This window comes from Delphinapterus leucas, chromosome 3, assembly GCF_059928025.1.
Source record: "Delphinapterus leucas isolate spDelLeu-1000000601 "Yukka" chromosome 3, BTC_Dleu_Yukka2, whole genome shotgun sequence".
Lineage (NCBI taxonomy): Eukaryota > Metazoa > Chordata > Mammalia > Artiodactyla > Monodontidae > Delphinapterus > Delphinapterus leucas.
In genome coordinates, this window is record NC_143131.1 from 39,752,973 (window position 1) to 39,825,061 (window position 72,089).

The 72,089-nt window shown below is 37.4% G+C and overlaps 1 protein-coding gene and 1 pseudogene across 1 annotated transcript; both read right to left on the reverse strand.

Moving 5' to 3' along the window:
* The window catches only part of LOC149749550 (peroxiredoxin-4 pseudogene), a 14,112-nt pseudogene extending 834 nt beyond the window's left edge, over positions 1 to 13,278 (reverse strand).
* A 1,565-nt stretch (positions 13,279 to 14,843) lies between these two features.
* Positions 14,844 to 57,493, reverse strand: EMB (embigin). Its single transcript, XM_022597843.2, has 10 exons — positions 57,439 to 57,493; positions 55,274 to 55,744; positions 44,398 to 44,487; positions 31,736 to 31,922; positions 31,416 to 31,504; positions 21,743 to 21,870; positions 18,877 to 19,156; positions 18,052 to 18,085; positions 15,659 to 15,713; positions 14,844 to 15,082 (listed from the first exon to the last, which is right to left on the reverse strand). Exons 1-10 carry the CDS (start codon positions 57,491 to 57,493, stop codon positions 15,065 to 15,067), a joined length of 1,407 nt encoding a protein of 468 aa, XP_022453551.2. The 3' UTR covers positions 14,844 to 15,064.
* Positions 57,494 to 72,089: the final 14,596 nt, after the last annotated feature.

Sequence of the window (72,089 nt, forward strand, 5' to 3'; positions counted from 1 at the left end):
TTTTTTAAGTGAATTTAAAATAAAAAAGGAAAAAATCTCTACCATATTCTTTTCTAATTCTAATCACTTAATGCTTAGACTAAGTTGATTCAAACATTTTTTAAACATTTTATTTTGAAAAAATTATAGATTCATAGGAAATTGCAAAGATAGTACAGAGAGGTTCCATTTATCCTAATCCCATTTCTCCCAGTGGTTACAAATTAAATAATTATAGCACAATATCAAGAGCAGGAAATTGACATTGGTATAATGTTTAGTTGTTTTTTATCACATATGTAGGTTCATGTAACCACTAAGATACAAAACTAACACCTCATTGCAAAGATCTTCTTAATGCTATCTCTTTATAGTCATATCCAGTGCTACCTCTTTATAGTCATAGCAAAAACTAATACTATAATTAAAGCTGCTGTGTACAATCATGTACAGGTTTTTTGTGTGAACCTAAGTTTTAATTTCTCTGAGATAAATTCCTAGGAATGTGATTGCTGGGTCATATTTATTATTTTTAAGAAACTCTTACACCATCTTTCAGAGTGTCTGTACATTTCCACAAACAATATATGAGAGATTTCATTCTGTGCATCCTTGTCAGCATTTGGTGTTTTTGATATTCTTTATTTTAGCTGTTCTCATGTGTATGTAGTGATAGCTCACTGTGATCTTAATTTGTATTTCCATAATAACTAGTGATGTTGAACACCTTTGTATGTACTTATTTGCCATCTATATATCCTCTTCGGTGAAATGTTTCTTCATGCCTTTTGCTCATTTTCTAGTTTGATTGTTTTGTTTTTAGTGTGGAGCTTTGAGAATTCTTTATATATTCTAAATATGAGTCCTTTGTCAGATATGTGACTTGCAAATATTTTCACCCAGTGTGTAGTTTGTCTTTACATCCTTTTAAGAATGTCTTTTGCAGAGTAAAGGTTTATAATTTTGATGGTTTATAATTTACGAGTTTTTTCTTTTATGGATTGTTCTTTTGATGTCATTCCTATGTACTCTTTACCAAGCCCTAGTTTCTGAAGATTTTCTCCTATTTTTCTCCCAAAGGATATATAGGTTATTTTTTTACCCTGTCATTCTTTTTTTTCTTGTGGTTTAAAAAAAGTACGTAAATTCACCACCTTAACCATTTTTAAGTGTACAGCTTAGTAGTATTAGATATATTCACATTGTTGTTAAACAGATCTTCTGAACTTTTTCATCTTGCAGGACTAAAACTCTATACCCTCTAAATAACTCCTTTTTTCCCCTCGTCCCCAGCCCCTGGTAACCACCATTCTCCTTTGTTTCTGTGGATTTGACAACTTTAGATACCTCACAGAAGTGAAATCATACAGTGTTTGTCTTTTTTGTGATTGGTTTATTTCACTTAGCATAATTCCTCAAGGTTCATCTATGTTGTAGCAGGTAACAGGATTTCCTTCTCTTTTAAAGCTGAATAAATTCCATTGTATGACTCTACTGCATTTTGTTTATCCATTCATCTCTTAACAGATGTTTGCTTTGCTTCCACCTCTTGGCTATTGTGAATAGTGCTGTATGAACATGGATGTGGAAGATTTAGCTTTAAGCCTTGTAATGAAATTTGTGTTCCATTTTGAGATATTTTTTGCATAACATGTGAGGTTTAAGATGAGGGTCATCTTTTTGGATAACCAATTCCTCCAGCAACATTTGTTGAAAAGACTCTTTGGCAGTACTTGTGTGGGAGTATTTCTGAATTCTTTATTCTGTTCCATTGTTCTGTATGTCTATCCTTCTGTCAGTACCACACAGTCTTGTGTAACAGTTGTATAATCTTGAAATTGAATGAAGCGATTCCTCCTTTATTCTGATTTTTCAAAATTGTTTCAGCTATTCTATTTCTTTTTTCCTTTCCAAATAAATTTTAGAATAATTTTGCTTTATTTATTAATTATTTAATAATTATCTTCAGGAAAAAACCTTACTGGATTATGATAATTAAATCTGTATATCACTCTGGGGAAAACTGACATCTCTACTTTGTTGAGTCTTCCAATTTACAAACACCAAATGTCTATTCATTTAGATCTCCTTTGGTTTCTTTCTGTTTTGTGGATTTCAGCATAGGAGTCCTGTGCATGTCTTGTTAGATTTATACATGTCCTTAATCTTTTTGATTTCTAGAGATTATACACAGTATCATATTCTTTTTTTTTTTTCGGTTCACGGGCTTCTCACTGTTGTCGCCTCTCCCGTTGCGGAGCACAGGCTTCGGACGTGCAGGCTCAGCGGCCATAGCTCACGGGACCAGCCGCTCCGCGGCATGTGGGATCTTCCCAGACTGGGGCACGAACCCGTGGCCCCTGCATCGGCAGGCGGACTCTCAACCACTGCACCACCAGGGAAGCCCCGGTATCATATTCTTAACTTCAGTTTGAGTGGTCATTGCTTTTATATAGAAATACAATTAATCTTTGTATGTTTTACTTGGATCTTAAGACATTACTGAACTGTAAACTGTTAAATATCAGTTCTAGAAGTTTTTGGTATATTTCTTAGGATTTTTTAGGTAGACCATCATGTCATCTGCAAATATGTACAGATTTATATCTTCCTTTCCAATCTGTGTGTCTTTTATTTATTTTTCTTACCTTATTGAGCTTCCTGGAACTTCCTGTAATATGTAGACTAGCAGTGGGGATAGGAGACACCACTGCATTGTTCCCAAACTTAAAAAGAAAGCTTTCCACTTTCACCATTAAGTATGATGTTAGTTATTGGATTGTGTAGATGTTCTTCATCAAGTTGAGGATGTTCCCCTCTGTTCCTCATTTTCTGAGTTTTTATCATGATTGGGTGTTGCATTTTGTCAAAGGCTTATTTTGCACCAATTGTTGATAATTGTGATTTATCTCCTTTACACCGATAATATGGTGGATTACAAGGATTGATTTTAAAATATTGAGCCAGTTTACATCCCTGGAATAAATTCCACTTGGTCATGGTATATAACTCTTTTTATATATTGCTAAGTTCCATTTGGTAATATATTTTTAAGGATTTTTGCTCTATATTCACAAGGGGTATTGGTCTATAGTTTTCTTTTGTACTATCTTTGGTTTTAGTGTAAGGGTAACACTGATTTCATAAAAATTATTGGGAAATGTTTGTTCCTCTTTTATTTTCTGAAACAAATTATGAAGAATTGGTGTTATTTTCTCTTTAAATGTTTGGTAGTATTCACCAGTGAAATCATTTGGGCCTGGAGATTTCCTTTTTGATATTTTTTAAATTATCAATTTAATTTCCCTAATAATTGTAGAGCAATTCTATTAACTTTTGTACATTGTGTGATTTGTTTGTGCAGTAATTGTGTAGTTTGTTCCATCTAAATTGTCAAAATTTATGTGGGCAGAGTTGTTCATGCTATATCTTTATTATCTTTTTAATGTCTGCAGGTTCTCTAATGATATTGCCTTGTTTCCTTCCTGATATTGGTCATTTCTGTCTTATTTTTGCTTTGTCAGTCTTGCTGGAGGTTTGTCAATTTTATTGACCTTTTCAAAGGACCAGATTTTTGTTTCATTGATTTTGTCTATTATTTGTACTTTCAATTTCATTGATTTATGTTCTTATATATATTATCCTTCTGCTTGCTTTGGATTTATTTTTTCTTCTTCTAGTTTCTTGGGGTGAGAGCTTAGATTGATTTGAGACTTTTCCTCTTTTCTAATGTAAGAATTTAATGTTATGAATGTCCCTGTCAGCATTGCAATAGCTATATCCCATAAATTTGATGTTGTATCTTCATTTTCTTTCTGTTCAGTGTATTTTTAAAATTTCCCTTGAGATTTCCTCTTTGACTCATAGGTTATTTACAAGTGTATTGTTTAACTTTCAAGTTTAGAGATTTCCTGTTTGCTTTCTGTTACTGATTTCTACTTTGATTCCATTTGGATGAAAAAATACTCTGATATTAGTTTTGGGGTTTTTTTTTAATTTGTTGATGTTTGGGTTATGATCCAAGATATGATCTATCTTGGTATGTGTTCCATGGGCACATGTTCCGCTGTTTTGTGTTAGTGTTCCATATATGTAAATTAGATACTATTTGTTGATGGTGTTGTAATAGGGAAGAACAAATCCGACTCCATATTGGATCTGTTCCTTTTACTTTAACCTTGTGCTTTGTTGCCTGTGGTTAGTCATGCTGGCTCTGCAGCTTTTGTAAAAGAACGTTGCCTAAAAAAAAAAAAAAAAGAATGTTGCCTATAGCCTGAAATATATAGGAGCCCTATTCTCAGGGCTCTGACCTGTAAGAGTCCATTCATATAGAGATAAAAATTTGCAGAACAAAGTATAGCATGTGTTGGAGCTTTACAGGAACATCTTGACCTGACCTTCGTGGACAGCTGCAAGAACAAAGGGTTTCAATACCAAGAAGTTTGTAGCAACTAACCACTCTCCCCCCTCCCCCCACCTTGCCTTTAAAAGTGCTTTGCTGCAGCCATTCAAGGAGTTCAGGGCTTTTTGGACACAAGCCACCTGTCTCCTTGTATGGCTCTGTAATAAACATTTCTCTGCTCCAAACTCTGACGTTTCATGTTTCAGTTTGTTTGTCCTCACTGTGTGTGGGGCACAAGAACTTGTATTTGGTAACAGTGTTGTTATTTTACATGCTTGCCATTTTTTCTGTCTAGTTGTTCTATCAGTTGAGAGAAGGATGTTGCAGTCTCCAGCTGTAATTGTGGGTTTGTCTATTTCTTCTTTCAGTTCTATTAGTTTTGCTTCACATATTTTGCAACTCTGCTGTTTGGTCTACATTTGCTTGGTGGGTTGATTCTTTTACCATTATGAATTGTCCTTTTCTGTTAATGGTAACTATCTTTGCTCTGACAACCACTTCATTGGATAGTAATAGTCTCCACTCCTATTTCCTTTTGATTAAAGTTTACATGGCATATATTTCCATCCTTTTACTTTACTGTTTTATCATTGTTTTCTTTTTCTTGCATTCCTGTGGGTTACTAGAACATTTTTTTACATTCCATTTTGATTTATCTATAATAGCTTTGTATATCTTTGTTAGTGGTTTCTCTAGGTATCATAATGCATAACTTATTACAATTTACTGATGTAGACATTTTACCAGTTTGAGTGTAGAAACTTTATCTTCTTTTATGTCCCTTTACACTCCTGTTTATTATGTACACATATTAAATATTTCCTTTACATTTACATTATACTGACAACCAGATCAATGTTGTAATTTTTGCTTTAACAGTAAAAAATAATAGAGAAAATCAAGAGAAGAAAGTCTATTGTATTCACTGATATTTTTATTCTTTTCCATTGTTATTTCTCTCTTCATGATGTTCCAAAATTTCTTCTTTTATAATTGCTTTCTCTTCAGATAACTTTTTTTTTTTTTTGGTAATAAAGTACTGAACTTTATTGAGAAGTTTCAAGCATCAAGAACTGAGGAAGTATTTTTTAGTTCAGTTTATCAAAATACTTCAGTTTTCCAGCTGGATCTGGGATTACTGTTTCACCACCAGGTTTCCAACCACCAGGGCAGACTTCTCCATGTTTATCAGTGTACAGGAATGCTTGAACCAAACGCAGTGTCTCATCCACAAATCTCCTCCCAGGAAGGTCATTCAGAGTAATCTGTTTTAGGATTCCTTTGTCATCAGTAATGAAGAGACCTCTAAGAGTGTGGCCCGAGTCTTCCAGATATACGCTCTAGTCCTTTGAGATCTGATGGTTCAAATCTGAAAGAAGTGGAATCCTTATTGGCCCAAGTCCTCCTTGTCTTCGAGGGGTATTAATCCAGGCCAAATGGGTAAACTGTGAATCGACAGAGCATGCTACCACTTCAGTGTTTATGGATCTGAATTCCTCAGTTCTATTACCAAAGAATAACTGATTTCAGTTGGACACACAAAGTGAAATCAAGTGGGTAGAAGGAAAAAACAGGTATTTCCCACAATAGTTAACTTCCAGCTGCTTAAATTCTCCATTTATCACAGCTGTTCCTTCCTAATAAGGTGCTGGCTTGGAAATCTTGGCTTTGCTGAGGTGCAGGGAGTGGTTGGCAACCGAAACCTGGGACGCCTACCTACCAGGTACACTTGTCTACACGCATAGAAGTGGCACTCCTCTTCATGGGTTGGGGGCCTCTCCTCCACCTCCAAGCCCCACAGAGCTTTGGCCGGCAGCAGGAACAGCAGCAGCAGCAGCAGCAGTAGCTTTCGGCTCCAGCCAGGGGCCGAAGTGGTTGCCGGTAGCCGCTGCAGCACCTCCATGACCACGCGAGGGCAGTTGCACGTCCCTTGGCTCGAGCGCCACTTCTCCCGCCACGAGGCAGCTACAACCGTGCACCCAATGCCCATGTGAGCCGAAGCACGGCGTTGCAAGACCTGCCCCGCCTCCTCATTCCCCCATCCCCCGGGCTCCCCACCTGGCCACATAGGTGTGAGCCCCACCTGCTTACGCCCTGCAGAGAACTTTCTTTAGCCATTCTTTTAGGGTAGGTCTGATGGTGACAAAGTTTTTTAGCTGCCCCTCATTGAGAATGTCTTGATTTCTACTTCATTATTGAAGGATCATTTCACCAGATATAGAACTTAGGATTTACAGTACTTTGAGCATTTGAAAAATGCTGTGACTCTTCTTTCTGTCCTTCATGGTTTTTGATAAGAAACCCACTGTCATTCAGTTTGTTTTTGTCCCAGCAGATAAGGTGTTTCTGTATTGCTGCTTTCAAGATTATTTATTTTTAGTTTTCACAACATGGATTACAGTGTGTCTTGGCATAGATTTCTTTGGGTTTATGGTGTGTTATTTGCACAGCTTCTTGAATCTGTAGGTTTATGTCACTTGCCAAATTTGGGGAAAGTTTCAGCCATTATTTATTTCTCGGAGTACATCTTCAGTGCTGCCATTTCCCTTCTCCTTCTGGGACTCCAGTAACACAAATGTTTATCTTTTGTTGTTATCCTACAGGTCCCTAAGGCTCTGTCATATTTTTTAGTCTAGATGATCTATGTTGTAGATTGGGCAATTTCTATTGTTGTCTTAAGTATGACTGATTTATTCTTCTATCATCTCCATCCTGCTGTTGAGCTTATCTACTGAGTTTTTAAAAAAATTTCAGTTATTGTATTTTTCAGTTCTAAAATTTCTATTTGGGTCTTCCTTATACCTTCTGTTTATTTTCTGATACTTTTTATTTATTTGCTCTTTTTTCATTTGTTCATAAATGCTCACTGAAGCATTTTGATGATGGCTATTTTAAAATCATCATCAGATAATTCTCTTTTCATCATGGTATTGGCATCTGTTGATTGTTTTTTCTTATTCAGTGAGACATTTTCATGATTTATGGTAAAACGAGTGAGGTTTTTATTGAAACCTGGATACTTTAGGTATTGTGAAACACTTTGGTGGGAAAAGGGGTACTTCACCTGGTTACTGTCAGGTAGAGTTGGAAATCCAAGTTCTTTTGCCTCCATTGACATCCAGGGAAGGAGGGGTACCTTGTCCCTCTAGGATGGAAGTGGGAATTCAGCCTTCCACTGGGACTGGGAGAGGTGCCTTATTACCACCAGGTGGGTTAAAAGTCTCAGCTCCCCACTCAACTTTTGCTGCTGGTTGTGCATGGGGGAGCCACAGTGGTGGTGTTTGGCTGGAGAAGAATAGTTATTTTCTAAATGTCTTTCTGCCTCGCTAGATTTTTCCTTTCCTGGTTCTTTGGCTAAAGAGAGGAGAGCTTTCTGTACCTGAACCCATTGGTTTTTCCAGGCTGTTGGCTTCTCTAGCACCTAGAATCAGGAATCTCATTGGTGTGTCATAACTTGTTTCCCAAAGTTCCTAGTTGATCTGCATTCTTGTCCTCACTTTTCAGAATATTTTACTGTAAATATTAAATATTTACTTATTTAATAAGGCACAGATTGTTAGCTATACTTGGATGGAGAAATAGAGGAAAATATGTCAACTACGTCTTTCCAGACATGGATCTCCCCAATCATTTCTTCTTTTTTTTAATCTAGTCACTGCCCAAATACAATTACTCACCCCTTTTAAATTGGCCTCATATGCTTTACAACACAAACACTTCTTTATTAGCCGTTCATCATTTTAATATATATATTTAATTATTTCAATTAAAGTAAGAGTCAAGTGTAATACATAGTGAAATATGCTATTATTCTCCCTAATGTGTTTTTCTTTTTACCTTGACTGACTGGCAGGACCATTAAAATGCTGTTTGGAATATTGATTCTCTTTTGTAGCAGTAGACATTTTCATAGAATACAAATTTTGAAATATTTTGTAACTGTTTTTGCTAAACTAATTGAAAATGACATTGCAATGTTGGAAAAAAAAATCACCCAGGACAAGCAAATATGTTCTATACATTAATTTCATTTTAAATGTCCATTTTTGTCAAGGCCACAGTTGTCTTTTAAATTTTCTAAACATATCTTGATATGTTTTGAAAATTCCTTTCTAACTTCCTATCTGATGTGTCAAAATACAGAATCCCAGCTGTACGCAGTTTTTTTTGTTGGACTTGAGCACGAATTGTTTTACAAAACTTGAATTTCCTGGGTGTATAATCAAAAATCAAAAAGTCAGTGTTTTCTATTATCTAGTGCCTTTAAATTCACATTTAAGTGATTATTAAAAATTTAAAATACCTTTTATAATACTTAAATTTTTAATTCAGAGTACATTTTATTGAATTTAAATACATATTAGGCATATCCTTTGAGTTAATGCAACAAAAACATTTTTAAACATTCTAATACAAACATTTTCTGTGCTGTTTACATAAATACAGAAAGACATTAATGAGAATTTAGACACACATGCTAAAAAAAACATTACAACTACTAGGAAATATGTCATAATAAACCCATGGTCCTTGATTTAAAAAAAAAAAAAAAGTAAAGTTTATGGTAAAATTTCTATCTTAAGAGACACAAAAGCAGTTCATGTCATCATATTTTGTGGTATTTTTAAACCATTACATAGCATGATAGTTAATTATATATGTAATAAGTCTAATATTTTCATTTGTTTATCAAATAAACTTTAGAAAAATAAGAATTTGTGCTAATTATTTTCTGAGGTAAATTACAAATTAAATAGCAAAATCAATTTTTATAAGCAAAAGTTCTTAATAGATAACACACCAAAATAATATATAGACTTTAACCAATACCCTAAACAAGTTTCACTAGCATTCTCCCATTTGGGACATGAGAAATAATGAAATATAAATGTTACAGGTTAATCATGTGATTAAAAGTAATTTTGACAATGTTAGTCATGAGTGACGTTCACTGATTTCATGAGTAAATTTTATTATAAGGGCATAATCAGGCATTCCTGATTTATTGAGAATTATATAGATATTATCATTATGACACATTAATCATGAAGGTAAGCAAGTCCAAAGAATTGTCTAGTTCGTTTCACAGGCCATCAAACACAGGACTTTCTTTCCCAGCTTCTCTTACAACCTGTGAATCACATTTTCGAATGCTGATACAGTTTAATCATACTACTTTTGAAAAGTAATAAATCTTTAAGCTTACTAAATTGTCTCATTATAGGCACATCTCTATAGTGAAACTCACCTGGCATTTGCTAAAGATAGGTCATTCCTTGGAGGTAAATTTCAAAGTGTTTATTACTCAAAATTGCAGATATTACTGCTGTGCCTAGGCTAGATCATCCATAAAGTACTTAGCTCCTACCTACAGGCTAAAAATGTGACTTACAGTCTGTTTTCTGTTTGTCTTGGTAAAATTACACATAGCACTTTATTTCATTCTCAGTGTTTGGATGATAAATTTTATGGTCACACTAGTTATTGAGAAAACAATGAAGACTTTCAAACAGAAGTATATTGATTCCCCAGCACCACTGCAGGAACACAAGTATGCCACAGAATAGGTTCTATAGGCCTTAAGAATAAAATTATGGAACTTATTATTTAACTGACCATCGAAAGGAGTGAAATTTTTTTTAAAGAAAGACAGTTAATAGATAATAGCCTCATTTTTCTAAGAAGCACCTAAGTAGCAGGCCAAAGCTGTTCAACGTAGTTAAACCTAGACTCTTGAGGAGGACTCCTTGGATTTCAATCCCAGATCCAAATACCTAATCTCTCAAGCTTCAGTTTCCTCATCTATAAAAAAGTAGTTAATAGTTTCTGTAGCATAAGATGATGTGGAAATTAAATGAGATAACACATTTCAAAGTATTTAGCACAGTACCTGTCACATGCTAAGCACTCAACAAATGTGTTTATTACTATTTAATAATATGATATACCCTCAATAAAGAACTCAGCTGATAAACTGAGCATGTAACTGACCTTTCAGGTATACTGCAAATACATTCCTAAATATCACGTGAAAGAAATGCACATAGATAGTTCCAGTTTTCTTTTTATCTATGCTAGAGAAGATAAATTCGCAATTAATCAAAATCAAAGTAGACAGTACATAAATATGTATAATTTAAGATTCCAAAATAATTGAGTCATTCATCTATTTTTCAGTCATTCAATAAATATAAATTCAGAGAAAGCTATAATAGGTCAGTGTGCCTTTTAATTAATACTGGAACACACACTTGAACTTGCTGCCACTTAAACATGCTAACGGGAAGCAAGTCCCTAATTCACTGCATAACTTGTTCAGTTAGAGAAGATTCATTTTCTATAAAGAAGTAGATATTCAGTAAATAATTTGCATAAATCTATTTAAATGCCTCAAAGATGAAAACCCAGGGAATAAGTGAGCGGAACTGACATTCTTTTTCTTTTGATGAATTTAATTAACGACAAACTTTCAGTGACCAAAACTAACCAACAAAAGCTTTCTAAAAAATATATTTAATACAAATTTTAAATTGGATTCTGAGATATTCTGAGGTACTCTTGAGGTACTCTGAGATATTCTTGATGTATTGGCAGGGAGGAGGAAAGAGAAAATTAGTGGAGTGGACACTAATATCTACAGTACCATGCAAAGAACTACAATTACTAAAATTCTTTATATATATAAAGTCAATACACTGTATTATTAAAATAAAGGATTGGGCTTCCCTGGTGGCGCAGTGGTTGGGAGTCCGTCTGCCGATACAGGGGACACAGGTTCGTGCCCCGGTCCGGGAGAATCCTACATGACGTGGAGCGGCTGGGCCCGTGAGCCATGGCCGCTGGGCCTGCATGTCCGGAGCCTGTGCTCCGCGGTGGGGGAGGCCACAGCAGTGAGAGGCCCGCGTACCGCCAAAAAAAAATAATAATAAATAAAAATAAAATAAAGGAAAAAAGGTTAACATTTGCACTGCCTATGAAAAATAAAGGACAATAGGAACTTCTTTTTTTAAGTTTTTTTGATGTGGACCATTTTTTAAGTCTTTATTGAATTTGTTACAATATTGCTTCTGTTTTATGTTTTGGTTTTTTGGCCGGGAGGCATATGGATCTTAGCTTCCTGACAGGGATCAGGGATCAAACCCGCACCCCCTCTGTTGGAAGGCGAAGTCTTAACCTCTGGACTGCCAGGGAAGTCCCAATAGGAATTTAGATAAGTTGAAAGCAACATACCCCGTATAATAGTTTAGGAATCAGAACTCCCTTTGCTCATTTGATTATTACACGTTATTAAAATCTGACAGGACGTTTTATTCTATTATTACTGTTTTTCAAAGAAGTAGAAGCAAACAGTGAAGTTTTAAAGGCTTGTTTATCTCTGTTAAAGTATTTTGTTTCAATTTTGAAGTCATAATTTAGATTTTTCTTCTAAAAATAAGTATAACTTTATGAAATTTGATGTTTACCTGTACATTTATCCATGCACCACACACTTCATGGCATCTCCAATGTACCCTCTCTGTGGTAGGTACGGGATACAGAAATAAAAGCAGAATCCAGGAAGGAGACATATAAGTGCATATTTATAATACAGGGTAATAAGCACAAAGAAACATGGAGTTATTTGAGCCCATAAGATGGCACATACTCAGCTGGGTATGAGGGATCTGCCAGGAAGTAACATCAGATTAAAGTCTTGAAAGCTGAACTTGAGTTCATCAAAAGGGAGGAGCACAGGGGGCAGCATTCTGGACAGACTCTCTATGTCAAGGCTAAATCAAGACAGTGGGAAAGGATTCACAATTTGGAAAACTGCAATACTAAGATATGGCAAAGGTGAGCCTGTAGAGCTTTGTCATGGAAGCTGCCACATTAAGCTACATAGTGAGATTTGTGTTTCAGAAATATGGCCCAGCAGCAATGCAAAAAATGATTAACCGAAGATGAGACTGAGGTAGGAAAATCAAGACCTTAGCTGTTGCAGCTGGCGAGCATGGGGTAGGGGAAGCAGTGGGTGGATTAATGAGCTATTAAAAAGGCCAAAGGAATAGAGACTCATGACTAATAAACATTAGTTAATAGAGAAGAAAATAGCACAGTGAGCTCTAGGTTTTGGCCTGGGTAACTAGATGCTGAGAAAAAAGGGAAAGACTGCAAAGAGAAGATTTACATTAGAGCATAAACTGAATATGAAAATATCTGGGAATTTTAAGACATCATTAAATCTACTTATTATGCTGCAAAACTCTGTTAGCTAGAAAGATTGATAGAATTTCCCAAGGTGTCTAATATATAAACGTGGAGTAGTTTTCCTACTTCAGCTTTTCTGCTTGCTTAGTATTTTCAGTTGGTCATTTCAATTTACAATTGGTCATTTTTAGTTAATCCATTCATCTCCGTGAGGTTAGTTAATGGAAGCATTCCATTTTTAACCTAACAGTGGTGGATAATTTTCTGGAAGTTCTCCAGAGACACTCTGAAAAGCCAAAATTCAACTTTAATTTTCTGAGTACCTTTTCTGCTTAAAGTTACTGAAGTGAATTGTCTTTGCTAGGAAAAATAGCAAGCATTAACACTTAAAAATTCAATTTACTACATAAATATTTCAGATTATTTTACATTGGGGTAGCAATTTTTCTTGCTTGAGAACCGTTTTGTGATGGCACAAGAGAAGAATGCGTACTGCATATGAGCTACAATTGGGGATTTGTATATGTCCAGTCACAAATACATTGTTTTGAATTGGACTTAGTCAAATAGCAGGTCTGAATAATTTTTCACTGAATTCAAATTGTTTAGATTAATAAGTGAACTGCTTGGTTGTCTGCCATCATATAGATACCACCCAAGATCATTTTATCAAATTAATAATTAATTAAACCAAAACAAATGCCTGGCTTATTGCTCTAAAACAAGAATAAGATGAAACTTGCCATTACTTAAATGATGTAGTCTATTCAACAAAACTTGTGTCAACAGTTAACATGCTTTACACAAAACACTGCTGCAACAAAATGAGTAGCTTCCAAGTGACACTTTATGTGTATTATTTATACTAGTAATATTGTCATCATTAGTTAAGATGCCATATAAAGTATAATTTTTCACTACCTGAATTTTATAATTTTCTCAGCCAGAACATCATATAAATGTCTAAAAAGTATTTTTTTCAAATAATTGAACACCTCTTTTTCAAGCTTTAATCCCCTAGTCACCAAGATCATGGGTTCTTTGCCCCCATCCCAAATCCTTCCCTCTTTGCCTGTGATTGTTCGGAACCCTGCTGCACTGTGAGCAGGGGGACATCAGAACCAAGGGCCCCCCAGAAGGTTTCACATCACTGTCTTCAACCTAACCTAGTATCCTGCCATATGATGTTAATGTTACATTCAAAACCATTAACAACTTTTCATGTCTATTCAGATTTCATTGGACTTATAGCGATTTTTATAAAATAGTTCAGTTATATATGCAATAGAAACAAAGTATTCTATTTTAAAGAAAAGTCTAAGTTACTGGCAGCAACATAGAACTGCTTTAGTACTTCTTGATTTCAGACAAAGGCATTAGTATTATAAACCAGTAATAATTCATTTTTAGATATTTAGCCAGCCATGGATACCAGGAAATCATGAAGCACGGAAGCATGTCAGTAGCAGTGCTACATCCCGTCTGTGTGAACCTGTACCCTACAACATCAACACCAGCTGTCACTTAAGAAATCCAAAACCCATAGCTTTAAAAAATATTCTCCAGGGAGCTTCCCTGGTGGCACAGTGGTTGAGGGTCCGCCTGCTGATGCAGGGGACGCGGGTTCGTGCCCCGGTCCAGGAGGATCCCACATGCCGCGGAGCGGCTGGGCCCGTGAGCCACGGCCGCTGAGCCTGTGCGTCCGGAGCCTGTGCTCCGCAACGGGAGAGGCCACGGCGGTGAGAGGCCCACGTACCACAAAGAAAAAAAATAAAAAAACGTTCTCCAGAAAGACTAAATATCACTTTAGCCTGGTGTGGGAAAACAGTGGCGATGAGTGGAATGAGATTAGGAAACCTGCTTTCGTGGTGATGGAGATTTGGGGCAAGTGTATGGTTTTATTTCCTTGCCTTAAACCAATATTTTTGTAGGAAAAGTATGTTTTTCTTATGGACATTGTACAGTAACCATCATTAACAAAGGTAGAAAGTGCTAATTTCCCCTTGAGGACACTTTTTTTCAATATGACTGAAGGATGAACTTTACATGAAAATTATTACAAATACTTCTACACCTAGTAAACATGATTGGGGAAAAAAGCTTTTTAAGACAAATGGCAAAGGGTTTGTCTTTAATGAATTCTTTGGTTATAAACAGGTCTTGAGTGACATTTGCTCTGTGTAGTATTTGGTTTTGCTGGTGTCTGTTCTGTGTGTCACTTGAGGACTAGAATGAAATTAATTGTCCTGGGTTACAGCTCATAGAACATACTTAATACAATTTACCTTGCTTTAATGTAAAATAATAATAGAATGAAAATATATCTTTAGATCTGAAATAGCATATATTATTTACAAAGCTACTGCTGAGCATCTTGCATAAACTTTTCATCCTTTTAAAAATAAAAATTCACGTGTTCTTAACAGGAAGCAGAAACAAAGCTGAAATCCAAACTCTTTGACATCTTCCTGTGACTCTTGACATGATGTTTCTCATTCACTGGCCCACAGATTCCTGAGTTACATAAAGCATAATGAAACATAATTAGCATAACCTGGTTATTCTACAATAACTTATTATCACTTTAGCAAAGCAAAAATGTCTGGAAGAGGTGATGCAAACTACTGCCAAAACCAACAGTTCCTATTATAAATACTCAAGGAAAAAAATGTTTATGAACTATGAAAATTTTGATTCTAATCAGTGAAGAAAATAAGCTAATATTGATTCATTCATAGCACCAAGTATATGGGAATATGTGACAATAAAATAGGAGAATCCAGAAAAACTGAGAGGGAAAAAAAATAAGACTACATGAAAAATTGTAAAAGAAACTAGCCTGTGGTGACAAAAGAAACAATATATATCTGCAGTGTAATAGATTCACTTTTAGATTAGTTGTTACATGTTCTCTGGTGGAAAAAAGATGCTTATTTTTGTGTAACTATATATTCTCCTATAATATTGTTTAAAAAAGCATATCCAAGCACATAGTGAATGACTAGGTCTTTTTAAAACTAAAAAATGTAGATGGATTAATGGCCTATGCATATTGAATTTTATTTGGAATACCATTTTGAAGCAACTTACATTTTTTCTGTGCCTGGGGGCATTATTTTCTATACCATTGCTATCATCTGATTTCCTGTAGAGAAAACAAGAAAGAAAATTACTAGATGTTTACATTGCATAAAACTAAGGTCAGTACACCACTTATATCATGGCCATCAGGTTAAAATTTAAAAGGTCAATACAGACAGAATTTATTCTTCCTAAAAATGTTTTACTCATAGTGTTGATTTTATTTGTATGCCATTGCTTGGAGAGGAACTGTTGCCACAGATGACAGTGACAAAGGCCTGTTTCTTTTATGCATAGGGAGAATTGCTTCTCCCCAAGCATGAGTGGAGGCTTGGGTATATAGCCTAACTTATATGTTGCTTTGACACATGCAAGATAATAGCCAATCAGGAGCTCAGCTAGTATGTGCAATACAGGTGCTGTAATTCAACATGTTTATTACATTGAATTAGAGGTTAAACGTGGTTCTTTATCTACCCAATGTGCATCAGAGTAAGACCACAATGTGGGCTCCAGATTCTTAAGGAAAACTAAACTAGGTTACAAGGGTATATAATAAATACCCTTCTAGATGTTATTGGCAGGCTTGAGCTCATTAAACTAGTACCACCAGATAATAAATTCAACAACCTAATCGGCTGTCTAAAAATTTGGCGGATGGGGCAGGTAGGTTAAATATTGTGTGAAATTGTGTGGGTTAAATATCTGGGTGGATCAGATAAATGCTGTTTGAAATGACTAGCTTGTTTTGATGTTATACGCTTATTTAGTAGTGTACTATTTTTAAAAGTCATTTTCACCAAGAAATTCTATGAATCGCTGGTATCTAAACACATATATAAGCATCAAATATAAAATATATTGATAAACAATATTCTCTGTAAAGAAAAATTTATCTCCTAAACTAAAAATTCTAAAAACAGCATTGGTGAAAAGTTGCTCTAAATGAGTACAAGTGCCCTTGATACTTGATTTAAATCTAAAGATACTGAAATAACCTAAAGATGAGAAATGTGACAGCAAGGGACTGGATAGAAACACTGGGGAGGCTGAGCTGGGAGAACAAAAGAATCCAGGCAAGGGAGTAGTTGTTTCAAATACCTGAATGACGGTCATGTTTTTTATATGACTCTGAGTATAAGAAAGGTAATCAATACATGGGAACCAGAAAGATAAAATGTTCAAATCAATACAAACAAGATGTCCAAGTTCTCTGGAAAGAGATTCAAATTCCTTCCAACCATGAGAGTCTCTGATTCTAAGACAACACTTTTTTCCTATCTGGGGTTATGGAACTCCTGACCCATAAAATAATTATTTTATGCCCTTAATTATTATTTTATGCTCTTAATTTAGAAGTTCATATCCTGTTGATTTAAGTTACCTGCCATGTGTGAACTGAGTAAAAAATAACTTTGAATAATGTCTACGAATATCTGCATGACAGCTGTCCGCCCCACTCCTGCTCTTTAACCGTGGCTACAGCACTCACACCTCAGAGCCCCTGTTGACTGAAAAAGATAAACTTCAGGTGTCATTTTGGGTTGGTAATAGTTGTTTAGCCCTCCCATTTCCTAGGTTTCTTTCGGCTCCTTTAATCTGGTCTCATTTTCTTGGTCCCCAGCCCTTGGCAGTGTTACTTGGACTTTAAGCACCTCTCTCACTAGGCTCCACTGTCAGTTCTCTGGCTTGGTGGGCCCAGTAACTCCCACGTTCACCAAACCAAATGATATCCCTGGTAATTTTCTTCCTAGTTCTCCTCATGCTCCGCTCAACTCTAAACAAAGGAGACTGTAACAGAAATATGCCACAATTTGTGTTCCTTCAAAACTAATGACACACAATTCTAGCCCAGTGATTTTCAACACTGAATTCTGAGAATCAGAATCAGTGATAGGCACTTTAAAGAAACACAGATGCCCAGGCACCCATTCCAGAGGTTCTGATCTAAGATATCCAGTTAGGTCTGAGTAACTGTAATTTTAAGGAGCATCCTAAGTGATCAAAAATATAGCCAGGGTTGAGAATCATTGCTTTACACAAATAATACTTCCTCATGGTTCTTGAGTGCCTCCTGTGCATCAAAGCCTATGCTAAGGATTTTTACACATAGAAAGTCATTTAATCCAGAAACCTTATGTGGTAAGTAATATCATTAAACCCATTTTGTTGAAGAGAAAACTGAAGCACAGAGAGGTGAAAGTAAGTGGTGGAGGGGGATTCTGTTGCATGCAGGTAAATGCCAAATGCCATTCTTCACCACAACATGGACATCTATAGAAAATAACACACACGTTATATACTCTTGTACTTTTTTCCTCTAACTGCAAACATTTTATTTAATTTCATATTTATCTGTATTTTACGCATGTGAAAATTAACCTATAAAAAATAATACTTACAGCTGTTCAATTTGTTCAAATTCCTTCCCATCATCTGTGTAACAAAAGAAGAATTTAACTCTTAAGATTGCTTTATTATTCTTACAAAGCATATATGCTCAATTCTACTTTCCCCTGAATTCAACATCCCCTGACTGCCTGTGCTGTTTTCCCGCTCTGAAATGAGAGAGATGGGCCCCATCAGACAGCTGCCCCTCCATCATGTCCACTCCTTCCCTGCTCTCCCGACTTACAAAATTGCCTGCAGTTTTGATCAAGCATAGTCTGGTGCCTGGGATCATCAAAAATAGAACTGACTGATTTGTAATTATTTAAGTTATGAAAAATTTAGTACAAAATAAGGAAAAAATATAGAATATAAAATAAATTTTCTTAGGGGACCATTGGTTTCTCAGTCTGTTATCCATCAGGCACAGGCTTTGAAAACAGAAAGCTGGCAGGCAGTGTCTTTTATGAGAATTTCAGAATGTTTGATAAAACATTTTTAAAAATGAGTTATCTAAATGAAAGAATAATTGTTTGTCTTTGAGATCTTTTATATTAAGCTAATGCAGAATTTTCTAATATTCCAGTACCAGTGCACATATCACTTAATTGGTGTGCTGGTCCCAGTAACACCAAAGAAAAGGGAAAAAAGGTATATTTTAACATTAAAATTTTTAGGAAGTTGATACAGGAAGACCATCAATATAAGCTCATAGCTCACTGTCACCATTGTTATTAACATAAATACCACTACAAAAAACAAAAGTTAGATTTTTTTCTAAAGCCACCGTAATGGATTAAGTCATAACATGAGAATTATCTAAAAAAAAGAAATCCTACCTGAGTGCTTCTTTTTCTTTTGGGTGTACATTTCAAAAAGCAGAATAATAGCCACTAAAAGAACAACCTCAACAGCTATTCCAAGAAATGCTTTGAGAGGCACCCAATAACTCAGCACGACAAGTTCAATGTGTTCTTCACTCTCGCCTAATTGGAATATTGCATGGCACCAGTAAGATCCCTGATCTTCCTCTGAAAGTTGCATTATCTTGAGCCTTGTTTCATTAGCATTTTTTCCATTGATCACATACTTATTGTTCATTGGAACACCAACAGGAACCTAATAGAAGGAGACATTAAAATCCATTCCTATCATATTGCATAAAAGATACATGTCCTGAATGATCTAGTTTTGAGTGAAAGCTACAAGATAGTACCAAGAAAACTGCTTACCAGAAAAAGGGCATTAGGGACTTCCCTGGTGGCGCAGTGGTTAAGAATCCGCCTGCCAATGCAGAGGACAGGGGTTCAAGCCTGGGCCAGGGCAACTAAGCCTGTATGCCACAGTTACTGAGCCTGTGCTCTAGAGCCCGCTAGCCACACCTGCTGAGCCCGCGAGCCATGACTACTGAAGCCCGCGCACCTAGAGCCCGTGCTCCACAACAACAGAAGCCACCGCAATGAGAAGCCCGCGCACCGCAACGAAGAGTAGAACCTGCTTGCCGCAACTAGAGAAACCACGAGCGCAGCAACGAAGATCCAATGCAGCCAAAAATAAATAAATTTATTAAAGAAGGGAGCACATTAAAGTATGTGAGAAGTTATACATACAGAGCTCAAGTCTTACCATAGTTTGATCTTTCAAAGGTAGCAAACAAAGGAAAAGTACACTTTGCTTTAACTACTTAGCACTGAATGTTTGAAACTACAGTGTGCAAGTCATCGTGGGTAAATATTCTATGCGAATTAGAAATACAGAAATTTTCCAGCCATCTGGGTTTCATGTTACAATCCCTGACTAGTTCAGAATACTTCCTCCTTCACAATTGCAGGTATACATTCATTAAATCAACTATTAAATTAATGAAGCTATTATATCTGATCATTCCTGTAAAGGAAGTTCACTGGCTCATGGCATTGGGAGTTCCTCAAACTGGAACTGAAGACGAAATCTTCAGGCCTTTGAAGCTGATGTAGAAGAAATGGTAGAAATCCCTCTAAGCCTGGTATACATGGTGGTCTGCGCACCTTCTGTCTTCTCTCGTAGCTGAATTTCTCTCTCTTTCTGACATGTTGGCTTCTGAGATTCACTGGGTTTTCCTCAGCCTTTTAAGATCCATACTAAGCTATTTGGTGGCTAATTTATTTAATCCATTTAAATTAAATTTTATTCTCAGGCCATTTGATGCCTTCATTGCTCTATCACTCAACTGCACTGCTCAGTAAATGCTAATTTGCATACAAATATTCTTGGAGGTTACCTGATGAAGAACTGTCTGTGAGTTTATTATTTGCCCAAAAAATTATAGCAACCTGGCTCACTGTGCACAGCATTGCCTATGATGCTTGTTACAAATGTACTCTAACTCAGAGCTGATAAATCAAAGTACTGCATGTTTAATAGGTGCCCCAGGTGAGTCTGATGAAGATGATGGTTCGCCTACTTTTTGAAAAAACACTTGACCTAAAGTTTTGACTTGCACCCTCTTCCCTGCACTTTTCTCATATCCTAACATAACCCATGCTTAGGGCCAAATTGAGAGAAACTTAGTATAGCAAATGGAGAGAAGTACAGACTACATTCTAAAAGTTTAATATAATTAGACAGGCTTTTTCTGTCTAGTATCACATATGCATAAATAAATTAGGCTATGTAATTCAAAAACTATGTCTGTTACTTGTTTTTACAAATTTACATGCTCTTTAAAAATATTTCCATACACAAAATGATTGCCTTTCCTAATCATCAATAACAAGATAAGTACAAATATTAATAGTTTAAATCTACTCCTAAGTGATTTGGAGCTATCTCTTTAAAAACTCAAACCAATCACAGAATCGGTAACTCACCCTTTTAAGTCATTCCCTCTGTCGTCAACAGTCTACAATAGCATCGATATTGTCTAAGAAGGAATTTAATATTTCACTAAGATCTACCCTGTCTCATACCGTTCCTTCTAGAATTGCCTTTACAAGACTTCAATTTCAATGCTCATTAGCACCAGGGCAATAAAAGGGTGTCCCCTAAAGGACAATGTCCTAAATTTCCCTGCTATTAGAGGCTATTTGGGAGGAAGAAAACCAGAAATGATTTCTTAAGTACTCATGTTTTTCTTAATATCAGCTCTTTGAAAAGCCATTAATTCTTTAATAGGAATTTAAAGTATCTGGCTTCCCTTAGGTCTCTGGAAGTCCAAAAGAGGTCAGTGACACTAAAAGAACCTAAAACCTGAGTTTAAGTTACCAAATTTTCATTCTTTTCTCAGATGCTGCCAGTGTATTGCATTCTATCACAAATGTTTCCAGAGACAGAAGCAGGAAAAGAAAACTCCCTTTCTTTTTTTCTAGTTACTCTCATGAAATGATAAGGAAAAAAAGAATCTTTGTTGTTGGGGTTATATCTAAACTTGTCAACTAAAAATGAACTGTAACTTTCTTTCATAGAATTTTAATAAATGGCTACATCTAAAAAACAAAGTACCACTTAATGAAACATTAAGGGTATCTTCAGATGTATAATGTAATATGCTAAAAACACCAAATGACAGCTCCATTCATCACTGTTCTTTCTTCATGAACACATATTAAGGAACAAGATAACAGAAGTATAAATAGTCCTAAGAACTGTGAGTGTATTATAATCTTATTATTTATCAAATAAAAGTTTTTATTTTGTTTTCTTCAAGTCAAAGAAATATGATCTTACCTGTACACTCCCATTACTACGGTACCAGGTCCAATTTAAAGGAAAACAGTCTTGACATTTACACATCAAGACAACTGAATCCCCTACATAAGTGATCAACGGTTTCTTTTTCTCATGAAGTTCAGGGACTAAGAAAAATGGAGAGAAACATATGTTACTGAAAGAGTTTGAATAGGGGGAATGTATTCAAGTTGAATAGACGTATAGTTGTAGTAGGTAGGTGGTGCAATATAATTGTCAGTAATATAGAAACAGAAGGAAGGTCTTCTATTATTGAGCCAATAACAATTACAAGTATTGTAATAGACTGTTTGTTACATGCTTTGGATAAGAAAGAAACTTCATGTTTTCAAGACTGTTCTTTCTTCCCACCTACTAAGTTACGTTAGAGCAAATATTTTTTCAAAGTTTACCCTTAAATGGCACTCTAGTGAGGAGACAAAATTTTCAGGATTTAAAATTTTTATTTGACACATTTATGAAAAGAGTTGGAGAAGATGGGAAGATGAGAAAGGAGCAAAGGAAATTTAAGAGAAAGAGAAAAGAATAGGAAAGAAAATGAGATAAAAAACACTTTGGGGCTTCCCTGGTGGTGCAGTGGTTGAGAGTCCGCCTGCCGATGCAGAGGACACGGGTTCGTGCCCCGGTCCGGGAAGATCCTACATGCCGTGGAGTGGCTGGGCCCATGAGCCATCGCCGCTGAGTCTGCGTGTCCAGAGCCTGTGCTCCACAACGGGAGAGGCCACAACAGTGAGAGGCAGGCCCACATACCAAAAAAAACAAAAAACAAAACAAAACCCACTTTCACGTGGTTTTGTAGGAAAAAAACAAAAACTAATATTCATTGTGATAAATTTCTTAAAGTTTGAAGCAGATGCCATTAGTAACAATAAAAATGAGCACTGAATTTAGAAAAATTAAGTTTTAAGGCTATGAATAACTTGGTAAAGAAAATTAAAGCATAAGAACATAAGCAAAGCAATAAAAAGCCAACTAGCAGCTTCCATGGTGAAATCAGTTCCTTCTGATTGACCTCAAAAGATATATTATAAAATGTACACTTTTATGAGAGACAGACTTACCAACAAAGATGACTTTTGTTGATTTTTTTTCTTTTACTAATTTTAGCAGGTTTTGTGTTTTGTTTTTCCTTTTTGTTTTTTTGGTTTGCCAGCAGAGAGACAATGTCTAAATTTTTAATACTGTGTTGACAAATTTTATAGATACTGTTTGCTATTCACTTGTTATCCTATTTTTAGATTTTATTTTGGGGAGGGTCAGGGTGGAAAAATGGAAAGATCAATTTTAATTGCTAAAATTAGGTTCACAGATTAAATACATTTTCTAAACGCTCTTGGCTTTCTACTACCAGAAGAATATTGGGCATTTGCTGGATGTATGAACTGTAAAGATGAGGAAGGGGGAAATAAGTGGTAATAAGTGGAAAAGAAATTCTGACTTCTATAACCACTTGTATAGGGGTAAACATAGGGTTGGATTTCTTCACAGGTTCTGTCTTTAGGTGATTAATGTTACAGTGATGAGTGTCGGAAGTCTTCAGTTTTCCTTATGGTTTAACGTGGGCCTAAATACAATTGCACATTATCACCCCCTCCTTCATCAGCAGTGCTGACCAGCAGAGTGTTGAATGAGGCACTGCTAATAATAAAGAGATGCAAATAAGGAAGGTATATCACCAATGAAAGTGTAAATCATAAGATGACAGAGCAATCTGTAAGTCAATGGTTCTCATACTTTTCATAACCAAGGAAATATGTTTTGATAAAACTGAATGATCTACAATTTTACATTACCCAAAGATGTGAACTGCCCATCAGAATTTATAATCACCCCACTAATAGTTTATGAGCACCTAGTAAGGTACCACTAGGGTACTCCTGAGGTAGGAGAGAAGTGAACACATGTGATTGGCATGACTGAAGTCATCCCAGCCAGAAGAAATTGGTGAGTTGACCTTGCCAGAGGATATTCTGAACACTCCTTTCGAATGGCTACTAGTGTCCCACACTCCTTATTGGTTACCATTAGGCTGAGGGACACTAAGGGAAATGTGGTTAATATGTGTCCATTTCAAAGCTCAATGAGCGTTTGAAGTAGTCAGCACAATGAGACAATGATGTGACAAACATATAAGATTTGGGTCCAGGAAATATTAGAATTATAGCTTCAGTGTTACTAGTGTTGAGGACATAGGTTGGTCATACACTTCTACAATGTTACTGTAAAGAATTAAGTACAGGAACACAATATATAAAGGGCTTGGTGTAGAGCAAACACCACAAAATTCGAACTTTTGTTGTCATCATGTACTGGTATTGCTTTTCTTAATTGAATTTTCATACAATTTGTAATGCCCACAGCCTTCCTTCATTAGCCAGCTTAATGGCATGGATTATTGTCACGTGCAAGAATGATTTCTAGGCCAGTTGGCCATGTGGAACAGAGAAGAAATAAGACACAGGATAAAAGGAGAACTGGAAATTCACCTGAATTCATCTCAGAACCATAGGAATGTATAAAAACACCCCCAAATGTGGAAAAGGGTCCAAACTGAGCCATTTACAGAACACCCAGCCCATCTGAGAAAGGCGATTAAAAGAGATTAAAATGATGAAAAATAAAAGATGAATTCACAGGAGACAAGGCCCAGAAGAATGAAGAAACAGTAGCTTTGAGATGCTGGAGGTGGCACCAGTCCATCCTTTAATAACATATATTAAAAAACTTTTCAGTGAAGCTGTAAAACAAATTCTGCTGCTTGAAACACTTATGCAAGTCCTTGGCTAAAGCAGATGAATAAGAGTTTGTGGAGAGAAACCAAGATGGCAGAGTAGAAGGAGGTGCTCTCACTCCCTCTTGCGAGAACACCAGAATCACAACTAGCTGCTGGACAATCATTGACAGGAAGACACTGGAACTCACGAAAAAAAGATACCCCACATGCAAAGACAAAGGAGAAGCCACAATGAGACGGTAGGAGGGACGCAAGGTTGCCCACTCTCACCACTCTTATTCAACATAGTTTTGGAAGTTTCAGCCACAGCAATCAGAGAAGAAAAGGAAATAAAAGGAATCCAAATCAGAAAAGAAGAAGTAAGCTGTCACTGTTTGGAGATGACATGATACTATACATAGAGAATCCTAAAGATGCTACCAGAAAACTACTAGACCTAATCAATGAATTTGGTAAAGTAGCAGGATACGAAATTAATGCATAGAAATCTCTGGCATTCCTATACACTAATGATGAAAAATCTGAAAATGAAATTAAGAAAACACTCCCATTTACCATTGCAACAAAAAGAATAAAATATCTAGGAATAAACCTACCTAAGGAGACAAAAGACCTGTATGCAGAAAATTATAAGACACTGATGAAAGAAATTAAAGATGATACAAATAGATGGGGAGATATACCATGTTCTTGGATTGGAAGAATCAACATTGTGAAAATGGCTCTAATACCCACAGCAATCTACAGATTCAATGCAATCCCTATCAAACTACCACTGGCATTTTTCACAGAACTAGAACAAAAAATTTCACAATTTGTATGGAAACACAAAAGACCCCGAATAGCCAAAGCAATCTTGAGAATGAAAAACGGAGCTGGAGGAATCAGGCTCCCTGACTTCAGACTATACTACAAAGCTATAGTAATCAAGACAGTATGGTACTGGCACAAAAACAGAAATATAGATCAATGGAACAGGATAGAAAGCCCAGAGATAAACCCATGCACATATGGTCACCTTATCTTTGATAAAGGAGGCAGGAATGTGCAGTGGAAAAAGGAAAGCCTCTTCAATAAGTGGTGCTGGGAAAACTGGACAGGTACATGTAAAAGTATGAGATTAGAACACTCCCTAACACCATACACAAAAATAAGCTCAAAATGGAGTAAAGACCTAAATGTAAGGCTAGAAACTATCAAAGTCTTATAGGAAAACATAGGCAGAACACTCTATGACATAAATCACAGCAAGATCCTTTTTGACCCACCTCCTAGAGAAATGGAAATAAAATCAAAAATAAACAAATGGGACCTAATGAAACTTCAAAGCTTTTGCACAGCAAAGGAAACCATAAACAAGACCAAAAGACAACCCTCAGAATGGGAGAAAATATTTGCAAATGAAGCAACTGACAAAGGATTAATCTCCAAAATTTACAAGCAGCTCATGCAGCTCAATAGCAAAAAAACAAACAACCCAATCCAAAAATGGGCAGAAGACCTAAATAGACATTTCTCCAAAGAAGATATACAGATTGCCAACAAACACATGAAAGGATGCTCAACATCACTAATCATTAGAGAAATGCAAATCAAAACTACAATGAGATATCATCTCACACCGGTCAGAATGGCCATCATCAAAAAATCTAGAAACAATAAATGTTGGAGAGGGTGTGGAGAAAAGGGAACACTCTTGCACTGCTGGTGGGAATGTGAATTGGTACAGCCACTATGGAGAACAGTATGGAGGTTCCTTAAAAAAACTACAAATAGAACTAGCTTATGACCCAGCAATCACACTATTGGGCATATACCCTAAGAAAACCATAGTTCAAAAAGAGTCATGTACCAAAATGTTCATTGCAGCTCTATTTACAATAGCCCGGAGATGGAAACAACCTAAGTGTCCATCTTCGGATGAATAGATAAAGAAGATGTGGCACATATATACAATGGCATACTACTCAGCCATAAAAAGAAACGAAATTGTGCTATTTGTAATGATGTGGATAGACCTAGAGTCTGTCATACAGAGTGAAGTAAGTCAGAAAGAGAAAGACAAATACCGTACGCTAACACATATGTATGGAATTTAAGGGAAAAAAATGTCACGAAGAACCTAGGGGTAAGACAGGAATAAAGACACAGACCTACTAGAGAATGGACTTGAGGATATGGGGAGGGGGAAGGGTAAGCTGTGACAAAGCGAGAGAGAGGCATGGACATATATACACTACCAAACATAAGGTAGATAGCTAGTGGGAAGCAGCCGCATAGCACAGGGAGATCAGCTCGATGCTTTGTGACCGCCTGGAGGGGTGGGATAGGGAGGGTGGGAGGGAGCGAGACACAAGAGGGAAGAGATATGGGAACATATGTATATGTATAACTGATTCACTTTGTTGTAAAGCGGAAACTAACAGACCATTGTAAAGCAATTATACTCCAATAAAGATGTAAAAAGAAAAATTAAAAAATAAAAATAAAAATCACAGTAAAATCAAATCCCATAACTGTCAGATGGGTGACTCACAGACTGGCGAACACTTATACCACAGAAGTCCACCCACTGGAGTGAAGGTTCTGAGCCACACATCAGGCTTCCCAACCTGGGGCTCTGGCAATGGGAGGAGGAATTCCTAAAGAATCAGACTTTGAAGCCTAGTGGGAATTGATTACAGGACTTCGACAGGAGTGGGGGAAACAGAGACTCCACTCTTGGAGGGCACACACAAAGTAGTGTGTGCGTCGGGACCCAGGGGAAGGAGCAGTGTGACCCCAGGGGAGACTGAACCAGACCTACCTGCTAGTGTTGGAGGATCTCCTGCAGAGGTGGGGGTGGGGGGTGGGGGCTGTGGCTCACCATGGGGACAAGGACACTGGCAGCGTGAGCCCTCCCAGAGTCTGTCATTAGCCCCACCATAGAGCCCAGGTAGTCTCCAGTGTTCGGTTGCCTCATGCCAAACAACCAACAGGGAGGGAACCCAGCCCCCACCCATCAACAGTCAAGTGGATTAAAGTTTTACTGAGCTCTGCCCACCAGAGCAACAGTCAGCTCTACCCACCACCAGTCCCTCCCATCAAGCCACTTAGGTAGGCTCATCCACCAGAGGGCAGACAGCAGAAGCAAGAAGAACTACAGTCCTGCAGCCTGTGGAACAAAAACCACATTCACAGAAAAACAAGATGAAAAGGCAGAGAGCTATGGACCAGATGAAGGAACAAGATAAAACCCTAGATAAACAACTAAATGAAGTGGAGATGGGCAACCTTTCAGAAAAAGAATTCAGAATAATGATAGTGAAGATGATCCAGGACCTTGGAAAAAGAATGGAAGCAAAGATCGAGAAGATGCAAGAAATGGTTAACAAAGACCTAGAAGAATTAAAGAACAAACAAACAGAGATGAACAATACAATAACTGAAATGAAAACTACACTAGAAGGAATCAATAGCAGAATAACTGAGGCAGAAGAATAGATAAGTGACCTGGAAGACAGAATGGTGGAATTCACTGCTGCGGGAACTCTGGATAAAGTAGGACACACAAAATCTTGGGGTTGAAAGAATTCAAGTTTAAAGATGGTGAAATTGCTGATTCAGACTAGTGTCTAGGAAGATGAGGTCTAGGAACTACTCAGTGAAAGTGAAAACCCTATGGAGTTGTAAATCTTAGAGATTTATATTTGCATATTTATGGACTAGAAAACATTAGCCTGTGTCATTTTTGGCTCAAGGATGTTTAGGTGTTATCAAATTGGGAAAAAGATTCTTCCATATAGTCAAAGACAGCGAACTAGGTTTTAGCACTGGGGTTTGAAGCTTAAGTTCAAACTGATTCTATTACTGTGCTCTTCCATTTGACTCCTTGGATGCTTCCCAGTGAGGACAGATGGCTGGGCCAAGGCAGGTTTCATAGCACTTGGTACTATCAGAATCTCACCATGTCTTCCAAGAAGTTCTATGTCCTATTACTTATGCTTTACCAACTAAGTTTCTGCATCTTTTTACTAAGAGATTTTAACATTGATGGTTATTATAGAAATTTTCAGCATCTACCTCAGAATATTTGACCTACTACTAAAAAACATTGCAGACCACCACCCATCTTTCTTGGTGAAAGGCAGTCAATGACATTAGCAGTTGCAAGCTTCCAGTGTGACTTTGGCTTTCTCCCTGTACTGTCATCAACAGCCAAACACACAAAGTCAGCAGGTTTTTCCACACTGTACTAATCAGTGATGTTGAGGCCCTTTTATAATCTTGTAGTAATAAATCAACCAGTTCCCATAAAGGCAGAAGGAGGGACTTTGCTGATAAATTGTTCTGAGGACTCAGGCTCATGCACTTTAGTTGACTCATGTGATCGATAGCAGAATTTTTTTTTTTTTTTGGCTCAATTTTAAAGGGAGGATAAAACAGGCTTTTCATCCACACTCAATTGAACAGATAATCCTCTTCTTAGGAAAAGCCATAAGCAATCCATGTGGAAAAGAGTAAAATAGGATATTTGTAAAAATAAAAACATACACCATTCTAGAAGCCTTACAAGATCTAATTAAATAATAACTATAATATGAATTGTTCTGCAGATGCCTTTAAATTGTACTCAAATGAAATGATTCCTCCAAGCAATATTCAACTTAGATAAATTAAAGAGAATTATTATTTTACCAAAGAAAATCTGGAAGGGCCCAACTTACTAATTGTATAAAAATCTTTAGGATATAGTACATACTTAAAAGTTACATTGTTAAGTGGGCATTTAAAACAAATAAACTGAACTAAACTGCTTTAAGAAAACTATAAAAAGAAGAAAAGTAAATATTCAGTGGCTCTTTGCATTCCTCAAGCACTTGATTTCAAACCTAGACCTTGTGTAGGTGCTTCTGACACCAGCCAGCATCAACCTAGTTACTCAAAATAGATACAGATCAAGAGGCCTTCTTTAAGACTACTTGGCATTAAATTTATTAGTACACTGAAAACTAAAATGCTTCTGTTAATCTTCACATTAGAGACTAGAATGATCACTTACAAGTAATAATTTAAGTAATTTATCATAACAGTGCTAATAAGAAAAAATGTAATATATTCGATATTTAAACTTTGAACAGGCATGACTAGTACATATTTCTAGAAAACAGTGCTATTTAGAAGAGGGGAAAAAGCAATTTTTTTTTTTTTTTTTTTTTGCTGTACGCGGGCCTATCACCGCCGTGGCCTCTCCCATCGCAGAGCACAGACTCCGAACGAGCAGGCTCAGTGGCCATGGCTCACGGGCCCAGCCGCTCCACGGCACGTGGGATCCTCCCAGACTAGGGCACGAACCCGTGTCCCCCGCATCGGCAGGCAGACTCCCAACCACTGCGCCACCAGGGAAGCCCAAAGCAATTTTTAAAGTTGAATCTCCTGGAGGCACTTTGAGCCTCAAGATTTGATGAGTATTTCCTCAAGACCTGTAGGCCTTCTTTACACATTTAAAGGAGACACATAAAATGTGTACTAGGATTGTGTGTTTGTGTGTGTGTATGTGTGTCCATGTGTTTAGTATCTGTTAGTTCATTAGGATGGAAAGGCGGGGGCAAGAGAAAAAGACTGAGGAAAGAAAAAGAAAAGGGAAGGTAAGAAAAGGAATAAGGGAAGGAAATGTATATGATATATCTATCCTTCACTAGGTTAAATTTGGCAAATGGAGGAAAGAAGGTTAAAAGAGCATGTACATGATCAAAATAATCAAAAGATGATAATAGTTTCTGCCTTTGCAGAGACCAAAGTGCATAAATACAAGGATTTATTATATTTACCCAGTAGGAATATTTATAAAACCACAGGAAGGAAATGAGTCTGAGTGCAGAGGGACTATAGGGAGGGATGAAGGAGGGGACCATCTGAAATCATGGCAGTGATGAGTCAGGCCATTCTGCTACTGATGGGACTTTGGGGATAGAATTCGTATTTTGTCATAGCAGCTAGCTGGATTTCACAATTTTTAGGAAAAAGTAAACAATTTCTCATGTGTGCTGGTAAATTAATGTGAAGCAAAGCCCAAGATAGTTAATATGGCAACAGACTGCATTTCCCAAATACCATCAGGGACAGTGACATTCACTTATCTATCAGAGAATATGGGTTTTTCATGAAGATAATTACCCAACTTGAACAACAACTAGTCTCTATTATGAGACTGAGACCTTTAAAGTTTTGGTTTAATGATGGTAAGAGTAAAATACTTTGAGTTTATTTTCTCCTATGGGGGAGAACTGTGGATTACATTCTGGGGTTTGTCCTTACTTGATGAAATCAAAAGCAGGCAACCTTTGTGCGTCTCCAAATTATTTTTAAATTTTATGGGCTCCTAAAATCCCAAGTCCTGGAGCCACTGATACAGAACACCAAAGCATATTCTCACAGTCTAGGAATGCAATAACTCAGACACCTAGAGGAGTATTATAAAAGGTCTGAGTTGGGAGGGCTAAATAAATAAATAAATTCAAGAGACTGCTACAAGAGAGGTACAAATAACCTGGCAGCCTGATCTTTCAAACTAAAACCTGTGTTTTAAACTGGGGGAGGGAGCACTGGGAAGACACTGTGAAGCTCCATTTTCAAGGTCACCACTTATGATTCAATAGAAAGCACATGATGCCTTTTTTTTCAGCTCTATTTTTAGTATTGTAATAATAATTTTAAAAATTGAGGATTTATTTGTTTATTTTCTACCACAACAATTATTTTGTGAACACAACAGGATTTTAGGATTTTAGATGATGGCATAAGATCCAAGACCTTTACATAATGGTAAAGATTTATTTCAGCCCAAAAACTAGATATTTTCTTCCCGACAAATTTGAGGATTTAGAATTCTAAGAATATAATGCTAAAGTTATTACTCTACAAATTATTAGTACTGACCTTTGAAATTAAATGTGCCCCTTTGTTCCTTTTTCTCCTCAAAGAAACAAGAGTAACTTCCCATTTGTTCGCTATTAACGATGGTGAACCTAAAGATAATTTAAGTTATTAATACAGGCTTAGTTCTCAAAAAACTCTCCTCAATGAAAATGAAAGACTCAGCCGTTAATCAAAATTTAAAGATGAAAAAAATTTGTAAATGTGCAAATTAGAATATTAGCATAACATTCAAGTGACAGCAAAGGAAAGGATGCTCATTCAGGAAAATATTTAGAATTTAATTTCATCTAGCCATACAGGTTAAAATTTTGTTTACTCACATGTATTGGGTATACAGGATGCTTCCTGTTGCATTGATGAGATAGTTATTCTCAAGTAGTTCATCACCTTTTTTCCAAGTCACATTTACTGAATTCAAATCTCCAGATGTCATGAATTGGCATGTGAGTTCTATATTAGAAGGTCTTTCTAAAGTGATATTTTTTTCGACTGGCATATTGGAATGTTCTGTTTACCACAAAAGAAAACAAACAAACAAAAAGATGTTGTAAAAGTTACATTTAGGGGAAATCCAAGATATAAAAAAGTTTAAATAATCAACAATAGGGCTATATCAGCAGTTTCCTAATGTAACAACAGTGCTATATCAACAGTTTCCTAATGTAATATTCCTTTGAAGAATTATTCCTCTATAACATATATTTAGTTCCCTTTATTATTTTCTTTCATAGGCACAGCTGAAGAGAAGTTTTGTTACAACAGTAATGGAATCACAAAAGCCTAACGCTGTGATCTTAGTCTGCTTAAACTCACTAGCTGACAAGGATACAGGGGGAAGAGTACTGTTGAAAGAAGTGCCATGTGCTCTGACAGTGTAGAAACAGTACAACTGTAGAAACAAACAGAAACTAGTAAGGAGAGAAAGGAGTGACTGTTTCAGCTCTTTCAGTAATCATGTTATTGGTAGTTACTACAAGAAAGTTTTGTGTGTAATGTGGGTTTGTGTGATATACCAATTCTATCATTCCCAGTCTTCTTACTCCTTAAGAATTTGTAGGGATGGGATAAAGATACAGTGGTGAGACAGAAGAATTTAAATAAACATCTTGCAGTTCTGAATTTTCACTGCATTTGAAATATCAGTACAAAGCCATTAGGTGATATATCTATATATAAATATGTAGGTATAGATATTGATATATATATCCAACTTAGAGCCAGCTTTTTAAAATTTTGAACAGTGGTAAATAAAGAAAAAAATATCAAGTAAGCACACTGCTCTTCCTATTCTAAATGTACCACTGGTAACCAAATAATAAAGGAAGATAACTTTCTCTTTATAGAATTCCAGCAAATAAATGAAGAAATCATAGAAATACAGTACAATGATGCAGGAAACCCTGGTGAATCATGAATCCAGTCATTTTGCATCAACTACTGCAATCATCTCAAAAACAGAATTGTGTGTCTCCTGAGGAGGAACACCCCACTACCTAAGAAGTAATCTTGTCCAAAAAAAAAAAAATAAAGTGGAAGGGGGCAGAGCATGGGCTCTAGGCACTCAGGCAGTAGTTGTGGCACGTGGGCTCAGTAGTTGTGGCTTGCACGCTGTAGAGCACAGGCTCAGTAGTTGTGGCACACGGGCTTAGTTGCTCCGCGGCATGTGGGATCTTCCCAGACCAGGGCTCAAACCTGTGTCCCCTGCTTTGGCAGGCGGATTCTTAACCACTGCGCCCCAGGAATGTACACCTATGTAATAAAACAATTTTAAAAAGCAAGGAAGTGACTATACAAAAATCAGAACAGTGATGGTTACTTTTAATGGGAAGGAAAGGGCTGTGTTTGGGAGAGGGCACTGCATTATATAAACATTTCTCCATCTCATGCTCAATAGTATAGTATCATTAAAAGTAGAATGCAGAGCCAAAATGTAGAAAGAAAAAAAATAGAACTTAAAATAGCATAACATCACTTTTAATTACATTTAAAACTTCACAAAAGTGCTTCCTTAAGCAATGACTACGTGCAAAGTTTTGCCAACAGTGAAGTACAACTAGTGTGAAGTGCTTTGTGAGCACATGCTTGAAATAACTGCTCGTGTAATTCTAAAATTGCTGAATTGAATTTTATGCCCAAAAAGTAAAACAAAACAAAACAAAAACCCTAGCTATGGGAAGACCTTAACAAAATTCAATTATACAGGGAAAAAAATTGAGTCAGTAAAACTGAAGGGATTTATACATTTCAGATGTACATGCAGAAATTATACTAGGTACTAGTAATAGGAGAAAATGCTTCAAGATCTGCTGTATTTGGTTCTGAGCTTCTGTTTTCTATAAATTTTCCTCACTTCATCTTTAGCTCTATGACAGCCTTAAAACTTAGTCCTGTCTGTCAAAGAAATTTACTTCGTTAGCCAATTTCTTAAGAGTTTTCTACACACAGTCTCTGTCCTCACCCATGTTCTCATTTCAATATAGCATATTCTAGTATCTTACCACATTACAGAAAGTGCTTTCTCTTGGGTTAAAAATGGCCTATTTAACCTGATGACCTCTTTTCAGAGCTCATGTTTTGTTTGATGTCTCTGAAATATCAGATGTTGCCAGAGACTACCTACTCCTAGAAATTCCCTTTACTTCACTCCTATTTCATGATCCTAACATTCTGCTAGCCACACCAATTCTTCCAACTACCCCTAAATGTTGGTCTCCCTTGGGACTTTGCTCTCTGGTCTCCTTACTTTTCTGTTTGACACTCCCATGTTGGATTCAACTATTATTTCTAATATCCTTTATTTGTAAAACTCTTGGCTCCATTCAAGACTTCCTTCTTGATCCCCAGGCCCACAGCTCCAGTTGCCTACTGAGCATCTAAACCTAGATATCCCAAAGGTTCTTCAAACTCAAAATATCCGAGGGAGATGCATTAGCCTTCTCTTCTCCTGACCCCTAAGATTAAATCACATCCAGTAGAATTCAGTCGATTCTTACCTCTGAAATGTCAATCAGATTTGCTCAGTTGTCTCCAACTCTTCTTACTGTAGGGCTTTGATGGGGTTGAGAACATGCTATCCCTAAAATATGGCACCTTGGTATACTAAATGTCTTAAGCTGAAGGAGTTTGTGAAAATAGCAGAAGCAGAAAGGTCACTCTGACATTCCCCCTGTGCTTCTCCCTTGAAACAGGTCATAAAACCTTCATGGGAGAGGTGCCTTCTCTATAGCTGGGGGAAAGGAGCATCCTTATCTCCACAGACAAAGGGACACATAGAGAATTCTAACATATAGGATTTGCTAAATTTCCCCCAGTTTATTACACTTATCTCATACTCTCTGATCTATCATATTCTCCCACGACTCTCCACTCTTCATCAAGCCTAGCATAAAAATACTCAGATTTAACTGTTTCTTTGGGTCCTCCTCTCCTTATGAAGGATGCTGTGTCACATAAAACTTAAATTAATTTGTATGCTTTAATCCTGTTAAACTATGTTTGTCAGTTTAATTTTCAGACCCAGTTAGGGACCCTAAGAGGGTCAAGGAAAACTTTTTCCTCCCCTACACCTTCATTACCTTTCACCAGGATGAGAAAAATGACTTCCTAACTTCTCTTGGCTACAGTTTCTCCTCCTCTACATGTTTTTTTTAACAACACCAAAATTGTCCTTCTAAAGTAAAACTCAGATTGTTATTCTACTCTGATTAGGTACCTTTAATTTGCCAAAAAAAGTATACTTTTTTTTTGTTTTTAATTCGTGGTAGTAACACAAGACCTACCCTCTTATCTGTAGGCACAATGTTGTACAGTAGATCTCTAGAACTTATTCACCTTGCTTAACTGAAACTTAGACATTTGACTAATACCTCCCCATTTCCCACCCCTCCCCAACCCCTGGCAACCACCACTCTATTCTTTGCTTCTGTGAATTTGACTGTTTTAGATACATCATGTCACAATAGCCAAGATGTGGAAACAACCCAAACGTCAGTGGATGAATGGACAAAAACAATGTGGTGTATACAAACAATGGAACATCCCTCATCCTTTAAAAAGGAGGAAATTCATTTGACAATATGCCACAACATGGATGAACCCCAAGGACACCAGGCCCAATGAAATAAGGCATCCAGAGAAGGACAAACACTGCACGATTCCACGCATATGGAGGGGTCTGCATTTTGGCAGTCTCTGCTCATAGTAGTTACAGCCTTTTTTTGGTACTGCATGCCTCCTTTGAAGACTGAACTGGTTTGGTTTATCTTCCTGCTTTGTGTATGAAAGGAAAGCTTAGCTTATAAATAAAGAAGAGGCCTCAGGAGGTCAAAATGCCTAGGACACGTGGTAGGTGGACCATCACTCAACTCTACAAAAGACTCTCACATCTGGCAAAACTCTGCTTTAGGAATAAAATCTTTGTAGACGTCTGTGAGTCTCCTCCCTAGGTCTGAGCTGAGCTGATTCCTGCTGCATGCTGCTCAACCCAAGTCTAACTCGTGCAGGGTTCCCCTGCTCAGAACGAGGAGGCCCAGGCCTCGCTCCAGGGCATGGAGCTGTAAGAGGCTCCGGCAGTCAGAGCACCCAGAAAAGGCTGTTTGACTCTTGCATTATTTCTTTGGCACCTCGTGAGGCTGATGACAAACTTTCCTGGGGAGAACTGGCAGGGAGATGTAGCTGCATTATCACCCCTAGCAGGAAACAGTATAGAGATATTAACATTCCAGAAGGTGATTCCAGGGCACTGTGCTCTTCTTGGTGATGTGGTTCACTGGAGCCTCCTAAGTTAGAATATGAATTATTACCCCATTTCACAAGAGAGCAGCCCAATGTCAGGGGCTCTGTGCCTGAGGTTACTTACAGGGCAAAACAAAGTATATTTATATTGAACATCTCAGTTTCCCCATTTATAAAATGGGACAATACATATTTCATAAGATAGTAGAAAGGATTAAATGAACTATCATAAGAAAAGTATTAGTAATATAGTAATTGCTGAATAATTACACACTTCCTCCCTATCACCATTTCTCATTTGGGTAGTATAACAAAAGTTATCATGTATGTTGCTAAAAGTTATACATTGATTATATCATTTAATCTTCACAGAAGTTCTACGGGGTAAGTACCATTATTCTCATCACTATTTCATAGATGAGAAAATTGAGGCAAAGAGAGGTCGACTATCTTGCCCAAAACCATGCATCAAGATAATAACAGAAGAGAATCTCAAATTTAGGTGTGACTGAGTCCAGATTCTCACAACCAACTCTCAAAGATATGAAATGCTCATGACAGTGAAATTAACTTCATCACTTTCAAACTACTGAACCAAGGTTTTAAATGAAAGAAAACATTAAAAGAAGATGAAACAAATTTATAATTTAGCAATGTGATGATAGATGATGTGATCAACTTTTTTTAATTTAAAAAAATTTTTCTCTTCCAGTTTGAGATATAATTGGCATACAGCACTATATAAGTTTAAGGTGTACAGAATAATGTTGTGATTTACATACCTTATGAAATGATTACCACAGTAAGTTTAGGGACCATCCATCACTTCATAGAGATACAAAATAAATGAAAAAGAAAAAATATTTTTTCCTTGATCAACATATTTTAAACATTCATACTTTCAACTAAATGCTTCTATTAAAACCGCAATGTAACCTTTCTTCTTGCCAAGCCATCCTCCAAGCCCTAATTGTTATCTCACTGTTTTTTATACTTTGCTGATGTTTTGCAGCCTGATTTCCTTCCTGTCAGGAAATCACAAGCATCAAAAATACGTAGAAAGTTTTATCCCTAATACTAAAATATTTTTTGGTTAGCCAGAAAACTAATGTGTCCATTTAACTCAGTGGACAATGTTTCAACTTCCCCAAAACTCCACAACTGCAATGCATTTCTGCTGTTTTAGAATGTTATAAAAACATCCATGACATCGATATTTCCAAGACCGTACCCATTTGCTCGGTTTCTGAACTACACTTTTAAAAAGAATGTTCTTTAAATCATACAGTAATTTACCTCTAAATACTCTCTTAAAAATTTAAGGGTAAGCTGGGACAAAGAGAGTGGCATGGACATATATACACTACCAAATGTAAAATAGATAGCTAGTGGGAAGCAGCCGCATAGCACAGGGAGATCAGCTCGGTGCTTTGTGACCACCTAGAGGGGTGGGATAGGGAGGGTGCGAGGGAGGGAGATGCAAGAGGGAAGAGATATGGGGATATATGTATATGTATAACTGATTCACTTTGTTGTAAAGCAGAAACTAACACATAATTGTAAAGCAGTTATACTCGAATAAAGATGTTAAAAAAAAAAGTATATGGACCTTTCTTAACATCAAAAACACAAACAGGGGCTTCCCTGGTGGTGCAGTGGTTGAGAATCTGCCTGCTAACGCAGGGGACACGGGTTGGAGCCCTGGTCTGGGAGGATCCCACATGCCACGGAGCAACTAGGCCCGTGAGCCACAACTACTGAGCCTGCGCGTCTGGAGCCTGTGCTCCGCAACAAGAGAGGCCACGACAGTGAGAGCCCAGCGCACCGTGATGAAGAGTGGCCCCCGCTTGCCACAACTAGAGAAAGCCCTCACACAGAAATGAAGACCCAACACAGCAAAAATTAATTAATTAATTAATAAACTCCTACCCCCAACATCTTCTAAAAAAAACACAAGCAACCTGATTAAAAAATGGGCAGAGGACCTGAACAGACGTTCTTCCAGAGAGACATACAGATGGCCAACAAGCATGTGAAAAGATGCTCAACATCACTCATCATCAGAGAAATGCAAATCAGAAGCACAATGAGATAGCACCTCACACCTGTCAGAATGGCTATTGCCAAAAAGACAACAAATAGCAAGTACCGGAGAGGATGTGGAGAAAAGGGAACCCTTGTGCACTATTGGTGGGAATGTGAATTGGTGCAGCTCTTACAGAAAACACTATGGAAGTTTCTCAAAAAATTAGAATTACCATACGATCCAGCAATTCCACTCCTGGGTATCTATCCGAAGAAAACAAAAACACTAATTCAAAAAGATATACGTACCCCTATGTCCACTGCAGCATTATTTACAATTGCCAAGATATGGAAGTAACCTAAGTGCCCATTAATAGATAAATGGATAAAGAAGATGTGGTGTACACACAGACACACACACACACACACACACACACACACACTGGAATATTACTCAGCCATAAAAAAAGAATGAAATCTTGCCATTTGCAACAACATGAATGACCTAGAGGGTATTATGCAAACTGAAATAAGTCAGACAGAGAAAGATAATTACTGTATGATTTCACCTATATGTGGAATCTAAAAAACAAATGAACAAACATAACCAAACAGAAACAGAGTCACAGATACAGAGAACAAACAGGTGGCTGCCAGAGGGGAGGTGGATATAGGGTTGAGAGAAATAGGTGAGGGAGATTAGGAGGTATAAACTTCTAGTTACAAAATGAATAAGTCACAAATGTGAAATGTACAGTGTTGGGAATATAGCCAATAATAATGTAACATATTTGGTGACAGATGGTATAGACTTAGCTATACTTATAGTGGTGATCATTTTGAAATATATAGCAATATCTAATCACTAAAATGTGCTCCAGGAACTAACATAGTGTTGTGGAATCAATTATACTTCAAAAACAAACTCATAGAAAAAGAGATCAGATCTGTGGTTACCAGAGGCAGGGGTGAGGGGAAGGGAAACTGGATGGTGGCCAAAAGGTACAAACTTCCAGTTACAAGATAAATAAGTACTAGGGATGTAATGTACAATATGAGAAATATGATTAACACCTGCTGTATGTCATGTTAATACTGTACTGAACACTGGAAATATGCTAAGACAGTAGATTTCAAGTGCATTCTACACATACAAAAAATAACTGTGAGATGGTATGTTAATTAGTTTGCTTGACTGTAGTAATATATATATCCATATAGTCATGTTGTACATCTTAATTATATAGTGTTTATTAAAAATTATATATATATGGAAAATTTTAACTATAATAGATAACCTAAGTCAAATGAGATCTAAATCATCACAGGTGATAATAGAGTATCATAAAAATACTAATTCTCCCCCAAATTAATCTATAGATTCAGTGAAAAATCAGTCAAAATCCAAAAAGTATTTTTTATGGAACTTGATTACAAACAAAAAACCCACATGAAAGAGTAAAAGTCCAGGAAATAGGAAAAGTTATCTTTTAAAAAAAGAACAGGGGCTTCCCTGGTGGCACAGTGGTTGAGAGTCCGCCTGCCGATGCAGGGGACACGGGTTCGTGCCCCGGTCCGGGAAGATCCCACATGCCGCGGAGCGGCTGGGCCTGTGAGCCATGGCCGCTGAGCCTGCGCATCCGGAGCCTGTGCTCCGCAACGGGAGAGGCCACAACAGTGAGAGGCCCGCGTACCGCAAAAAAAAAAAAAAAAAGAACAAAAGTATGAAGTATAATGTTTCAAAAATTAATATTTGTTAGTGCTGCTAGAAAACACCTAGAAAATTAATGGAATAAATAAGCAGAATTTTTCAGAAGCAAGTTGGAAACTATTAGTGGATCAGGAAATCAATTTGGTAGTTACCACCAGATTTGTTTTTTAATGGGTTGTAAGGAAAGAGAAATTATCAAGTGTAACACATCTATTAGGTGTGGGTGTTGCTTGACGTGTGGGTGCATGCATGGTAGTGCATCAGTTTACAAGGTAAGTTGTTCCTTAGTGTAGCACTATAAAAAGTTTGAAAAACATTGAAACAGTAGAGACACAGAATAGCATATGGGAATTTGGAATATGATTAGTGTGCTACTTCACAGCAGTAGGAAAAAGAACTGTTCAGTAAAGGGTGTTGGGACATTAGCTATCTATATAAAATAGTAATAAAGTTAGTGCTCTATCGCACACAATACGTAAAACCATATTTTAAATGGTTTAAAAACTGAAGGTTAAAAACTCCTATTAAGAACTCCTATGAAAATATTAGGAGAAATGTGTAAATGAAATTTCTACACAATAAAAAACACCATGTAAAATTTTAAAGACAAGAAAGAACATTTGCAACTTTTATAAAAAGTACAGATTAGTACTCAAAATGTATAGCTGTCTCATTTACATAAATTGAAGAATTTATAAGCCCAATAGGAAAATGAATAAAGGGTATTAACAGATAAACATACACAGATATAAGTATGCCTAACTCCAGGATGCAAATTAAAACAATAATAGTACAGTTTTTCACACTCAGAAAAGTGAAGAGTTTAATACTATCAAGGTTGGTCAGGATCTAGAGAAAATTATACTCAAATATGCAGATAGGGGGAAGGGGTAAATTGTCAGGCTACTTTGGAGGGCAGTTTGCAAGTATGTATTAAAATTAAAATGTGCATAGTTTCTAACTCAGCAATTCTACTTGTGGCAATTATTCTAGAGGAACACACACAACCATGCCCAGAAAGAGATATGTAGAAGTGTTCATTGCTCATGGTTTACAATAGAAAAAAATTCAAACAAACTCAGATCTAGTGGGTAGAGGCCAAGGATGCTGCTAAACATCCTACAATGCCCTGAACATGCTCCCCCCAACTCCAGCAACAAAGAGTTATCCAACCCAAAGTGTCAATATTTATGCTAATGAGAAACCCTAGTGTAAAACAAAAGTTGCTAACAGCCACTACCAATTGTGTTACTATGGGTGATCCCTCTTCTGCCTTCTCTTTCACTCTCTGTGTATATTAGGATTCACATTTTTTTTCTTCTGTACATCTACAGTCTACATAAGATTTGATAACTGGTGGTCTGCTTCTGAGAAACATCCTAAACATGTGCACCTCATTGGAGTCATTCTGGGATCTTCCCTGCAACAAAGTGTCTGAGCAGCCAAATGTAAGGGACTCTCGCTTCTTTTCTTTTTTCAATCTGATTGACCAGGCACTTGAACCAGGAATCTGAATGGTCCTAATACAACTTCTTGTCTAGCTGGTCTAAGCAACATAGCTGCCTTTCCTGACCTTGACTAATCTTCCCAAATTTTACTCCATGCCTTAATATATGTATCTGTAGCTCCAATGCCTGCTTTGTCTACCTCCCTGTCTCACGAGGTCCTTGCCAGGCCAGCTGCTCACATCTCAAAATGATAAATAAAATGTGCCCGTGGGGAGAGCCTATGCCAACATTACCAGGGTAGTCAAGAAAGCTGCCAGCTGATGCTTTGGTTTTAACCTCTTGGGTTAAACTATAACACACTAATGGAGGCACCAAACACTATAATATGCACAGAGAAAGAAAAAAATAAAACAATAAAGAAATACTCTAATTGCTATAATACAATGACTTCTGAATATTGACATTGGGAAACCTAGCACAGTCATGTTAAAATAGTCCATTATTAAAAGATCAATTTTTGAAACACAGTGACATCAGACAACTGGAAAAAAAAGAAAAAAACACTTCATGCTTAGTGAAGTCAATTATACTTTTACAAAGATATCCATCATCTCGGCAAATGCAATTTCCAAGACAAACCTGTTTAGCAAAGGGCAATCAAAATACCTTTGTTTTCATTGTTTTTGAAACTTCTTTCCATAGTCTCATAGCGAATCTAAGTTTCCTTAAAATAGGTATAATTGTATTAATAACACTGCTGAAAGAAATGAGTAACTGGGCATTAAGAAAGGCTGCAAAGTATGATGGTTAATAGCGTGGCTAATAGCGTGGCGCCTGGTGTCAGACAGTCTGGGTTCAAAATCAAACACCCAACTTACCACCTGTGACCATGGTCAGTTCACTTGATCTCTTTGTGCCTCTTTTTCCTCATCTGCAAATTGCAAATAGTAATAGTACCCATTGCTTAGGGTTCTTAGGAGGTTTAAACTAAGTTATATGTAGAAATACATACATGGTACATAGTCGATACCATATGTCTGTTAAGTAAATGATTAGCAGTATTTTAAAAACATAAAACAAGTAAACAGTTAGGCTTTCATGAACCAAAGGTCATGTTTTTCACTCTCCAAGGCACAGGACCTGTTTCCCAGTCTCAAGCATCTTTGAGGAAATGTGCTATGAACTGGGCCAAAAGTTGTCATGCTGGTCCAGAATCTGCAACTAATGTACTACATTTGCATCTCTGTAAAAAAAAATTTTTATCCCAACAGAGAGATCAACTTCTAAAATGGCCAGAGGGGAAGAGAAAATAAGTAACAACACAGAAATGTTAAGCACAATTCAAGTAAACAATGATATGACAAAATATGAAAACATTCTATTTATGAAGTAGATTAAAAATCCTGATGGTAACAATAAGAAGAAAGCCTATGGTTCCTAATAAGCATAAATATGTCTTCAGATTTAAATTCTATATTTCAATAAAGGCAGTTCCTAAGACCAAACTTCTTGATGGGAAGGGTCACAGTTCAGAGATCCTGTGTTTCGAAATTAATGTCAAATCTTTTCTTTTGTCAAATAAAAACAAACCTAGACTTAAATAAGGAGAGACTTTATTCCAGAAGTCTATTGCAATAGGGAAAAATGCTCCAAGCTTTGGATCTACAAGTATCTCACTGTCAAATAGAAAAAGACTTATAGGGAGGGGTAAGCAGGCTAGCAGGAACTTTTGAGAAGAAATGAGGCAACTGTTGGGTAGAAGCAGACAGCACGATTGGGCTGTGGTCATGCATTTACTGCTTGCTCAGACTTGGGGCATGCCAAGTTCAGGGGTCTGGGAGGAAGAGAAAAGCCTGACTAAAGTTTGATCAGGCCAAAGCTGAAGGTGAGTGATGGACAATTGTGAACACCTGCTCTCATGAATACTGTAGGAATACTGGTACCAGAATAAAAGAGTGGTTAGGAGTGAAACCCTCCAAACGGGTTAAGTAAATAACCAACCTGACATCAACTAAAAAGCCCAATTTTTGCTCTCCCTTTGGGCACCTGACCCTTTTTTTCCCAGGCTCCAGCTACACAGGGTAAGTGAGGGGTGTGCTGCTGCCAGCATTACCAGGCTAATCAAAGGATTTGCAAACTTATGTTTTCACATAAATCTCTCTTAAAGAAACATTCCATCCTAACAAAGGAAACCAACAACTAGAACGCGCAAAAAGTAAAAGAAGAAGTAGCAACACAGGAGTGTTGTAATTACTTTTTACAGTAGGAATAAGCTCCAAATACTAGGATGGGGACATCTGGGAACAAACAGGGGTTGCACAAAGTCATAAAAATGTTCTCCTACCAGAAAACTCACTGCAAATATTCCACTGGTATCAGACTGGGGGGAGGGGCACACCTTTAATTCATATTAAACAGAAATAGAGAAACCGTTCTTAAACTAGAGGACAGTTAAAGCCTGGACATATAATTGGATGAAACTTATTAGTGACTTAAAAAATAGGATTAAAATTCTAATTATACTTTTGATATTGTTGCTAAAACAGATAACTACTCTTGCTCATTTAAAGAACTCTGAGATTACTTTTAAAATACTGGAATCCAAAACTGTGAAAAGAGAAAGCAGACTTGAGTTTTATGTCAGGATTCTTCGCTTGATTTTCCATAGCAGTCATAGATAACATCTTTAATTTTTTGCCTAAAGGCCTTCCAGCAGATACATGAATTCTCCTCTCAGTGAACAGTGGTTTGAACAGATGTACCAGCAAGGTGTGATGAAAACCGAAGAGCATCTGCACATCAAAATGAGCCCTCCTCTCGTCCCAGGTGCCCTCCTTCTAGAGAGCATTTAACCCCCATGCCTGGAAAGGCTGCCTCCTCCCTCACACAGGGCACATCAGCCTGGTCGCACGGGACCCCATCACACTGTATTATGACTGTATAAGGTACTGGTGTGTCTCTCCTGCCAGTCTGGCAGGCTTTAGTACTTCATAATTCATACAGTAGCTTAATTAAAAATGAAAAATTATCTGGCATTATATTATTTGAAACACAATACATTTACCAGTCAGTGATATGTTATGACTCTCCAAGGAAAGGTTAGAGTATTTTGCCATCATTTCTTCCCGGACAGGTAGGCTTGTGAAAGATGCAGCTGTAAGAATAAGAACATGTGATTACATATTATTATCAAGGTTAAGTGACTGTCTAAAAGCTAGTTCACAGCAGCTAAAATGGTATATTGTATACTATTAATGAAAAATAATGTTTTCAGAAAGCTCTGATTCACTAGGTCTTACACGCTCCACAGACATTCAGAAACACACTGAGCTATTAAATATAACAAAATTTCCAATTTTTCTGTGTTCTTTTCTTACTGAAAAATCCCTATTGATTACATCAAATGGCTTTAAAAAAAAAACCTTTCCTTATCCTAAAATTCATAGTTTCTTTATAAAACATAAATGAAGATATGGAGAAATTAGATAAGAGTGCCAGGGGAGAAAAAGGACATAGAAAGGCAGAGAGAAGATGAGAGCACAAAAAGGGACAGAGAGACCAAAATAAAGGGCATAAAAAAAGGAATAAGAGAGAGTGCACCGGGCGCTAGAGGACAGAGAACATAAATGGATGGACAGGGAGAGTCTATGCTGCTCTGTTTTCCAGCTATGGTGACGGTCCAGTGTGTCCTCTACCAAACCAACTTTCCATTTTTCTGTCACTTATGTCTTCTTACAAAAACATTCATCGAAGAAACAAGGTTTCCATTTCCACCTGTCCCACTCTCCTCAAAGATTCTTTTTTTTTTTTTTAACACTAGCTACTGTTTTTTTGACTTTAGGACACAGACCTTACCTCCCACGAAAACTACCCCAACTTTACCAAACAAGTCAGAGGAGAAAGGCTCACTATTGTAAACTTGGCTGCATTCTTAAGACCCTTCATTCACTTTAAATTAAACCTGGGCCTTTTTTACACCACATTTTTAATACTGTGCTCAGAAAGTTATTCCTAGTGCAAGATTAGATTTCTAGTTCTTTACTTTTCTTATATGTATGAAAAATGTTATCAAAGCAAGTGATCATTTTTGTTGCTTCAGCTTACACACAGCTTTTCAATATTGCCTAATAAAAAAACCTACCTCGCAGAACCTAGCTCTCCAATTAGCCATATTCCAGAGCTTTTATCACTTCTAATACAGTCTTGGAAGGTGGGATGCACTTTCCCATAAAATAATCCTTTAACAAATAACATACCTAAATCATACCACCCTCTGACAGTGATTATTTAGGAAAATATGCCCTGAGTTTCTCACTAGCCTGTCAGGAATACAAAACTTCTCCTCTACCCACACCTAATATTCATTCATTCCTATTCTCTCTCTCTGTCACTCTCTCTCAAGCACACACGCACATTGCCAAAAAGTCATCTATCAATATGAAAATTCTTTTTTTCTATTATTGGGCATAGCTCACTTACAGGTTGCAGGAAGCCAGGAGGGAGCAGCATCTGGGAACAGCAGATGGGAAAGAAAGAACTGTTCTACTCTATCATCTGTTCTGTGAAGCTTGCAAACATAAGCTTTGATATCTTTGCTTCCTTTGCTAGGGAGACCTTTTTTCTTGGCCTAGTCTATTGCAGAGCAGAATGCCATCATGAAGATCTTCACCACACTTTTTATCCCCGAAACAAGCTCATAACCCTTTTGAGATGGTCTGACTATTATTATTAGCATTATCATTATTCTTAGTCACAGTATCAGCAATAGTAAGGATGACGTAAGCTGAAAAAATGCTGTCATTCTGATTCTCATTTCACTTAAGTACGTGAACACATACAGCATACATGCTTGATGCCAGTAAGGAATATGAAGCTGAGTAAATTTGGTTCCTGGAGGGCTGCATGGATCATAATAATGTTGGTTTAGGCCCACAATTTGTGACTGAGAGTCATTAAAATGTCAGAGTTGCACCCATTTATAGTATTGACTGTAACTAGCCTATGTGGTGTATACAAGTTGGTATGTGAGCTACAGAGTATGAAGTGTGATTTACATCTTTGAAGGACTCTGGAGGTAGACTAGAGCTGGAGATAATGCCAAGGAGATGAGCTCTGAGGCTGGGGTTATCTTCCCATTTTGCATCAACAGGATGTGGATGGATGGGTCCCCCTAGGACCTACATTAGAACAAGGAGAGAAAAGGGGTCTAGGCTTGGCTTGGGCAAAATATAAGCTTATGAAAGTTGAAGGAATAGGAGGAAAAGGAAAAACCAAGCTTCAAGAGTAGGAAACTTTGGATAGTTCCAGAATATAGTAACTGTTGTGGCCACTTCCAATTGCCAACTCATATGTTAAAAATACAAACAGACATCTATAATCCAGCCACCACCTGTATCCTAACTTCCTATTGCCTTTAAAGCATTCATGATCAGGCTCCAGACTCCACTGAAGAAGCCCCAAGTGCAAAAGGGCATGTATAACTGTTGTGATTTTTGTCTTGGGAAAAGTTCCTCTAATAGTCTTGAGTACAAGAGCAGGGCAGTCTGCAGAAGGTGTTAGAATATTAAAGTGAGAAGTTCATTGTTTAGCCAAGATATTTTTTAATCAAAAAAGTGAGAATGTAAACCTTACTGCTTTCAGTAGGAGGACAGCTGGCAGGAGGCTGAGGCAGCTGATGTTAGTGTTAAAGGAAATTGGCAGGAGATTCAGGCAGATGTGGTTTGAATATTTCCCTGAAAGGATTAGGCTGAGTCACAAAAAGAAGTACAGAATGGAGAGTCAGGGATTTGTATCCTGGTCCAAGTTCTGCCAATGACTTGTTACTTGGGGTTTCATTTCATAGAGAAGGGAGGATCAGAAAAGCTGGATAATATTGAGTGATGGTGCCAAGATCATAACACGCATTCCTTAAGTTATCATACTCACTCCTCTATTAATCATTGCTGGAAATTTTCCACTCAGCATTCTTTTACAGGTAGTGGCCAAAATGCCAGCATAAAAGAGTAGCTTTTAGTAGTTGTGACAGAGATTAAAAGATTTTTCTCCCTCTACTTGGGCGATGGGGCATGAGGGTGTTGCATCAAAGAACTGTGTAACATTCTAATTTTCACCTATATTGTTTCATGGGAAATTGCAAAATGATCTCCACTTAGATATCTTTAACATATTACATTTTAAAACAAACATTCCTAGAAGGGTTTATAATTTATGCTATTAACATTTTAAATGAAATAAACATGCTATAATTTCTATTTAATATTAAGGTAACATTTTCACTAGTTTAAATGGGGCCCTATTAAATTGAAGTAAATTGGGAAGAAAAAAAAGATAAACACTAAAAAACTGCATTGGGTTTTAAGATTTGCTTTTATTTAAGTCAGAAAATCAGTTCAACTATACCTCTGTTTAAGAATAAGCATTTTGGGGCTTCCCTGGTGGCGCAGTGGTTCAGAGTCTGCCTGCCAATGCAGGGGACACGGGTTCGAGCCCTGGTATGGGAGGATACCACATACCGCGGAGCAACTTGGCCCGTGCGCCATGGCCGCTGAGCCTGCGCATCCGGAGCCTGTGCTCCGCAACAACAGAGGCCGCGACAGTGAGAGGCCTGCGCACCGCGATGAAGAGTGGCCCCCGCTTGCCACGACTAAAGAAAGCCCTCGCACAGAAATGAAGACCCAACACAGCCATAAATTAATTAATTATTTTTTTTTAAAAAAAAGCATTTTCTCTAACATACCCCCCGCAAATCTCTTATATTTTAAAATCTTGGAAGGGTCTGGACATCATTTAAAGAAAGGTATAAGAAACAGTTATTAGGATAAATACCATTCCCTGCCTTTCTCTCTCTCATCCACATAATGTATTGATTGCTATCAACATGTATAATTAAAATTATTTTAATAAGTCTTAGTTTTAGCGTTCTGATAAATAGCAATATAAATGTGCAACCCAATGACAGAAACACAACCTAGGAATGGATAACATATATTATAAAACAGAGGTTTCAAACTCAGAATATATTTCCCCGTGGAAGCAACACTATCATTATACATAACCATGAGATCCCACACCAAATTGTAAAAGCCATTTAAGCCATGATATAGCTGAACTATAGCATTAAAATATCTAATTATCAATACTACATTTAGAGTTCTACCGCTGGGCTCTAGGAATATAGGATCCCTATCCCCTGTCCCTAGCGGCAGTAGTAAAAGAAGAGAAGGGGAATACGGCTACCTTGATTCCTAGACACTATACCCCAGAGAGAGTTTGTCAAGAAAAGAAGAGGAAAGAAGTTTTGGCAAGAAAATAAATTCCCGATGGGGACATTTATAAGTCAGACTTTCTAAGTCAGGGACAGGTAACAGTCTAGATAGGGAACTCATATTTTTTTATATACATGGGAACTACTGGACAAGAAGGTCATTTTTAGATTAGTTTAAAAAAAATTAAAGAACAATTAAAAAGCCTAATGACAAAAGCAATGTGTACTTTTACACAGCCTTGTAAAACTATTTTTAAAACTTGGTCACATAGAAATGCAAATAAATTGACCTTTTCTTTAAAATATGATTTTTGCAATAAAATATATTTTGAAGGGCAGTGTGGAAACTAATGTTTCAAACTACCTCCACCTGGGTCATTAAGATATTTTAACAGTGAAACTTACGCCAAATAAAACTAGGATTTCTGCTCTTTCTAGAGACTGGGTTTTTTAAATGTTTCACCCACTAGGTTATTCTTTTATAGGACTTAGATTTTGTTTAATGGTTCTCAACTAGAGGTGATTCTCTTCTTCCCTGCACCCTGCCCAGGGGATATTTAACAATGTCTGGAGACATTCAGGTTATCACAACTTGGAGGTTACTACTTGTACCTGGTAGGTTATATTAGTTTCGTAGTGTTGCCATACCAAATTACCACAAATACGGTGACTTAAAACAACAGAAGTTTATTCGCTCAGAGTTCTAGAGGCTAGAAGCCTGAAATCAAGGTGCAGGGCCTTGCTCCCTCTAAAGGTGCCAAGTAAGAATTGTTCCTGCCTCTTCCTAGCTTCTGGTGGTTGCCAGCAATCCTTGGCATTCCCTGGTTTGTAGATCCGTCACTCCAATCTCTGGCTCCATTTTTACACATCCATCTTCTCTCTGTGTGTCTGTGTCTCTAGATCCAAATCTCCCTCTCACTTCTTTCATAAAGACACAGTCATTGGGTTAAGGGTCTATCCTAATTGTAACATGACCTCATGTAACATGACCTCATTTTACCTTGATTACATCTGCAAAGACCCTACTCTCAAATAAGGTCACTTTCACAGATACCAAGCGTCAGGACTTGAACATCTTTTGGGGGGTGACACAACTCACCCACTACAAAGGTAGAGGCCAGTGAGGCTGCTAAGCATTCTACAGGACAGCCCCCCATAGCAGAGAATTATCCAGCCCAAAATGTCAATAATGCCAAAGTTGAGAAATCCTGATTTCAAAACAGGTACATCTTCAACCCTCATTCCTCAAAGTGATGATTTTTAAAAATCTTCAAGTGGCCCTATAGCCCTGAGGTCCTGTTTTACATGGTTTAGGTGCAGATATTTTAAAGCATGAACATTTGCAGCCCTACCTATTTTGAGGACCTTTCCCAAAGAGGCACCAAGTGCTGGATGGAGTTTTAAAATGCAAACTAGGAAACCAGTTACAGCTGTTAGCTAGCTCCAGGCTCTTGGCTACATCACAAAAGCACTCTGGGCTTCAAGATCAATCAGATGAGACATCTAAATTCTCTTTCAGGATCTCAGAACTATATAATTATAAGGCAATAGTAAAAAAGATTCTATCTTGAGAGTAGGGATACATCAGTAATGATATGACCACAGTAACTTTAAAAATACCAGAAAAATATTATTTTCAATTAAAAGAGAAACACCATTTTTAAATATAACATCTATTAATTCTATACTAACAATATATTATTTGAGATATTTTGTTGTGCATGAATAGTGACTATGTTTTATTAGGAGTAGAGAGTTTAATTTTAGTAAACCATTGTGAGGTTTTTTTTCCTTCTATGTCAATGTGTGTGTCCTAAGTTGTTTGTTTCCGAGGTTCACCTAATATTGTGAAATATGTGAGGCCAGCTATACAAAAGTAACTTGAAAAGATTACAATCTAGGACAGACAGCCTCAACACTTAACAATCTGTATCTGTTTGAGGGCAAATACTCCTTTGGAAAATCGTACCTAATTACATAAACTGATGACTATTTCTCAGCTATGCTTGTAGTTTGTCTGTTAATTCAAGCTTTCTCAGAGTTGAAATTCTTTTTGCTTTTCAAGCAATCTCAAACTAACAGAAAAGTTTTCCGTACAGAGTAAAGAATGTTTCCCCTGAACCACTGGGGAACAAGTTGGTCACCTGATGACCCATTCGACCTCGGAAACATTACAACATTATTTCCTACAAAGGACATAGTCCACTTCACCCCAATACTGCTGTTAAAATCAGGAAATTAGCATTTATGCACTATCATCTCATCCCACATCTTATCTAAGTTTCAACAAAAGTCTTTATAATGTACTTTTTTAGTCAAAGGTTTCAGCTCAGGATCACATGAGCTGTCATGAGCCATGTCCCTCTATTCTCTTCACTCTAAACAGCTTTAGTCTCTCCTGACTTTTATGACCTTGATGCTTATGAAAGTTCCAGGATAGTTAAGTTGTAATACGATTACATTCAGAGTAGACATCTTTGGCAGGAAAATCACAGAGGAGATGTTGTGTTCTTCTCACTGCATCCTATCAGATGACACACAATTTTATTTCTTTCTTTACTGATTTACACTCTGATCATTTGATTAAAGTGGTGTCTGCCAGGCTTCTCCACTTAGAAGTTATTCTTTCTCCCTTTTCATTAATGCCAATTTTGTGGGAAATTACTTTGAAACTATATAATATTTTGTGCCTCATCAAACTTTCAATTGACTCATTTAATTAAGTTCAGTATGTACTCATGAATACCTATATAATTCAATGGACATTATTCAGTGCATATGGATACTAGTCCATTAGTATTATTATTTACTTTCACGCTCTATTTGTCCATTCGTACCCACTTCATTTTGGCTTCTGTATCCTTTTGACATCACCCATTATTCTTTGAACACTTCACTGCTTTCTGGCATAAGATGTTCCAGACTTATCCTATCCTTTCCCCACTCCAGTCCTGATATCAGCCATTTCTATAAAAAGTCCAAGTTATTATTAGTGGAAAAAAATGTATTTAGAGTCAAGATTTGGGTGCTAAGTATGTTCATCACTGCTCCATCGCAGTGGGCAGACCTAAGAATACATGTGTACATATTCATACACACACACACAACATATATATAATGGGTATAATACACATACATATATACAGTTGGCCCTTGAACAATGAGGGTTTGAACTTCAGGGGTCCACTTATACGCATATTTTTTCAAGAGTAAATACTACGTTACTGCATGGTCCATGGTTGGTTCAATCCTCAGATGCACTGATACAGAAGGCTGACTATAAATTATACATAGATTAACCTTTGTGTTCAGGGATCACCTGTCAATATATATGACACATATATGCATTATACATATATTTACACATACACGTTTATATTTATGCATCTATTTATATAGATATATATACACATAAGACATGGATAGAGATAGATATTTAGAGTCACGAATTCACGCTAATGCTGCCAATTGCAGTCCAACACCACAAGGTTCATTTTAGTTTTCCCCGTTTATTTCCTTCTTCTCTAGAGAAAAACCTAGATTCTATTATCCTCATCAGCTTTACTTATTTGATCAATCCCCCCATATATAACTAATCTCCTGTTGGCCCCAAAGAGATGTCTTCCTCACCCACTTAGGCTCCAGCATCCTGCACTGTCTGCTCCTGCATGCTTTACCTCCATCCTGTGATCAGGATCAGACCTGCATGCCATAGCTGCGTAGAAGCCCTTGTCACTCTGCTCAGCGCTGAGGCCTCTCGCCAGACCACCCTTCTGCAGGAACGCCCACCTCATGTGCTTCGGCTCTAACACTCTACACGGGGCTGCCCTCCTACCTGGATGCCATCCTTACTGGGCTCAGCTTCTAATTCCCTGACCTGAAACAGTTTGGGTCCCTTCAACAGGGGAGATGCTTCCACATTTCCCCACCTAATGACTACAGGACTCATTCCCAGAAGGAAGGGAAGGAGATGGGGATGAGAGGTGGGGATAAAAGACCAGGACGAGGAAGAGCCAGTTGAACTAATTCTTAACAAAAGTGTATATAATGTAATTTCAAATGTGATGGTAATTTAGGGTCAAAATTTTGATGCCTCAGATATAACCCTATTAAAGACAGGCTTATATCCCATCCGTTCCTTTAAAGTTTAAATGCCATGAAAGGTAAAAACTGCTAAAGTTTTCTGCTTAGATATAGACTAACAATGTAAGGCATATGTAGGTACTCGAATATTTGTTCCAACAAATATTTACTACCGGGCAGTTGCTCTGTGTGTCTCTAGAAAGGAAGGAGGCATTGATCAAGGAAGCATGTAAGCAACATCCTTTAGAAGTTAAAAATGATCCTTTCAAATGACTCCCCTGCAAACATTTTTCAAAAGATAAGCATGACCCTTTCCTTCAATTTGTTCCCCCATAAGAGTAATAATAATGATTTTTAAATATTCCCATTTATGTAATATTTCTCCTTCATAAAGATATTCTACATTTCTTATTTAATTAAAACAGTCTAAAAGAGTTAAGGTGAGTCCTTGTGCCAACTTTATTCCAGGACTCAAACTGAGTCAGGAAGCCCTACAACCCAAATCTAGCATTTGTATCCACACTCTGCTGTCAGTGATTCCAAACTTTCATAAACATACCCACTCATCTCAGAGAGACAACTGAGTTTAAGAACACAGTATTTGGAATCGGACTGAACATGCTAAATTTCCTGCTCTACTGCTTAATCATTTGTACTTAGGCAACTATTTAGCCTCTCTAAATTCCAATTTCCTCATCTGAAAGTCAGGGATAATAAAAACTAACCCATAGAGCTATAAACGATATGGTGCAATGCCTGGCACACAGTTGTTACATAGTAGATATGATACATTTATGATAAAAAATGATAAACGTTTTTATTTTTAAAATTTGGCCCCAAATCTTAGGTTTATAGAACACCTACGTCCAAGTAGTTCAAAAGCACCTAGGTAAAAAATAGCCAGTAAACTTCACAATGGTCTTTAGCAAGGAGGAAACTGAACCTCACCGAGATCGATACAGTATCTATAAAGTGAGATGAGGCTGCCTCACAAGTTTTAATTCTGCCTTGAAATGAAATGTTAAGTAACTTCATGCCTTTTATATGTCACATTCTTCCATAATTTTAGCTTAAGTGGAGCTTAAAGGACAGGACTTGTGCTACATACACACACAGACATCTGCCGTACATATATACATCATTCTATTTATTTAAAACTTTATTTGTTAATTTATCCCACCTTCATTTGTTTCCTACTTTTCTCTTTGGAAGTCTGCTCTAAGTGTCAATTTAAACCTGACTCCCTGATACCAATGGAATACCTATCCAACAGTGCACTCTCTAGGCCATATCATTTCAAAGCAGTGGTTTTCAACCTGCTTAGGATCATATGATTAAAATCACATGGGAGCTTTTAAAACTCCTTACGTGTAGGCTGAATCCCAGGCCGACTGAATCAGAATTTTTGAGGGCAGGATCCACTTATCAGCATTTTTAATGCTCGCTGGTAATTCCAACATACAGCCAACTCGAGAACCAAAGTTCTAGGACACACCTAGAATGCGTTGGTCCTCAGAAGTGTAGTACTCTCAGGTGAATGATAGGTGAATCAGGGATAGCCCAGGGTGTAGAAAACGTCCTTGACCATTCTTCATAAGTGGTGTGAATGAAAAAGAGAAAGGTGGCTGCAAAGCGGGGTGAGGAAATTTAGAAACTGAGGCAACCCAAAATGTTCTGTCCAAGTTGTTAACAGCTAGGCCTGTTAAAGGACATTTATTTAAAAATGAGTAATCTTATTATTTGATTATCTTTCCATCTTCAAAGTATGTTACAAAAAATCTACATGCTATAAGCTCATAAAAAATGAATTCCTATTAAAGGTTCGAAACCTTGTGTAGAATAATATCCTGATTTTAGTTACTGATGGGCAATATTTGCAAACTTGGAGGTGGTCTGTTATCCTAATCAGCCTCTAATACTTTGAAATCTATAACACAGGAACTTGCATTAGAAAGTACGTTAGATGGAATACTTTCACCATAAAAAGTAATTATAAACAGGTGAAGCTAAAATGGCAAATCTGGTGTTCGTTTCCCTGATGCTTTGCACCAAAATCCCTCTTTCAATGTCTTAATAATACAACCACAAATACAAACAAAGAAAAACCCATGGTCTTTGTTTTCAAAGACCAAGGTAGAAAAGAAGATACACACATTATTATCCTTAAGTCGTGGGGCTTTGTTTTGTTGTTGTTATTTCAGCTCAGCTCTAAAAAACATCATCAAAGCCAACTCACCTGCCAGGAAGGGAGGAGGGGATATTTAAGCCTCACTATCGATTTAAGTGAAGGGCCTTGGGAAATGTGGCTTTCAGAAATTCTGCCACTTTAGCAGAGGCCAAGTCGCTGCCTTGTTCCTGCCCGTACCCTCACGCCCTTTTCCTAGGAACACCCAGACACTGCCCTACTAACCCACGACCCCGTCTCGTAGGGCGCTGTTCGTTCCAGCGGAGGAGCCCGAACCGCACCGGCCTCTCGGCCAGTTTAGATAACCCTAGCGTGGCAAACGGGAGGAGGCGGACGCCGTTCCCCACCCGCGGTAGCCAGCATCCCCGCGCGCTCTCCGCCCCCTCCTTGGCCCAGAAACCATCACACCTGGGGTACGGCCGTCCTCCGAGCTCCGGCGTACCGGGGCGAGGAGACACAGGAGGAGCAGCGGCAGGGGCGGCGCCCGGGGCCCCCGCAGACTGGGGAGGGAGGGCATGGCGCCAGCAGGTCCGCCGCGGTCCTCGCGCACCCACCGCCGTCGGTGCCCGGAGTCGCTGCGCACACTCGCCGGCGGCCCGGCGCCCGCTGCCAGGCCCGGGGGCAGGACACTCGAGAAAAGGCGGAGTGTGAGGGGCCGGCCGCCCTGCCCTCCTCCCCTGAGACACTCTGACCGCGCCAGCAGCACACCCAGAGCTGCGTCCGGCCCTCCATCAATTATGCAGCCAGCGGCCGGCTGCAGGAGCGCCCGGATGTGCGGTGGCCACCCCCGCGCCGCATCCTCCCCCGCCTCCTCTCCGCCCCAGCAGGTCAGGGAGGGAGATAGCGGAAGACGCTGGCAGGTGGCGCCTAGCCCACCTCCTGGGAGAGAGGTCGAAACTCCTAATATTTATATATCTATAGATATATCTGCAGACTGTCCTTTGCAGTTCATCTGAAGCAAGGTTCACTTATTTACTTTAGTGGGACAGAGGGTGGGAACGCGTTTCAGCTCCCCCGGCCATTCTGGGTTAAGAAGGCTTATGTGTGCGCTGGTGGAAGGCGCTATCCAGCTGCCCGGCATCCTGGACTAATGTTTTTGCTCTGCCTACCAATCGCACACAGCCTCCTCTCCGGTCTCTGAAGGCTTAACCGGTTCGCTCTAGATTACGGTTTCAGAGTCTCAAGAGTCCCGCAGTCTGTTTTCCTTTTTCTTTTGTTTGCTTAACCTAGCAGTTTCCGAGAAGCCACTTAGAGCTCAAGAAACAAAACTACGGAAAGTAGATAACTGTGTAAAATGCACAAGCCTGTAGACCTTTGTCAAACTCCAACACCGTTTAAGATGTTATCCCTTACTGTAGCTTGGAATTTTTCAGTGCTCCCGACCAAATAAAATAAAACAGCTAAAAGCTACTGCTTTATCGGAGAGGGTAGGAGGAATCTAATTACCACATAAAGGAGTAGTAAGATGTGATAATTCTCCAGGCTGTTATAACACATTAAAAGATATATTTTAAAAGTATTTCTCATGAGTTTGTTCCCTCTGCCTTTGTCTTTGTAATGTCAGGTTTGATAGTCATAAATTCAAAATATATCAGTGTCAAAAAAAGGATTGAAAGAAAATGTTAGATACGAATTTTGAAAATTGAAGTGCAAGACAAGAGCTATGCTCACCTCATACAGGAATGATTTTTAATTGGTGTGTATTTTTAAAATATTCCTGTTTCCAGTTTAATGTTACACAGGCAAAACTTTGAGGGAAAATGTAGATTATTTCAATTTGTATCGAGAGAACATGAATAATACAGTTCGTTAAGCAATATTAAATTTCCACCAAGTGCCAGGCAATGTGTTCATTTCTTGTATTGCAAGGAGTGCCCGCATGCGCGCGTGCGCGCGCACACACACACACACACACACACACACACACCTAGAGAGCTATTTATCTATGAACTACAAATCTAAGGAAAGCCTCGTCTCAGTCAGAAAATTATGGCTATAATGATTAAACCTTTCTGAACAAAGCCTTATGAGAGACCCTGAAGGACTAAACATTTTACATCATGACCCTCTTAAGACCTTGAGCGGACTTGCTAAACCCAAACTGCCTGATCACTTGTCGCTAAGTCACACCCCTGTCTTCCTGCCCTGCATCCTGTCTCAAGACTAACTACAAGCATTTCCCTGTCTTTGGAGAGTTTTAACAGTTAAGCACTTCTCAAAACAAACTGGACTCTGACTGACCTTCCCCAATTACTCCAATAAAATCCTTAAGCTCAAATTCACCTTTCTTCAAATAAGCTGATCTCATTTAAGGAAAAATTATCTTCCCAGTCAGATCAACGTGTTTATGAACAGAAAAAAGTGACTTGCCAGGTTGAGGCAAGTTTCCACTTCTCTTTTGCTGTTAGAGCGAAATAAATTGAGGAAGAAATTTAATTCTTGTTTTGCTAAGCATTTTGAAAGTTTTCCCCATTAGTACTGGTTTATATTTATATGTTTAATATTTTTTAGCCTTATCCCCAGTCCATTTTTTTCAAATGATCCGTATCCTTTAAAACCAATTTATATACTACCTTCCGTGTACAGCTTTTTCTGACCTTTCTGGTCCAGATTGACCTTTCCCTCCATGGTGAATTAAATATGGCCACATCTGCTTTGACACTGTCCTCATCATGAGGTATGTTGAAGAAGAAAGAGGGTCCTGTATTTCCCCCCCTTGAGCTGGGTGACTCCTGTTGACATATTGAATATCGCTGAAGTAACACTGTGTTACTTCCGGATCCAGACGACAAGAGTGTCCATTTCCTTCCTTCTTGTCTTACAAGACAGCTGCCAGGAAAGAAGTATGACTACCTTGAGATCACCGTGCTGTGAGAAGCCCAAACTACATGGGGGGCCTAGAAGGATGAGGTGCCATGTAGAAAGAGGGGCTGAGGGGCAGTAAGGTGTTCTAGTTTTGTGAGGGACCCTTCTTGGAGCCTCAGACAAGGCCTGCTGAGTGCCACGTGATGCTCCTTGAAGCAGAAGAATTGTCCAGCTGAGCCCTGCCTGTACTCCTGACCCACACAATTGTGAGATGTAAGAACACTATTGTTTTAAGACACTAAAGTTAAGGGTAGCTTGTGTCACCACAATAAATTATCCAACCACTCTCCTCTGAATCTCCCTAGGATTAATTTGACAATTAACAATTTACAGCCTTGTGACTTGACTTTCATGGTTGGTTTCAACCCCCATTTAAATATTTTATTGGTATTCAACTTATGTGATTATATCTTCTTTCCCGACTACATTACAACTCTTTTCAGCATAGGCAAACCATCTCTTTTCTTCTTCTGTTTTTCCTAAAACTCTGTTTTCCCTTTTTCTATAGTAAAATAATGCTATAAAATCTTTCTTTTTTTTTTTTTCCTTAAGCTATTGTTGAGTGAAAAGTGTATGACATGATCCTGGGAAACTCTGAAAATGAGAATGGGAATGTGGAGTGGGTTAGTTCCTACTGAAAATAATATTTAATTTTAAAATTTTATTAGAAAAAAGCATTATAATATGTAAAGCAAAAAATATGTAATATGTAAAGTACTAAAAATAAAGGTGGGAATTTGCTACTACCCATTAGTAGAATACAAATTCAAGTCATGAGATAATCGTAGGCAGAATTCTTCAGTGGCCCCCCAAGATTCTTGACACCCGGTCACATGGGATGATCCTGGAATGTGGGCAGGTTTGTGAATATGTTGGGGTAGTCACTATTTTGATTAGGGTACATTTGATAAGACTCTATTTCAGCAGGCTGGAGGGAGACATTCCTAGTGAGGCAGATACCCTCATGCTTGTCTGGAAAAAGCAAACAGCCACATGGTGAACTAACTGCCCATGGAGAGGGGCATCCTCCAGGAGCTGAGCATGGCAGTCCTACAACCCCAGGGAGCTGAATTCTGCCAATAACCAGTGAGCTAGGAAGAAGCCCCAAGCCTCAGATGACATCACAGCCCCAGTCAACACTTTGCAGCCTGGTGAGACCCTGAGCAGAGGATGCAATTAACTGTGCCTGTCTCTTCTGACCCATGGAAATTATGAGATCATAAATTTGTGTTAAATCACTAAGTTGTTGGTAATAAACTAATACAGGGCATCCCATCAGATGTGATTCTAGTTACATTGTAAAAGAATGATCCTATACTTGAACAAGGTCAGGAATGGGTATGGAAGGAAAAAGAAACCACATTAGTTGTCTCTAGATATTAAGAATTAGATGAAAAAGTTCCAAAGCTACTCAGAAGTTTATACCATTTCTAAATTGGGACCTATGACCATCTGACAGTCATTTGCTCTCCTTCTCTGGAAGGAAGAAAAAGAATATATAGATACATTGATATATAGGTGTGTATATATATATATATGCACATACATGTGTGTATATATACATGGGTATTACATGTATAGACATGCATGTATATATATACTGTATACACATATGTATATATATTTAATAATTGCTAAATTATTTATGCAATGTATGGAGATCCTTTGATCTCAGGGATGGAAGTCCTCTAGTACATGCTAGGAGATAAATCATAATTGGTCTAAAACCATGAGTAAAATCTCATTCCCCTTAGCAATGGTGTGTCTAAGGGGAGCATAGCTGATGAAATACAAGAGCAAGCCTGCTGTGAATGGCTTCCCTCATCAAAGAGAGAAAAGCTTTAAGTAGAGAAGGCTTTTTGTCCCATCCCTTTGCCTCTTTCTTCCTGCCTTGAATATAACCATGATACCAGTATCAGCGGTGGCAACTTTGCAATGATGTGGTGACCAGGCAACTTTTCCAAGAATAGCAGAGAAAAAAGAAGAAAGAAACCTGGGTCCTTGGTACATCTCTGAGTAACTGTACCAGCCCTGAGATGCCTCCCTCCAGACCTGTATCAAATAATAACTACTGGTTACAGCACTCTTTTTGGTTCATAGCAGTTGAATGCATTCCTATCTGTTCGAGTACTTCCTTAGTTTAAATTAAAAGCCTTGCACTTTGCCTTGGAACTCCCATTCTGTCTCCACACAGGATTCTCCTTCCACCTCCTAGCTTTAATTACTCACCTTTTCTGTGAGGATAATATCCAGTATCTAAGGACCTTAAATAATTCTTTAATTTACCTTTTGACATCTTCCCCCACCCAAACTATACTCATCCTGAAATACTTAGAATTCCCCCAAAGTTGACTGTTTTGTGTGCTCACTGACTTTACCTCTGATTATTTTCTTTTTCTTTTCTTTTCTCTTTTTTTAATGCTTGGAATAGCTTTGCCTATAGCTCCACTGCCAATTCTCACTTCAATTTCTGCGTGCCCTTTTCTTCAGAAAGTTCTCTCTGTGACACTTCAAGAGCTTCTTCTCTGGCTTCCACAGCATCTTGTGTGTACACCTATCCCAGCTCTTAATGCATTATGCTATAATCATCTGTGTAGTTATGTCGTTTAGCTCCCTAAATGCTGAAACAGTGTCTGGTTTACCTTCATGTCCCATGTGCCAGAGCAAGCAGCACACAGTTCTCACAGAGATGAATGAAAGAATGAAACTCAAAATCTACAGATACTCTCTGAAAAGTAACCATCTCTTGGCATGTCCCTCACCCAGACTCCCTCCCCGGAGATGACAGTTATATGTGCTGCCTTCTTCACGGATATTCCAAATCTATGCAAAACATTTCTGTACGCCTATGCCTTTTCACATGGATGGCGGCATTCCGTACCTAACTTTTCTACTTTGACAATATATCTATTTCCTCTGTATAGAGCTTTCCCCTTTCAACAGCTAAATATCATTCCATTCTGTGAATGTCCAGCTATGTATTTACCAGGTCTCACTTGACTGCATTTATATTGTTTTAAATACTTCCATTTACAAGCAGCTTAAAAATTAATATCATCGTACATTTCTTTAGTGGTTCATACAAGGGTATACATGTAGAATATAGTCATGGAAATAATATTTCCTCATCAAAAGATATTTGTGTTTTAAACTTTGATAGATACTGTACCATTGTTTTTCTTCAAAATTATTAGTTTACATTCTCACCAACAGTGAAAGGGCCTGTTTCCCTATATTAATGCCAAGAAATCAAATCCTTGATCTTTGCCAATCTGACAGTTGAAAAATGGCATGTATTTACAATTTGTACTTCTTTATAAGAAGTTGTAAGTCGGGATGTGTATTTTTTATATGTTAAAATGTGATGTACAAACATTGCAAACAACAAAATCCAGTCTGGCTAGTTTAACCAGAAAAATAACCTCTTAAAGTTTATTAGGTCCTACTTGGGGTTGTTGAAGAAACAAACTCAAGGATAAACTTCCAGGAACACCAAGAACCATGCAGTATACTGGTCTGATATGGATACCACTGATGCCTCCTCCATCAAACATGAAATGCCAGGGACTCAGCGCCCCACATCCACTACTGCCTCCATCACTGATGCTGCCTGTGTGTCAGGAACTTGCTCCTGCAATTCCTGCTGCCACCTGCACCAGCCAAATGGGAGAGCTACCCTGCATAAACAGGAGTGCCGCCAGGCTCATCTCTGAATTGGTCTCACTCACCTGGGTGTGTGAAGGGCAAGGCACATGCCTGAGTGCTAGCTGCAAGAGAGGCTAGTATTTGAGTTCTGATCTCAGTGGGGGGAGGTAGGATTCATAATGTGAAAATTTCCCCAAATACAGAAGCGTTTTCAGAATATAAGAAGTCCTGAATATGTCAAATATTCTCTCCAGTCCTATTCACTGTTGACAGGCAACCCTTCTTCATACTTATTCTCTGAAACAAAAGCAGATACTCCTTCAACTTAATATACCTTCTACTCATATCAAATGCAGACACTCCATCTAACCCCAGAAATAGGCAAGTCTTGTTAGAAGGGGAAGTCAGATCCATGACTTGTACAGATGCATTCTAAGGCTCTGGGACAGGAACTAGTAATATGTTCACTTTCCATCTGATTTTTTGTAAAGTTTGCTAAAGTAAGCTATTTTAACTGGAACTACTCAATATGACCATTTATTTCTACTCCAACTTCTCTTGCGTCATACTTTCCCACATGTCAGATGGCATGCTGTGACTGTTTTGGGGGTCCTGCTAAAAGGAAGTTGAGTTAAGGATATACTTGGTAGAGATTTATTCTAATATAATTTTGTGTTTTGCAGTCCCTTTGGTATAGAGACAAGTTATTGCCAGCCACCTAGTCTAGAAATGACTTAAAGGTATACAGACCTTTTGCTGTGGGACTCACTCAGCACTGTGACTGAGGAGTTTCTGGGCATCCCAACATAAAGGTGAATAGTGGAAGACCAAAGCCTGATACGCTATGATCACTTGGCACAAAGTGTTATGGTCTGAATTGTGTTCCCCCAAAATTCATACGTTGAAGCACTAACCCCCCAGTACCCTAGAATGTGAGAGTGTACTTGGAGATAGGCCTTTAAAGGGGTGATTAAGGTTAAATGAGGTCATATGGGTGGGCTCAGAATCTAATATGACTAATCTTGGACATAATCCAAGATTATAGAAGAGACACCAAGGATGTGCATACAGAGAAAAGGTCATGTGAGGACACAGAGAGAAGGTGGCCATCTACAGGTCAAGGTAAGAGGCCTCAGGAGAAACCAAGCCTCCTTGGGTCACTTGTCACTGTCTATTTCACTTCTGGTGGTAACTTTTCCCAGTATGCCTTTTGTCTTTGGCATTATCACCAAAAATTATGTATTATGCAGTCAGATTAACCAGTCTTTAGAAAAAAAGAAAAATGACTTCTGCTTTTGTCATAGCTAGAAAAAGCCTTCATTATTTTAAGAAAAATATAAAAATATCTATGATTTCTTCTAGTATGTTTTGCTTTCTCTTTTTATGTTTGATTTTTTTGATGCATTTATAAACAACAGTTATGACTCATCTTCGTGTCATATCCAGTCATCTTTTATTTTAGAATTTCATTTTGCTTCTGCGTTTGGGCCAATAAAATAACCCACTCATTTAAATGAATTATTCATTTATTATTTGTTTAATATTCCTAACTGTTTCTCGTACTTCATGCTAGCTCAAGGAAGTGACAATGTTTAATTAAAACTATGGGGAAGAGGGCTAACCGAATATATGAATGAGAAAGGAAAATTAAATAACCTGATTATACCCAGTTATCTGATTATTTAGACTGATGGAAGTGAAGATTTCATAGCTGGACTGATTCTCAAGAGATCCCATTCATGTTCACATTTTAGAGATAAAGCAGTTTACAGAAAGCAAAATCAAAGATGTCAAGCCTGATCCATAAAATTTTATTTCAACCTTTACAATAGGAGTGAGGGGTGAAAGAGGGGATGGCGAGAAAGGACATTTTCCACTATAACTGCTTTCAAATTCTCAATTTTTATCCAAATGTTTGTCTTTGTGCAGAGAGTTTTATCTCAAAATAGAGCCAATATATTATTTCCCATAACGTTTTAACTGTTTTGTTAAAATTTTTTAAAAATAAGATTGACAAGTTAAATAAAACTGATCTCAACAACTAGATATTTGGCCGTTTGTAATGATGTCCTCTTTTTTTTCATTAAACTGTTGCCAAGAAAACATATTCTTAGTTTTTACAAGCTGTTAGGTGCTCTATAAATGTCTTTGAAGATGTGGCATAAGAAATCAATCAATCGATCTATCATTTGTAACCCTGATTTGCGTTCTGATACAAAGCAGCTTTGTAGTCATTCTGGAAGATTAATGGTTGCTAAGGAAAGTGTTTAGTTAATAAACTCAGGTATTATTTAAGGAGCTCTTGACTAAGAGGGAAAGACAGGAAGACTAGCTTTCCTCAATGAAAAAATTAGCAAAAATGGAGATGCCATATAAAAAAGGAGAAAACTCAGCCTGTGGATGAGACAGCCTTGCATGTTCACACTGATTAAGAAGATATTTGGAGGCAGCAGTTTGGAGACTGAGCAATACCACTTAATCTTTTTGTAAATTTGGGAATATCACCTAACCACTCCAAGCCTCAGTTTCTTTTCCCATAACATAGGAAAATAATATGTATCTGCCAGTGTCGTAAAGGTGAAAGAAACAGTTTTGGCAGTATTGCAAATGATAAAACAAAATATGTGAACGTTTGTTGTTGTTACTATTATTATTGTAGATTTCACAAAAGTTATATTTTTTTCTAGTTTTGTGGTGTCAGGGAGGAAAAAAACATTCCTCTCTACCTCTCTGGGTTTTTCTGGCTGGTCCAAGAATGAAATTGACATGAGATAGATTAACAGGAGAAAATCAAACAAAATTTTAAGAACATCTATACGTGGGAGAGACCCAGGAAAACTAGGTAACTTAGCCAAAATGGCCAAAACCCTCATCTTTAATACCATCCTTAGCTAAAGACAAAAGAGGTTGTTGGGGGTACTGGTTTGGGACTTCAAAGGGGAGGAAGGCAACTGACATGGAGATGAAAAAGCAAATGTTTGGTAAATAAATGGTTTCTGAGCCAAACAGACACAATGGGAAACAGAGTGGACTCTGATCTGCAGGCCTTGCTGAGCCTGCCCACCACACCTAGCCCATATTCTTTGCAGATATCTCTAGCGATAGCGCTATTAAACAGGCCCTTTATATACATTCTGCAGTTAAGGGGGAGGTAAAAAGAAAGACTTCTGAGTCCTCTGTTTCTTAAAAATAAGCAGCCTTAATTAATCCTTATTCCAAAGAGACACATTTTGGGGTGGCAAATTTTGCTCCCCCACAGTGTCGAATGCATCTGTTTGGAGCTGTGTTTCCTTGAAGCTGCTACCAAGTCACTCTCATGGGTTAAGAAACAGATTTTATTGGCAAAGCATAAAGTGCATGATCACCGGAAAGAAATGCACAGGTCCTCCAGTATGTCCCCTTATCACACAGAGAAGTATTCTAGGGCCAGGGTGCTCTACTGGACACAGAGGGAGGGTTAGCATTCACAGGAAGGACCCTACCCCACGGTTAATAAAGAGCAACCTTTTTGGTGGAGGAATAAAAGATTACTTATCAACAGGCATTCTGGATTTGGGTAGCTAGCCACATGTAGGAGTGGCAGAGAAAAATCAGCTACTAGCAGTCTGTGACCTTGGTGCCCATGGAAAGCTAGATTTAGGCACAGCTACTTTTTGAGGGAGGGAGAAGGAGGATGAAAGGCAGTGCTAGAGAATTCTGTGAAGTCCAATTTAGAAACAGTTAGATCCCCAGATGCCCACTTGAATTATACGTTGCTGGGCAAATGCCCTTCTTCCACCCTTAAAGAGAACTGGAGAAGATAAAACTGACGGTCTTTGGCCTTAGATCTGCAGACTTGAGGGTGTGGATACCCAGGACTGGATACATAACTTGCTGGGTTCATTATTCAAAAATTACTAATTTCAAGATAATTCCAATAGACAAATCAAGTGTGGGGCTCTTCTCAGGGCTCAATGTGACTGTACAATTTGGTTCTGCCCCCATATAATTGGCTACATAGTACTTTACTGAAGATAGGAGGGTCAGTGTCCACACACGTAGTGTATGCTGAACACTGAGAAGCCTTTACTAATGGGCCATTACCTTTACTCTCCAGATAGGAGATTGAAAGAATATTTTCAAGTGTATATGACCAGCCCAAGGATCCCTCAAAACATATTATTTAAGATAATCTTCAAGTGAAGTTTAAAGTCAAAAAAGTCCAATACACTCAAAATGATTAAAATAAAATTTTAATCCCACAGTCTTAAACAAAATAAACACCTAAAGATTTCCAAACACCCAAGGAAAAGATTTAATATGGAAAAAGAAACCAAAACAGAAGAAACATCATTTATAAGTAAAAAATATACACAGAGAAAAAATTTCAATAGAAAACTATCATAAAAACCCTCATATTAAGAGACAATTTTACATCTATGAAAAAAAGAACAAGTTATTATGTAAATGAACATTTAAGAAAGAAAAAGGTGATCAGATTTTAAAACATGATAGACTAAATGAAAGAAGTTTTGGAAAATAAAGTTTAAGAAAAATCCCACAGCAAGTGGAGCAGAAGGACAAAGATAGCTGTAAGAAGAGAAGAAAGGTAATATTAAATGATTAGTCCAGGAGGCTCAACATCCAAATAAAAGAAAGATAGAACAGAGAAAACAGAAGGGAGGAAATCAACAATGAAATAATTCAAAAATTAAAACGGAAGGAAATGCAGGCTGAAGGGAGCCACCACGTTCCTTGTCAAATGAATGAAAATAGACCCACACCAAGGCACATCACTGTAAAATTTCAAAACACTGTGGAAAAGGAGAAAATTCTATAGGTTCCATAGAAGGGGGAAGGGATACGGAACTGGTCAGAAAATAGAATAGTTTTGATGGTCTTAACAGAAGAGAAATATCTCCAAAATTCTGAAGGAAAACATTTACCACCTAGAATTCTGTACCCTGTTGAAAAGTCAATTAAATTTGAGAATGAAATATACACATGTTAAAGTACGAACTGTCTCAAAAAATTTATCTCCCATGCATACTTTTTCTCAGCAAGCTACTGAAGAAGGAACTCCTCAAAATCAACGGAGTAAATCAAATGAAAGGGGGAGATACAGGAACAGAAATCATCAGGATGACATTGAAGGGAGGTCCCAGGATGATAAATGAGCACCGGCACAGAGCACCATCAGCTCAGATTAGAGTAGTGTAACTTTTTGAGGGCTCTCATCCCCCTGCCTCTGCAAGAAATCAAGTAAGAGGAAGATGGGAGCCATAAACAATAGATCCAAGCCAGAAAAAGACAAAGAATTCAAAGTATGAAGGAAAAAGGGGAGTCCTAGAATGACCATTGTGCTTCAGACCCAGAGTACAACCAGCTCAGACCGGAAAAAGAGGGTCTCCAGGAGGGTTGTTTCCAGGAAAATAATTGAGATGTCTAAGTTCACCTTATGTGATTGACCTTGTTGGAAATTGTATTTAGAGGCTACTACTGATAAGCGGTGGAGGGAAATAGCAACAGATACACACACACACACACACACACACACACACACACACATGAGAAAAACAAAAGGAGGGGGAAAAACAAAAATATTCCTAATACGCTAAAATTATCAGCTGTGAAATATATAGACCTAATAATGTAAACACTGAATATTTATCAATACCACTAATAATACCAAAAATAGCAATTTAGCAATAGCACCACAAGGTCAAATGGGGTATATTTTGAAAGAATAATTCAACCTTAGGGAACTACTCATGTAATTTATTATTTTATATTAATGGAGAAAATTATATAGTTATCTCTATACATCTCAAAAGGTATTTGATAAGAAGTCAACATCCATTTTTCTATTAAAATAATAACAACCCAAAAACTTTCAGTAAACAAGGAATAGAAGGAAACTTTCTTTGTATAATTATGGGTATCTAGCAACAACAAAAATATATATTTAACAGCAGAATACTATAGGAATTCCAAAGTATTCAATAAGATCAAAATAAGTCACAAATTTTTAACTATATAAAATTGAAAAGAAAACATTTACATGATGAAAAATGAAATACAGATTGGGAGAAAATATGTACAGGGTATCATCTACACAGCATTAATACCCTTAATATTAAAAGAATACTAATAAATCAGTACAAAAGATAAAGCCTCCACTTGAAAAAAAGTGGGATGGGATGCATTTGAGACAATATATAGATGGATTAGGCTTAGTCTTAAAAGTCTGTGTAAGAAAGTAGAGTCTACTGCAGTTTCTCAGCCTCCTTTTCTAGACTCCAAACACCATAGATCTCAGTTCATGGCTTCTATAATGAGCTTCTGCATGGATTAGAAATAAAAAGGACAGATAGAGCCATCAGCAAAGTCATTGGCACAGAGACAGCCGGAAAAGTAACCAGCAGGTTCATTCAGATCACGGGGTCCAATGGAGGAGCCAGGTGCCGAGCAAGTACTGCAGGTTCTTTGTATCTTTCAGAACTTTGAGGGGATGAATTACATTCTCCATCTGTGACTCAGCCAGGCTCCTTAGGCAAAGGAAAAGAGCTCTATTGTCTTGGCAATGCTGTGAAAAAAACATTTTAGAAATGCTGGCCCCATGGTTGGCAAAGCAAGTTAACAGGGCAGGCCAGGGTAATGGTGTGAGTCTGAGTGAGTTGGCCCCAGCAAGCTTTCAAAGAGAATCTGGAGAGATTTGCCACAATAGTGGAGCCAGGAAGGGTGGTCAAAGTACCTGCTGCAGCACCTGCGAGACGGAATCACTGACATCTGTGCCACTGTGGTATCCTCTCCAGGGCCTCGTTAAACTGGGCAGAGATAGCTCCATAATTTGCAGAACCCAATGCAAAATGCAAATGTGGGCCTCCTGTTCAAAAAGCAGGAAGAAGTTCCATTACCAATACTAAACTATAAAGTTTTTAACTTTCTTCTGTGTTCTCTCCCTTGACTTATCATGTCTTTTTTATTTCCTATGTAATGGTGTTCTAAGTAAAGAAAACAAAATGTTTTTAATTATTAGAAAGAATTTTACCGTTCGTCATTAGATTATGCAATACCAGATTAGATGTAAATATAAGAGCATTTAACTCATTTGCAGAATCACTGAAATTACACAATTCATATTTCATAGCTTATATATAAGTATATATTTGGTTCTTACCAAGTGAATGAAAATGCTGCTCAAAATTAACTCAGCTGTTTTTATTTTGCTTTTTGACACATGCACATTATACCTACTCTCTTCCTTCAACTTACTGATGAGTAAGGAAGGACTGACACATGAAGGAACTAAGGTTTTCCCTATGTTTCCTTCTATGTCATTTTCAGTGTATGATGAGGGCTCATAGTTTACATGTATTGATTTCAAAGGTGATCCATTCTTCCACACATCATATTTATTAATGAAGATTACTTGGTAGATTAGTCTTTAAAGGATTATAATGTACAAATAATAAATGTACCTTACATTTCAATATTTAATTATTTTCCTAATAGATGAGTCTGTTATACATCAACTATACCTCAATAAAAATGATTATTTCAATATAATACAATTAAACTTTAGAAACCATAAAGTGTTTTATATTTAAAGTTAAATAAACATTTTTACTTTAAAATATTATCAGAAATAACTATAAATACATAGCAAAGTTCTTTTTTTTTTTAATTTTCTCCTATCTCATCTTAAGAGCTACAGTATTTTGCAATTTCTAGAGTATTTTCAAACAACTGATCGTACCCATCAGTGGCATTATATTACCTGTGTTTCCTATTTTAACAAAGCCATTTATCTTTGAAGTGGAGTAGTGTGAGATCAGATATCATTGCTCCTCAAGGAACCGAAATTCTAGACATCTGTCTTTCAGTTTCACTTCTCTAATCAACTCAAGTTTATAGATGGGGAGACAAGTAAGTAACATCAAGAGAAAGGCAGAAGAAAAGATGGACTCTTGCCAATCTGTTACTAAAGAAACTCCTTGGGTGAATTTGCTTTCTTCCACAACTTCAGCCATTCCACCAACTTTACATACATTTCCGTTAAGAGTTAGTACTTGACTGGGTTAACATCTCTACATTCGGAGTTATTGCTTATTTGACAGCAATAGCCAAATTTTTCTCTAAAATTTATATTTCCGAAAGTTCCAAATAGAGACTGGTCCTAAAGATGTATTGTTCTGTGTGTGCATGTGTGTGTGTGTGTGTACGTGCGTGCATGCGTGTATGTAGTATATGGAGGTATTGATTACTGTCTATTCAGTAGGATCTGTACCTTATATATCTACTACCAATTTCAAGGAGAGTAAATGCAAAAATATTTTATGAAAATTATAATATTTACCTTTAAATATTACATATATTTATCAGATAGCTCTACTGCTACATTCTGCATTGCATATAAATGGACTTGGACTATAAAATGGTATTTTTCTCTGTATTCTCATCTAATGAGGAATTTCATCAACATTATACATATATTATAAAAATTTTATACCATTAGACATACCATTAGACTTTTAGCATGACTAGTTATCTGTTCAATATCCTTTATTGCCCTGAATTATTATAATTAATCATCTAAGACACTTGTTAAATATTTTGTCTAGATTTTTTTCCTTAATTCTATTTTATCTGCAGAAAAGAATATTCAGAAACTCTCAAATAACAAAAGTAGTGCTCTCAGGGAATGGAAGCAAACAAGATGGCCTTAAAATACATAAATTCAGTTCACACACACACACACACACACACCCCTATATAGATTTATATATATATATATATATACATTCATATATATCAAATTCATATATATAACAAAAATTTTTCAGTTTAATAAATCTATATCCCCAAAATATGTGATTAAAGTCAGAATATTTGACTGAAGTCCAAATATTCCATGAAAAAGTAAAATTTAATGTTTATTACCCTTTGAAATATGAAACTATATATACAACTTATAACTAATCAGAACTTTTTTGTATATGAACTTATTAGTGGTATTAAGATAGCAACATAATCCTGTCAAATAGCAGTGGCTGTTCCATCTAAACTCCAACTTTCTCAGTCTGGGATCAAACCTAAGCTTATTTCAATCCCTATCTTTCTCAAATTAAACTATGTAGTAAAAATAAGACAAACCAGAAATGCACTGTAGTTTGAAAACTACACATCACTGAAGCTCTGATACTGGTTGATTTTTAAAGATATTTTACTAGAAAATAACTTTAAACCTCTGAAAAATCAAGGTGTCTCAAAATATAACTACTGCAGCAAAGTCCAGTTTTAACATTGTAACCAATTGTAGTTAATTTGGTTTAAAAATCTGTATTCTGAATAGATAATGTTCTCCCTTAATACTTCTATATTATATTCATGACAGCTTGACTTTGAAATTTATTATGGCTTCTGATTCTGTATAGTTGTTTTTCTTAGGCTTTTCCTGTCTCCCATATTTTGTTATGGAATAATTTGGAATAATATTCCAGGTAATTCTTGATGTGAGAATGAGCTTGATGGAGATGAGCTTCCAATTTTGAGCCATCTTTTTTCCTTTGGAGAGATCCTTCACTAATATTCTAATGGTGGATCAGTATCTTACACTAGACTCATATTATAGATGATTTTTTTGTGGTTGTGCTCACTTTTCTATCAGTTCATTGTCATACCCCTTAGATGATGGTTCTCAACCTGAGTTGCACATCACCATCAATTCTGGAAATGTCTAAAACTACAGTTTCACAGTACAACCCAATTCAGATCTACTGAATTAGAATCTTTAGGAAGAAAAACTTATAACCCTTTTCCTACCCTCCTTGCCTCTCTCCCTTCCTCCCTCCAACTTTCTCCTTCCTCCCCTCCCTCTTTCTCCCTTCAACCATATTACAAGGACAAAAATCACTGATGTAAGATGGAAGAGAGAAACAAAGAAATAATGAAGAAGTCAGTATCAAGAAATCCTTGCTTAAGGAAACAAAAGCAAATATTCAAATATCCTAGCTCTGAGTTTCCTTTTTAAGTGAAAAATATGATGGTTTATCCAGCCCGTTTAAAATCACACCAAACTATTCAAAAACAGATGTAAGACCAGAAAGACAGCCCCCATTTTATGCCTTTTAAAATACGAACACTTCTTTCAAAAGTCAGTGGTCCCTACTATCATTTTCCTGTAGTATTTTTTGAAATTTCTGGAGATGCTTCAGCTGTAGGCCTAATCTGATGGTTGGTTTATTTGCCTACCTATGTTTCTATAATATTAATTCCTTAAAGGAAGTTTAATAGTACTGAGCTTGTCCTCAATTTTGTCCAATGTGCCCTGCCTATTCATTGCTTCCACTGCCTAAAACACCCTTTCCCACCTTATTCATCTCTTGAATTCCTATTTATCCTTCTAAATGAAGCTTGTACATTCAGTAAATAATTACTGAATGCCTCTTTAATGCAAGAATTGTGATAGCACAGAAAATATAAATTGAATCAGTCTTTGTCCCTTCACCAAGGATATTACTGTCTGGGTATTGAGAGTGATAAGTAAATAAACAGTTACAGCAATGTGTGATAAGGATGATGCCTGAGAACACTTTGGTAACGCAGCAAAGCAACATATAAATTGAATTAGAAGGCCAAACGAAGGTGAAGCTAATAGTAGCACATGTCTGTACAATGTCCTTCAGCCTCTCCTCTTAATTTTTTTTTTTTTTTTTTTTTTGCGGTACGCGGG

Bases quoted from the DNA above. Each gene is read 5' to 3' on its own strand.
- EMB (XM_022597843.2), bottom strand. From the start codon at position 57,493: ATGGAGGGAAAGGTCAATCTGGACCAGAAAGGTCAGAAAAAGCTGTAC. The intron at 55,745-57,438 runs GTAGTATATAAA...CCTCTCTCCCAG, and splicing joins GAAAAAGCTGTACACGGAAG to GAGGTGGGCTAGGCGCCACC. The intron at 44,488-55,273 runs GTGTGATGGTTT...TTATTCTTACAG, and splicing joins GGAGGACGGCCGTACCCCAG to CTGCATCTTTCACAAGCCTA.